The 69752-nt window shown below is 38.5% G+C and overlaps 7 protein-coding genes and 1 long non-coding RNA gene across 10 annotated transcripts; 3 read left to right on the forward strand and 5 right to left on the reverse strand.

Annotated features, from left to right (window-relative positions):
- The first annotated feature begins 3646 nt into the window (after positions 1-3646).
- On the forward strand, positions 3647-7259 carry LOC121795816 (rhomboid-like protein 20). Of its 2 annotated transcripts, XM_042194435.1 has the most exons (8): positions 3647-3842; positions 3947-4047; positions 4778-4918; positions 5223-5289; positions 5925-6076; positions 6226-6309; positions 6461-6592; positions 6803-7259. In XM_042194435.1, exons 1-8 carry the CDS (start codon positions 3818-3820, stop codon positions 6971-6973), a joined length of 873 nt encoding a protein of 290 aa, XP_042050369.1. In that variant the 5' UTR covers positions 3647-3817; the 3' UTR covers positions 6974-7259. The 2 variants fall into 2 exon arrangements, with proteins under 2 accessions (XP_042050369.1, XP_042050370.1); XM_042194436.1 differs by lacking the exon at positions 6226-6309 and having other exon boundaries at positions 3648-3842.
- Positions 7260-7299: 40 nt separating this feature from the next.
- LOC121795815 (dual specificity protein phosphatase 12-like) lies at positions 7300-12586 on the reverse strand. Of its 2 annotated transcripts, none has more exons than XM_042194434.1 (7): positions 12459-12586; positions 10971-11498; positions 10285-10337; positions 10037-10101; positions 9872-9950; positions 7755-8063; positions 7300-7622 (listed from the first exon to the last, which is right to left on the reverse strand). In XM_042194434.1, the coding sequence occupies exons 2-7, from the start codon at positions 11396-11398 to the stop codon at positions 7468-7470; spliced, it is 1089 nt and encodes a 362-aa protein (XP_042050368.1). In that variant the 5' UTR covers positions 11399-11498; positions 12459-12586; the 3' UTR covers positions 7300-7467. The 2 variants fall into 2 exon arrangements, with proteins under 2 accessions (XP_042050368.1, XP_042050367.1); XM_042194433.1 differs by having other exon boundaries at positions 10971-11438; positions 12459-12584.
- Positions 12587-15709: 3123 nt separating this feature from the next.
- LOC121795817 (histidine--tRNA ligase, chloroplastic/mitochondrial-like) lies at positions 15710-22411 on the reverse strand. Its single transcript, XM_042194437.1, has 11 exons — positions 22076-22411; positions 21785-21880; positions 20030-20118; positions 19710-19839; positions 19021-19113; positions 18623-18697; positions 18336-18453; positions 17350-17492; positions 16446-16574; positions 16118-16281; positions 15710-15972 (listed from the first exon to the last, which is right to left on the reverse strand). Exons 1-11 carry the CDS (start codon positions 22382-22384, stop codon positions 15834-15836), a joined length of 1485 nt encoding a protein of 494 aa, XP_042050371.1. The 5' UTR covers positions 22385-22411; the 3' UTR covers positions 15710-15833.
- A 1388-nt stretch (positions 22412-23799) lies between these two features.
- LOC121793626 (nudix hydrolase 16, mitochondrial-like) lies at positions 23800-26891 on the reverse strand. The gene is made up of 4 exons (XM_042191659.1): positions 26564-26891; positions 25759-25870; positions 24812-24895; positions 23800-24267 (listed from the first exon to the last, which is right to left on the reverse strand). The coding sequence occupies exons 1-4, from the start codon at positions 26632-26634 to the stop codon at positions 23989-23991; spliced, it is 546 nt and encodes a 181-aa protein (XP_042047593.1). The 5' UTR covers positions 26635-26891; the 3' UTR covers positions 23800-23988.
- Positions 26892-46173: 19282 nt separating this feature from the next.
- LOC121793923 (amino acid transporter AVT1A-like) lies at positions 46174-50058 on the reverse strand. Its single transcript, XM_042191947.1, has 11 exons — positions 49713-50058; positions 48952-49244; positions 48471-48685; positions 48057-48080; positions 47786-47966; positions 47486-47705; positions 47270-47405; positions 47162-47181; positions 46929-47074; positions 46711-46754; positions 46174-46361 (listed from the first exon to the last, which is right to left on the reverse strand). The coding sequence occupies exons 1-11, from the start codon at positions 49892-49894 to the stop codon at positions 46206-46208; spliced, it is 1617 nt and encodes a 538-aa protein (XP_042047881.1). The 5' UTR covers positions 49895-50058; the 3' UTR covers positions 46174-46205.
- Positions 50059-56020: 5962 nt separating this feature from the next.
- On the forward strand, positions 56021-57438 carry LOC121796922. The gene is made up of 5 exons (XM_042195684.1): positions 56021-56177; positions 56235-56359; positions 56435-56660; positions 56771-56835; positions 57316-57438. The coding sequence occupies exons 1-5, from the start codon at positions 56021-56023 to the stop codon at positions 57436-57438; spliced, it is 696 nt and encodes a 231-aa protein (XP_042051618.1).
- Positions 57439-64659: 7221 nt separating this feature from the next.
- Positions 64660-65095, reverse strand: LOC121793726. The gene is made up of 2 exons (XR_006049153.1): positions 64954-65095; positions 64660-64867 (listed from the first exon to the last, which is right to left on the reverse strand). It is a non-coding gene; the product is annotated as an uncharacterized LOC121793726 (long non-coding RNA).
- Positions 64866-66088, forward strand: LOC121793725. Its single transcript, XM_042191767.1, has 2 exons — positions 64866-65228; positions 65809-66088. The coding sequence occupies exons 1-2, from the start codon at positions 64931-64933 to the stop codon at positions 65844-65846; spliced, it is 336 nt and encodes a 111-aa protein (XP_042047701.1). The 5' UTR covers positions 64866-64930; the 3' UTR covers positions 65847-66088.
- The last annotated feature ends 3664 nt before the right edge of the window (positions 66089-69752 follow it).

Consider the following 69752-nt stretch of genomic DNA (forward strand, 5'->3'; position numbering starts at 1 on the left):
TAAATTCGCCATGGCTGCCCCCTCCCTTGATTGTGACGACAACCACAATGTTTTTTTGTGTACTGTACTTTTGGAATAGCAAATATTTTATTTACTTTTGTTTTGTTATGAATCTTACGATAATTTCTTTGAATTGAAAAATTAATAGAACTAACACACTTATCTCTCCAAAGCTTGTGCAATATACTTGTTAGTTTATCCATATCTTTGAATTGCTTATATAACTAAGGTTTAAAAGGAAAGTCGAGCATGGGTTGGTGTTGACACGCAAAAAAATTGATTATCAAATAGTGGATGTATGAATATGGGCGTATTGTGAGCGACTAATATCCCACATAGTCTACTTTCCTAAAATTTAACAAAAATACATTTCTCTTTTGTTTATCTCCATGTCAGCAATATCATTAATTTTCTCTTTTTTCTTTCTTTTATGGATTTTCTTCCTCTCGTTCTTACCTTTCTTCCTGCAACCATAACATCAATTCTTCTTCCCAACTTTCTTTCTCTTTCACCTAAATTACATTATTTCAAGATTAGTTTTTGATCAAATAAAATAGCATTTTTTTTAATTCCCTAATTTTTTATCAATTTTAATGATCGAAATCTTTAGCTCTGGTTTGTGATTTCATGGTATCTCTCTCATTTTTGTTTTCCCCACTTTAAAAACAAAGTAGAAAACGTGTAAATTATAGTATTAGAAATTCAAGCATATATATATGAACAAAGACCAAGGCTAAAAAACTAACCTCAAACTAGCACTTCTCGAGAGAGACGACACTTGAAAGTTCTAATAAAAACTTTGGAGAAAATATGTATGTTGTATAAGAAGAAAAGATACGAAAAATAAACAAATAAAAAAAGGAAAGATATAAGAGAAAATTAATGATATTGCTGACATGGGGATAAACAAAAGAGAATTGTATTTTTGTTAACAGAAATCTAAATTTTAGGAAACTAGCCTACATGGAATTAGTCGCTCACAGTAAGCTCATATTAATTATGCAGCAAATTTTTTCTCTATCGTATCCTGACTCTAAATATATGTAAAACACAAAACACTTGTTACTCTATCGGATCTTGTGATCTAACGGTTAGATTAACACCACGTGTCATCTAATAATGTACATTTTTAGTCTAATAATATAGCTAGGCTAATAATACCATCCGTTTGGTGGTAGTTGAGTCATTTCATTTTCTGCACTCATTTTAAAAAAATGATAGTAATTAATAGTTAAAATGAAGAAAAAGCAAAATAAGAGAGAGAATCATGTAGATAAAACTTTTATATACCGTTATTCTTTCACTTACTTTACTCCCTCTCCATTTTTAACTATTTAGAGTATCGTTTTGAAAAAACGATGGTAGAAAATGAAATTACTCAACTAACGCAGAATGAAGGGAGTAGATTTTTAGTCTAATAATGTAGCTCAACTATTATTATCCATGTCATTTCTTTTAGATAACATTATCTTATACTTTCAAGTTCAGTTTGTTTTAATTAGTGGAGTACAAATTTGCTTTGAAATCCCTCCCCAATTGCTCGAATGCCTGCAATTAGAGCATCTCCAATGGCGGCGAGCGGGCCGGCTAGCCGATTTCCGGCGCTCGCCGGTCCGCTCGCCAAACCATTGGAACCGGCGAGCGCCATTTCGGCGAAAAATCAGCGAGCTCTAGCCGATTCGCGAGCGCTCGCTGATGCGCTCGCCGGTCTGCTCGCCGCCATTGCAGGCTCAGGACCGGCGAGCGAATTTAATGTTTTTTTTAAATTTTCGAAACACTATATATACGCGATTTGCATGCCGACATGCGCCAAACGGATGTTCATATTCGACTCCAAAAGGATTTAATTGAAGAGTTGTGGGCGCGGAGGATTGCACGGCGTTAGTTTTTTTTAATTATGTAATTTTTTTAAATGTACTTTTTTTAAAATTTAAATAAAATAATTGAATTTTCCCGTATCTGTGTCGTAAATTTAATTCCGTATTTTGTGTGATTGTCAATTATTTGTTTTATATAATTAGAGGTTATGTGGCTAGGCTATTGCTGGACTATTTGCTTGTCCTGATGATGTGACATGAGGATTTTTAGTGCTGATGATGTGGCAGGAGGAGTTTGTGGCTGAGCTATTGCTGGGCGAAAGCCACTGGAGATGCCCTTAATGGTGGATTTAGGCATTACTCTCTACTATGAGTTCTCTATTTGTCTACAAGGTTGATATTCATGCGAATACATGGATTCACTTGATCTAGAGACATGATTCTCTATGATTTATTTTAAACTTTGCAGTGATTTGAAATTAAAGCAATGACTTGTAATTTAAGTCCGTTACCGTAATGGTCATTAAAATAAGCTAGAGGAGATGGTGATAATCAACTTGCATAGATATCTATTGATCATAGGGTTTGTGTTAGTTTTGATATCGGCGCAAATATCTCTTTATTTTGGTTTTAACTACAGGTGTACCGAATCCACATTTTGGCGGAATCCGACTAATCCTGCACAGCTCGACTGGGCTTGCGGATTAAGGCCGCAAATATCTCTTTATTGAACGGAGGGTATATCTAGAAATTAGTATTGTGACCACTATGTTAAAATTATGTAAAAAAGATGCATAAAATAGGTTCAAAATAGTGTGACATGAACCAATTTTGAAAGTAAAAAGTATTTTACTCGTACTACTAAATTTCAAAAATCGGTCATCTATATTTGTTTTGAAATCTTATGTATTAAGTTTGTTAGATTTTGATAAGTACAAAACAATATGTTTTGATCAAAAATTAAGAATTATGTTAAAACTTAAGGGTAAAACATATTTTAGATTAATTATGAACTTAATTAACTTGATTAATCTAATTAATTTAACATTAAAATTTATAAAATATTTTTCTTATTTACAACAGAAACTGATTTAATTAAATTGAAATTCACTTCTTGCTAGCCAAAACTTACAAATTGATCTTATACATTAGCCTCAAATCGTCAATTAACGATTTTAGTTTTAAATATGAACCTTTTCGTTTAAATGTATCTCAACTATCAACCAAAACACACGTTTGACCGTTAAATTTTAGCGTTAAATTTTAATTTTGGACAAAATATAGTCTATTAGAATAAAAAATTAACAGATTTAATATATAATATCAAAAAGTATTTTAAGATAAATGCAAATAACTAATTTTAGATTTTAATCTTACAAATAAGGGATATTGGCACCTAATATCATGTAACTTTCAAAAAATTGGGTTTTTCCCATGAACTTTGAAATTGGCAAATAATATCATGAACTTTATCCCGAGTTTGTTATTTCTCACCAATGAAAAAATTTGTGATATATTAATAGATTGAAGAACAAATTTGGAGGATGTGTTTCAAGAAAAACGGTTCTCAAAGATTGAAAATCTTGAAACTCTCAAAGTTGTTGTCGAGAAATTACGGAAAAAATGATATAATTTGTCAGAATTTTTTCATTGGTGGAAAATAACAAACTCAAGGTAAAGTTCATGATATTATTTACCAATTTCAAAGTTCGTGGAAAAATTCAATTTTTTAAAAATTTCATAATATTAGGCGTCAATATCCTAAGAATAACGACGACAACTCATGGAATTACCTACCAGCCCAATTAAAGATTGGAGCAGCCCGAACCCGTTTGTCAAACCAGATGATTTTAGATTTCGACGACCTGGAGAGAGAAGCAGAAACCAGAAAGATTTAAGAGAGAGAAATTATCTGGGACAAATCCAAGAAATACACATACAATACTACCGTAGAAGACATCGATTCAAGTAATTGGCGTGGTCGTTCGTTCTCCCAGAAAATGAACGGCGGCCCTTCTGGTTTTAGTACGTTTATCTGCCGATTATCTTTATTTTGAAAGATTGAATTTTTTTCATTTTTTAAGCTATTGGAAATCGACTTTTTGCCAATAACATTTTTCTGCTGGCAGATAATGCGCCGGTGACAAGAACGATTGTGATTGTCAGTGCTCTTTTTACAATCATTTTTGGGATCCAAGGTCGTTCTAGAAACCTCGGTTGGTCATATCAGGTTCTCTTCTTATTTTCCTTTGAATTAGTTTTTTTTTTCTGAATTTTATTGCCCTATTCATTTGTTTTTCATATTATTTGTGTAATTTCGATTTTGTAGTCGGGTTTTATGCGATGCTGGCTTCATATTTTGACTGATGTAGTTGTAGTTTGAACTGTAAAATTTGCTGAATGATTGCTAATTGGGATTTTTTTGCTTGGATGGAGTGGGAGGCTGGCTTACATGCAGTCTTGAAGATTTTGCATCCCAATTCCCAAGTGAAAACGTGTTCTTGATTTTATGCAAACCTTTGAAGCTTTTCACCTTGCTTTTAATGTCCCATTGAATTGGTGATAGCTAGACTTCCAGAGTTTATAGGAATACCTAGTATCACTTAAATGCATTTAGAAAGGGGGTGATTCAAAATACTGAAAGTGTTTAGATGAACATCAATTATTACATTAAATGTGTTTACGAAGATTAAACTACTTGTGCTCATTCAAGTTTGAGTTTTACTGAAGCTGGTAAAGCTCAAAAAGACAAGCTTAGATAGGATCTTGAAAGTATGTAGTAAGATAATTAGATGTAGTGTGCTTAGCTTGGCTCTATTTGTTTCAGCCCCTATTGGCAAATAACTAAACTTTATGCATTCGTGGTAGTGTCACTAACATGCTCGTCATTTCTGCATTACTTTTGCTCATACTTTACACACTACTTATTAGCATCATTAACTTGGTTCTTATACTGGCAGGACATCTTCAGAAAACTTCAAATATGGAAGCTCATAGTTTCAGTTTTTGGATTTTCATCTACACCAGAACTTTTATTTGGAATATATCTTTTGTACTACTTCCGTGTATTTGAGAGGCAGATAGGTTCTAATAAATACACTGTAAGCCTCGTTCTAGCTCAAGTTCTTTCTTTTCATGCATCTCAATATGTGCCATGTCAGATAAAAAGGATTCATCAATCTTATATGGAAACTATATAACCATATCCCTATGAAGAGTCTCCCTGCATTTTGTCTTTTTGGGTGGCTTAAGATGAATTCTTTTACTTTTGTGGCATGAAGTTGATGAAATCAGAAAATAACTCAGGAGAAAAATTGTTTCAATCAAGTGAATAATGGACCCTGAATTCTGTTGATTACTTTATCTGGTTGGCGGTTGTGAAACTTGTGATATTCTTTTCTGCAGGTTTTTATCACATTCTCCATCGCCATCTCTATACTGCTTGAAGTCTTTGCGCTACTACTACTTAAAGGTGCAATACTTTCTTAATCTCCTTTTATATGTCCTTGTATTGAATTAGATTTTAAGCAACATGTGCATTCAATACGGGAAAAGTGAAGCCCAAATCCTTTTAGATGATGCATTGAGTAGTGACACACTGTTGAGGGATACCTTCATGACTTCATTAAATTACTTGTAAATGCAAATTTGGGTATCATTATTCATTTGAAACCATCTTAAAACTGCCTAGTGTTTCAGCACCTCGTGACCGGCATTCTTCTGTCACAAGGCTGTTTTACTTAGTTTCAACATAACGCCCTAGTTCTTAGAACGAACATGATTTTGGTTGGAACAATACCATATCTGGAAAACTCTTAACTTCGTAATACCATGACTTATGGCTTTCCTAGTAATTTTTGGATAATTGATATAAGGATTTGTAGCGTTTACTGCCTGCAGTTGCCTTCTTCCATGGATTAATTGGTCATGTGCTGTTTCCTTAATGAGCATTTTCCAAAAAATAATTCCCTATTTATATCAAATTGAATCGCTTGCTCATATAGTTCTGTACTTAAGATGTGAAGTGGACAGACTTCAGTCGGAAGTACATTTCACATATGCATGTTAATCCTTCTGGTAACAACTTGGCTTTATTTTTTCTGGCAGATCCCTCGTTGAATATACTGACATCTGGACCCTACAGCCTTATATTTTCTTCGTTCGTACCCTTCTATTTTGACATTCCTGTTTCAACGCGGTTTCATGTGCTAAACCTTAAATTCTCTGACAAGACTTTTATATATCTAGCCGGTCTTCAGGTAATTCACCAGTATTGGTGTTTTTCTATTACTATCCTCAACTCATTTGATTAAACACAAGGCATAGCCCTGTCTACTGTTTGCATTTTTTTTCATTTTGCATCGTCTGCTGATGTCTGTAAATATGGCGCCCTATTTCCTTATTGCAGCTATTTTTGTCATCTTGGAAAAGATCCATGGTGCCAGGGATTTGTGGTATTTTAGCGGGGTCCCTGTATCGCATGAATATTCTTGTATCCATCTTCTTGTGATCAGTGCTCTCTAATTTATGATTTCATCTCCCTCCACAATGCATTTTGGCTCACACCCTCACATACAGATTCTTTTATGGCCTAAAATTGCCATTGAGCTCTACTGACTAAGCTTGTACTTACTAATTTTTAGTTTCCTGAAGCTATTGCTTCATTCTTCTCAAGATTGTCTTTGCCATCATCGATGGGAAGTAGTACGCCAGCCACTGGATCATCTCGGAATGTTGTAGGAAGCGCACCGGCCTATCCTGGTCGCCAGATGGAGGTAAAGTCTATCACGGGTTTCCTTGTTCAAGAAATGAATTTGGTTGATTACCTCTGGAGATGAATACAACTAACTCGTTTAACCTTGGTACATACATGGCTAGTCCTGATTAGGTGGCTTAGGTTTTGGATGTGCTGAATTCGAATTATGTAATCTCTCTCAATCTAGTAGCTGTATTTGACACATACTATTGGGTTTCTTTGGCTCCAGGGAAACTATCCAGCTCCGACCCTGTCAACATCGATGGAACCACCAGAAGACTCCATAGCCACACTGGTCTCAATGGGCTTCGACAGGAACTCAGCAAGGCAAGCCCTCGTACGTGCCAGAAACGACATTAATGCTGCCACCAACATCCTCCTCGAGTCTCAGGGGCATTAAGCAAATCATCAAACTACGGTTCTTCGAAACCGGACAAGCATTCCATTCAAGGGTGGCACACGCAGTTGCATCAACATGTTTCTACAAAGCACTTTGCGGGTGGCAGGAGAATTCTTATCACTGTTATATTTTTCAAAACTAGACTTCTCTCACTAAGAAGGAATCAGGAAATTGAATAGCTGTAAACATGATGCTATGCTATGTGCAGTTTGTTTCTCAGTAGTAGTACAGTAGATTCCCAAGTAAACTAATGGATCTCATTAAAGTTATATTGACTTCGTTTCAACCCTTTTCTTTTGAAACTTAAGGCAAGCAGAAGATGCACATTAATCACAAGCAGGAAACACAAAATTTACTTCATCAATCGAAGTATCGAACTCATGCCAGAATACACCGGCAAATTCGCAATTATTTCAAACACAAGTAGGAAAGAGCCGCTTGAGGCAAACCCAAAGCACATATAACGCAGTCGATGGAACTTCCACAGTTTGGATCTAGATAGTACTGATGTCCACTCGGCTTTTATGAAGCTGAAAGGCCGGTGTGATCCAACTCCCGCAACTGCACTGAATCCCTGACCAGTTGAAGTAACCTAGTCGAGCTTCACAGTGGGCGCATGTCAGCTTGCCCTCAAGACCACCTTCTTCCACTGGCAAATTGTAAAAACACTCATCGATCCATTTTATAGTTCAAGAAGGAATTAATTACACAAGCAGTTTTAGAAAGTCCAAGACTGAACAAATTACCATAAATATGGATGAGATAGCTTAAGTCATCCTACCTGTTTTCATCCAGCGAAGAGGCTCAACAAAGATGGAAGAACACCCCTCATCACCGGGTCTTCTGAAAGGACTTCCACCCCTTCTTTTATGCCAATCAAAGCATGATTCACCCTCTCCTGGAACATGATCCAAAATATTTTCCTGCAATGCAATGACTCTACGGCATTTTTTGCATCGGAATGCACAAGTAGGAGGGGCTTGTATGCCAGGTGATGCTTCAGCATTTGAGGAAACAGTTCCTGCTGGCAGTCCAGGATCTGCACCAAACTTCGAACCATCTATTTGTTCCCCACGATTATAGGAATCGCCTGTTATTCCGTTCAGAAGGACCCCATGAAGGCACCAATGAATGAAAAAATGGTGTTGGAAAAGATAATTCAACATAATTAGTATTTACTGCACCTCAGTACATGCAGTACATAGAGGACATATGATACGATCCCACATCGGTTTCACACGAAAGCGTGGAATAGCATATAAGAGGGAGTCAACCCTTGACCTTTGACCATGGTTTTCGGTTAAGTTAGGGCTTCCTATCTTATATGTTTATCAACATACCTTACCATTGCCCATTTTACTGCACTCCAAGAATAAAAGAACTAGGTTATTGTGATTAGCAATTGTCAAGCTAATTTTAAACAAATCTTCTTGTATCATTAGAGTATAGAGATGTGTGGAATGACATCAATATACATCAGATATTCATACAACTAATCTTATGATGCAAAACAACTGCTTTTTTTCTTCTTATAAATTAACTTTTTTAAGTTGAATGACAAATACTAAGATTGTCAACAAATGAGAAAGAATACATAATTCTTTCTTAGTTGAAGACTTGAAGTAGATCAATTTGAATAACAATTGGAACGACCCACTAAGCTCTAAAACCCAAGTCAGGGACTAGCTGTGAATCATGATCAGCTGCCTACTACATGAGTAGTAGGGGTGTCGAAACGGGTACCCGCACCCAAAAAACGCATTTTATACTACACGATACCCGACCCGCAAGGCATTGCGGGTATCGGGATACCCGCAATTGCGGGTACCCGCACCCGCAGGCGTAGTTAATTTAATTAGTGTGCATCTGCCAATATTTGTATAGATTTGGTTAAGGGACTACTATTAAGTACTTATGCGATGTGGGATAACTTTTAAACCTTGTGAATAAGCTCATTAACATCTTATATCTATCTATACACAACTCATGTTTTTATTTATATTTTCTGAGATTGGCAGCATGCGAAGAGACACTCAACATAAATTAAAGAGAATCAAGTGTAAAAATGATTAATAATTTAACAAAATTTTAAATATGAAATGGAGTAGAAACTAAATAAGACGACACACCTTCTATACATTAATTAATAAAAGTTAGATACTAAGTTGGTAAACTATATAGTTACATGTAGAATATTAATCTAATTTCTCAGTTTATAATTATATTTAATAAATATTTTGGAAAAACGTTCTTTGACTTTATCTTACAATTTTAATGTTTGTTTATGCCTTTGGATACATTATTTTTTAGTCTTAAGTCCAATTATTTTTGTAAACTCTTTTGATAGTTACTTCATTTCAAATATTCGAAATTAATAATAAAAATTTATGTTTGTTTGATCAAGTCATCCCAAATTATACATTCACTTGATTCAAATTTATATGTTACTATTTGAATTTGAATGATATTTGAGATAGTAGCTAGAGGTGGTGGCTAACCAAGTTGTCCCACATTAAAAATGAGATTAAATGATAGAGGACTTGTGCACTATAAATATATGATATATTCTACTCTACAATTCAAATCGGGTATTTATTCGGGTATCGGGTATACCGATACCCGGTCAGGTATACCCAATATTCGGGTATACCGATACCCCGATCCCGATTTTTGCGGGTAACGGGTATCCGATACCCGACAGGTATCGGGTCGGGTTGGGAAATACCCGATACCCGTTTCGACATGCCTAATGAGTACAACCACCACATAATATTTTTCTAGAACATTTCATACTTAGTTTAATTAAGCAAATCAAGAATTACGGTATCAGAATTATAGAAATAAAACAATAAACGTGAAAAGGGGTACAACAAATTCATTCAAGGAAAAAATATTCACCTAATACTTTTAACCGAAAGCGCTTGTATATGGAGCTTGCACGATCAACTTTAAACCCCATTTGTTCAAACATTTTCAGCTGCGACAACGGTGACAGGTGAGTAACACGCACAACCTAAAAATGCACTAATAATTAAACTAACACATAGATTTGAAAATAAATACCTGCTCCAAGAAACCATCATTAGGGCCCACTGATTCACAGCTCTGCTTCAAGGATTCAATAGCATCTTATAATCACAAGAAGAACCAAAAAGAGTTTTAACACATTCAAAATAAAACAAAAACAAAAGTAGATAAATTAAGTTGATAGTAGCAGTACAAAAATGCTTAATTACAAATAAATCAAAAATATATTTGGTAAAATGGCATGTGCATGCACTTTAAACAACAATAAAAGGACATCTCCAAACCTTCTAATGGTAGCTGTTCACATTTCATCAGGTATGCTGTAATTATTGCTGCACTGCAATGAAAATAAGAAGATGTAAATAAGCCAACACTGGGTACACGCATAATTCAATTAAAAAGCCTGACCTTAACACCCATCATAGTCTGGCCGTCAATACAAATGTTGTATAAATCAGTGTGTCGACATATAAATGTTCAACTACAAGTCTACATATAAATAAAGAAGTCATTCCATGAGAGGGAAAGGAAAACAATCGCTAAGTATTAAATAGCTAATAGAGTTCTTGAAAAACTTGGAAGTTAGTAAATAAATGAACCTTCTTCAATCTACATGAGAAAGACGAACAGCTTTTCATTAAAGTTTTAGATATAAACTAATTTATCAGGCACTTGACCAAACCCGCCTTTTCCAGTTCTCTATTATCTTTTCGATCCTTGTAAGCTTTTAGCCACACCCTTTTTGGTATTTCATTCTCATCAGAACAAAAAATTACTGAAGTTTTAGCTTTATCAAAAAAATAATTTTGTAGTCATGCCTAATATTATAATGTAGAGGCAACTATTAGAGCAAGGGAAGGAAGTTAGTACTAATATTATGATGTCTAAAAACCATAGAGCAGACCAACCAACCACCTAAGTAGGTTTAGTATAAGTAGAGACATGGCATAGTCAAAATTATATTCCACACCTCCTTGATACGCCTGCAAAGCAGTGGACAAGAACTGAACCTTCTTTCCAACTATCTTCAATAAAATCCAAGCACACATCCAAATGGTCCAGCAAATTTTCACTTTCCATATCCCTTATAGGTACAGCCATCCTCACAATCTTCAAATCCTTACCAGCATACTCCAGTGAATAAAGCAGCTTATCTGGTGATAAAGCAGACTTTGACATGTCATGTGGAACATCCTCCGATCCTGAGTCCCCAGCATAGACCTTCCGGATTTCTTTGCTCGGAATTGAGATCCCACTACGCCACTCTGAGAAGAAAGAAATGGATTCTGAACTAAGAACTGACAGTATATGTGTGATTTCATTACAGTCCTTCTGGAGAACGTCCGCAGCATCACCAATGTTGCCAATAAATAAATGCTCACGCACCAGGTACGGCATACCAGCACGAACACTTGCACCTATCTCAAATGGATGGAGACTAGAGAGAAGAAATAATAGACTTTAAAGTCATATACTTGTGCTGATTTCAAATGTCCATCTAATACAAAAAAATGAGAACTTCTTAAAAAACTAGCAGCCACTTCACACCATATAGTTTTAGCTGTCACAAAAGCAGAAAGACCTTAACAAATAGTACCACAAGGAAAGAAACAGATGCAAAAGAATATGACACTCTCACACAGGAGTAATCCCGGATGTCGGGATCACACTTCTTCGCCATTAACTTTTTTTCTATGATCACCACCTCTAAATACATTAATAAATAAACCATTGTGCTTAATTTACTCAAATAACGGTTACTATTAAATCTCGATGATCTGGTTCTTAACATCGATAACATATAGTCCCTCCATCCGCCATTAAATGTCCCATATTTCTTTTTCCGTTCGCCAATAAGTGTCTCATTTCACTTTTACTATATTTGGTAAGTGGACCCTACGTTCCACTAACTCAATCCACTCACATTTTATATAAATCCAATATAATAAAAGTAGGTCTCCCATTCCACTCACTTTTCTACCCACTTTACTTTATAAATTCAAACAATTTCTTAAAATCTGTGCCGGTCAGATATGAGACATATAATCATGGACGGAGGGAGTACCTCTTTAGTCACAGTTACAAAATCACCGAAAAAAAAACATAACTATCGTCAAACGTATCAAAGAAACTATTCGTCGAGCTAGTGTAGAAACTTCAATCTTCAGGTATCAATAAAGGTGTTCAATTTAACTAAATATCAGCAACTTCGCGACACAGTTACATTTTCCGATTTTCGAAACAGAAAAGGCAGCATAAATCATCATTTTATAACTAAGCTGATCATTCAAAATAAATACGATTAACAGAGAATCTAACTCATCTAAATTCGCCTCCGAACAATAAAAAAAAAGGTTGTGGAATAAAGCAATCCATTCATGAACTGGAACTATGATAAATATTCCTAGAAAAATGAAATTCCTCCTAGCAATAGCAATAAAGTCATGCAATACCGTACCTTGGGCCGGAGATGGGATATTCCGGTGATTCGCCGAGGAGTGTTGGCGGGCTAACGAAGAAGGAAGCTGAATATTCCTGTTCCTTTTTCGCTATGCGATTTCCACTCGCGTTTGAAGTTTTATAGAACCTTCGCACGTGTGAAGGAATCCTGAGGCTCGTGCGAGCCTGTTTACTTTTTAGGAGAATGGCATCTTTCTACCTCGGGAGCTCTAATTTGAGAAAATGTTTTGAATAAGCTAGTAAAACATTTTATTATATCTTAAAAATTTGAGAAAGTAATTCTAATATTTAGTATTTTGTGGGAATTATAAATATCAGAGTCTCAATATATGCAAATCCATTCTTTATTGCAGAATCGTATAAATTTAAAATTAAGGTTTTTAGATCTATTTTTTGTGGATGAGATGCGCAAATGTATAAATTATTTTCGCTTTCATCACGAGCCTATTTTACTTCAGCCTAGGACAAATAAGTCATAACATATTAGGAGGATTTAACTTCATTCCAGTGGATTTTTACTTCATTCCAATAGGATTATTACTTCATTCCAGTACGTACAGTCGGTTTCGCCGTAGCGTACTGTTCTTTCTCTCTGCAATGTCTATCACCGCCGCCACGTTGCTGACAACAAAATGGAATGATAGCCTAATTGAATGGTGTAATAAGCACATGGAATGATGTAATAAACTATTTGAATGAAGTATGTGTAAAAGCATTTGAAGTCTTGCTGAAATGAAATAAAAACCTTGTCCAATGAAGTAATAACGTTTTTTAATGAAGTAATAAACCTATTGGAATAAATTATCTTTTTTAAAGTGAATAAAGTAAAAACTCAGTTCAATGAATTTGAATGAAGCATGTGTTGAATCATTTCAAAACCTATCGGAAGTAAGTAAAAGCATACTGTAGTTTCAAGGTATTACGTATCAGAATGAAGTAAAATGAGTTTGTAATGAAGACCGAAATAATTTACACATCAGCGAATCACATAAAAAAAAATAGATCTAATGACCCTAATTTGGTCTCTAGTTCGGTCTTTAAAATTAGTTCGACAATGATCACAACTCATAAAGATCATATATTAATTTTAATTAAATCACTTAATTGAAATTAAATAGAAAGGTAACTACATTAACTTTAGTTTATGAATTGGATAAATAATGGGTTAAAATTAGGCCGAAATAGTTTTGCATTTGGGCTTGCATTTTAATTAGAAGAAGAAACAATATCAGCAGGTAAAAGCCCAATTCTTAGCATATGAAATTATGAATGGTCAAAATAATTAATTTTCTCCTACACTCTGGAAGGGATCACCTAGTACAATTTATACCACATCTCCTAATGCATCAATATAAGGTGGACAAATGAATTATATTTATAGAATAGGAAAGGGCAAACAGTTTATAAAGTGATAAACTTTCAAAAAAGTTTGGTTTTTCCTGTGAATTTTAAATGCTACACACAAAGTCATGAATTTTATCGGACTGTGACATGGTAAATTTCCGGAACAAACTAATCCTACATGGCACGCATGAGTTGTGACATGACAAATCGTTGCCACTACACAAAACGACATCGTTTTACATGCATAAAACGAAGTCGTTTTATGTGTTTTCAGATAAATTAAAATGATTAGATTAGGGTTCTTCACATCGACTTCTTCACATACGCCTCCCTCCCCACCGCGATTTCAGACGCCTCCCTCCATCGCCATTGATTAGATTAGGGTTCTTCACATCGACTTCTTCACATACGCCTCCCTCCCCGTCGCACCATCGGATCCTGAGTTCTCCGTCACGGCCGTCGTCACTGAAGATGGGAAGACTTGAGCAGACACACAGAAAGGTTTCTTTGAATGGTGAGGTGCGTTTGAATCAATCTGGACAATTTGGAGTTAGGGCTAAGGGGTAATGGTTTTGTGAATTTATAAAATAAAATAAAAATTGTCTTGTCAGCACTCACTCAACATCCAAATCATCTTCCACGTCAACATAAATACAAACGTCATCACACTGCTTAGACGGAGTACCCGACTGGGGAAATCGGCACACAGGGTAAAGTTCATGACTTTATGTGCAACAACATTTAAAATTCACGGCAAAACCAAACTTTTTTGAAAGTTCATGACTTTATAGGCAGTTTTCCCAATAGAAAAATCTATTTCCAATATAACCTCTATACTTTAGCTCTTCACTTTCTTTTTGTCTGTACTATATTTAATCTAAATAATTATGTTAAACTTTCTTTAACAAAAAAATCTAATAATATTAGTTAATAAAATAACATGCTCGCGTCGCATATAAGTTTTGAATGTTTGAAAATATAAATTTAATAATATTAGGATGGATCATGTCTTTTAATTATTTTAAAATATAAAATGCTTCATACATATAAGTTTTTATATTGATTGCACCTATACCCTCTACAAAGTAGACACCTACTTATGAAATGTGTGATATGGTGTATTATGTCAAGTTTACCCAAGTTGGTAGTTAAGATGAAGAACATAGGAAAATGAAAAAAAGGTAAAACAAAAAAAGTACACTCTCTCTGACTAGGTTGGGAAATTCGCACAACCTTTTACGTTGATGATTCTACCGACCACATTTAAAGGTTTTGAGAAATACTATTACTCAAAGTTTGTAATACTACTTCTTATCAATACCCCTTTCTTTAATTGAACAAATACTTTATCCCTCATCAATACGTATCTTAAGGTAACTCAACTGGAGTTCTAAGAAACATAAAAAAAATTGATTAAAAAAATTAATGAGACGTAAATCTAACTTTTATATATTATTTCTATAATAAATATGGATGAAATGCATAGTCTATTACTAAAAGTAGCAAAAAAAATGAGACATGTATTTACATATGGACTAAAAAAGAAACTTAAGAAAACTATTGGCAGACAGACTGAATATATCTATTGTGAGGTCTACCTGTGGAATACAAATTTACATGAACCAATATTAATGGATCATCCATTCCAAGGTAGATGTCACACTTTTCATTTTATTTTATCCTACAAAAAATATCACATTTTCTCTTTTGTAAAAAAATTCTCTCTCACATAGTAATATATAAACATATATTTTCTCTCTCTACTTAATATATAAAACAACATCCCCTAAAATCATGCCATCACTCAAGTGTGACATCTACCTCACGCGGAGGGAGAGTACTTTTAACACTGGAATATCTGACTTTCAGTTTATTATGCACACTGAAAATAGATCAAGAAAGTAATGGTGAAAAAAGGTTAACTGTAATGGCTATAAATGAAAGGCCAAAAGTATTAGCATTAGAGAAAGAAAAGAAAAATGAGTAGTAATAAAGTAAAACCTATTTCCGGAATTAAAACCTATAACTGTCATTCTAGTTCATCAATTCTGATCTCATACTGTTCACCAGATGAAAGAAGTTTGACACCAACCATGCCTTTTTCCCACTCAGCACTCCCCACTATTATTAGTCTCTGGGCATTCACTCTTGCTGCCCTTTTAAACGCCCTGTCATATTAGAGTCAAGAACTAAGATTGAAAGAACATGGGATGTCTGAATTAACAGCTTTTGGTGCATACCATATGAGGGAATAAACATTCGAAGATTTTTTTCTTTTGATTTATCAGATACTCGGATCAAAAATACACATACCATTTAAGTGGCTTGTTCTCCAAAACCAAGTCGACAGTTTGGCCCTTTTCCCTGAGTCTAGCAGCAACTAGAGAAGCTGCGCCCTGTAGATCCTGACCCAACGAGCAGACAACATTCTGTACCTGGGGGTTAAGTTCTGGAAGAAGTCCCCTATCTTTTAGCAGCTGTAAGAAATATGAAGTTGGGTGGGGATCACAAAATCAAGAAAGATGCTTTAGATGGTTGTAGAAGAAAGGTTGATTTAAGGGAATGGAGTTGTATAGTGGCAGTTGAATGCTGATGCCAAAAAGCCTAATCTGCAAGAGGAGATGGAATAAATTGTACTCACTTCTATAATAACTGCATCCCCAAATCCAAACCCACAAGCTGGGACATCTTCACCTCCAAAAGTGGACAGTAGCCTGTCATATCGTCCACCGCCACAAATAGCTCTCAGCTTTCCTTCTCGATCAAATCCCTGTAAAGAGAACCATGGTATCAGTTGAAAGCAAAAGAATTATATATTCTCTTGTAATTATGATATTAATATTCATTTATCCTGCTTACTTAAGACAAAAGGTCCGATATACTCAAGCTAACAGTAGATCATAGATGGGCTCTCAGTGCATCATTAATGTGAAGGAGAGGAAGAGGGTTGCAAATGAAAGAAAGGGTGGTGAGTGGATAATTATATGGCTATATTATTAAGACAAAATAATGTGTTGAACATGTGCCATTCATACAAGACTAGAAACTAGATGGCCATGGTTCATACTAAAATTCCGCACTTGTTCAAGCCACCAATTATGAAGCTGACCTCTATGCTTTAACTCTGGTTGGTTAGTGGTAGTTATTATAAAACCTGCAGCGGTAAAGTATCACAATTCACAAATATGCTTCCTACCTACCAGTATGAGGTATATTGTTTAGACTGCAACTTCCCTCTAACCTATAAGAGTGATACTTAGAAAAGGCTCAGATGATAGATTCATATGTGGAAGAAAGCTAACATAGTTTTCACTGGGATCACAGATCACTTCAATTTAATCCTGTAGTCACTTGTTTCAGATCTTAAATCCAGAGCTGCTATATTACATTATCTCTACTTCATAGTATAACATTTATGGCCTTAGATGACTTTAATAAGTTGAGGGTGTCATTATTTTGACAAGTTCCAACTATATGTGGAAATCAAGTTAGCCATTAAAACATATAAAGATCTGTTTAACAGATTTACTATAATCTATCCATACCTCAAAAACAATTCCAGTGTAGTAGGCTAGGCCACGGACAATGGATGCATCAAATTGGATCCACTCGGAATAACCGTACTTTTGAGCAAGTGAGAATAGTTGCTTTAACTCAGCAAGGGCCTCAAATGAAGTGCATAGTTTCTCTGTAATGATGCATAAGCAAACAAAATATTAACATTGCAATTTCTTCACATACATCGGAAAATAAAACTGTCTCAGTTTTAACAGTTTTATCTCGTCTGTCAGTCCCAAAGTTGACAAATAACTTTTTGTAACTTCACTCACTATCAGAAGTCTTTGACAAGATATCAAAATACAGAAGAAATCAACCATAATTGCACTGGTCTACCCAGCTTCTACATATCCAGCCCTCCTAACTTAATACTCCCTCCGTCCTACTTTAGGAGTCTCATTTGAGTTCGGCACAGGTTTTAAGAAATACTCCCTCCGTCCCAACTAAGTTGAGACAAATCTTTTGGGCACGGAGATTAAGAAATTGTGTTGAAAAGTAGGAGAGAAAGTAGGATAGATAAAGAGAGAGTAAAGTAGATGGTGGAATAAAGTAATAGTGATTGGATATTTTGTTTTTTGTTAAAAACGGAAATGACTCAACTTAGTTGGGACATCCCAAAAAGGAATACGACTCAACTTAATTGCGACGGAGGGAGTATAAAGGAAAGTTGATGAAAAAAGATAGTGGAATATGAGTCCTACTTTTATATATTAGTTTTATAATAAAATGTGAGTGGAAAAAAGTTGGTGAAATGTGGGGCCTATTACCATTTATGAAATATTCCAACCGGGACTCCTAAAGTGGGACATCCAAAAGTGGTAAACCGGGACACCTAAAGTGGGACGGAGGGAGTATAAGTTAGCCCCTTTCCTCTTTTCTTAGCAGCCTTAAAATAGGATGATCAAACGTCAATCTCAATTTCTATGATGCCAACGCAAAACAAAAATTCACATTATCATGTCTAACATAATACCTTCCAACTCTTCCAAGGATTTCGCTGTAAGGATTTGTAGTAGCTCTTCAACTGCCTGCTCTGATAACTCGGCAGCCCTGAGCTCATTCTTGATGTCATCAATGGGAATCTTCTCCAACTGTTTAGAATGAAAAAACAACCAAATAAAAGCGTAACAAGACAGGTCAGAGAATATAATATTAAACTAAGCATGAGAAAGATGGATGGAAATAAGATGCAAAAAGTGTTTATGTAAAATTACTAAATGTGTGTGCATATACACATGACCATTTCATTATCAAACTGACCTTGTCTATTGTTACACAAACCCTACCAAATAAGCTATCTGGTACTGAGTAGCGTCGGAGCACTTCTTGCAAAACCTGCAAAAAAGCAAGAATAACAATATATTAAGGTAAATCATCACAGCATAAAAAAAAGGAACTGAACAAAATTTCTATCGGTAATGATATACCCCACTCTGGTAGGTAGAAAGGTTTTCACTTAATGTTTGAAGTCTGAATCACAAACTTTGAACTAAATGGCAAGTGATTTAGTTTCATTAAATCAATCTTCATAGCAATGCCTCCCTCCCGAACCCAACCAAAAACAAAAAGGGAAAGGGGAAAAAGAATCATATAAATTCTAATTTTCAATATCCTAGACTCCAAGTATACATCTAAATGAAAAAAATCCACCTTCATACCTTCCGACTTGAAACTTTAAACCCAACATCTGATGCTGTAATTCCAATGCGTTTGAAAAAGGTAACAATGGAAGAAATCAGCTCTGCCTCAGCCTGATAGTGAATGGATCATCAGAAACGATATACTATTTTTTAATCATAGAGCTCTGACTTGGGATTGAATGGCACTGAGAACCTAGATATGCGACAAAATAGAAGATAGTGATACTGCACATCACATATTCAGGTTACTATAGTTTGAAATCAGTCTTGTTTTAATTATTGATCGTGAAGATTCAAATATTCATGCACAGCCAAGTTTGCTCGACAAACTGTCCTCCTTCAAGGTCAACAATCATGTTCAGAAAATGACCAGAAAAAAACCTCTTATGCTGACTCCATAACAGCTAAGAAAATTAGAATCCCTATACAAACAATTCCCAATATTTCCAGACTAGATAACGTGTTTAAAGTTCAAAAATAAAACTGCCTCAATTCAATATAATTGAGAAAACTAAGATGAAAATTAGTCTTGGTAGACTAGGCAGGGTGCAATTTCAGAAAAATAGATAACTCCTTTACAGCGGTAGTAAGTGACAGAGCAAATAATCTGCACGCTTAGATGGCCCTAGGTTCTACATAGCCTTTATGTGGATCTACTCAAAGGAATGTGGACCAAAAAAAAGCTATGAGATAATTAGTTAACTTACTGTAACATTAGGTACACCAATAATATCCATGTTCCATTGGTAATGCTCACGACGGCGTCCCCTGGTCATTCGCTCATATCGCCAGCACTGTCCAATGGCAAACCATTTTAGAGGAAGGGATACTGATTTTCTGGACAGAAAGAAAAAACATGGAGATCAAAATCTGGCATATGTACTTGAGGCTGGATACAAGAATTATCAAAAAAATATTAACTATCTCCAGCACATTCAAATATTTTTGGAAAAAGAACCACAGTGGTCCTTAGGTTACCAAATACCAAATATAGTGAAAGATGAGATATATGATGTCAAAAACTTACCCTTTCTGTAGCACTAGTCTCGCAAGAGAAGGAGTGAGTTCTGGTCTTAAAGCTACTCTACGATTGCCCCGATCCTCAAAGCAATAAAGCTTCATCCATACAAGAAGAAAGAATATTGTAAGTAACCTGGTGAAAAAATTACGAACTCTGTCATAAAAATGTCATCTTGAGATTTTTAAGTCTTTATAGTGCATTTCAGGTTTCTAACAAAATTTAATTTCAGAAAAACTTTAAAACCACCCCAGGTCAGATCATCATCGAACGACTCTTACCGCAATCACATCTCCCATTCCATGATTGAAGTTGCCAATAAACCCATGTCTAGTTACACATTGTTATTGGCTCTGACCGAATGCACACTAAGTTGGCAAAGAATGACCGCAAATAAGAGCACAAACTATTTGAACAAACCACACACGAAAATTACTTGAATAAATGAGTGCAAGACGAATGAAATTGATCTGAACAATAACGCCAACTCCACTTGTAAGGCATTGACCTATGCCAATAGAAGCTACTTCAAAAACACAACCTCCCCCTTTCTAACCTCAAAGGTTATTGAACCTAAAGACTTCTATTCCTGCTACAATACTAGACACTAAAGAATAAAGATGAACACAAAAATCTAAAGATAAGCAACAAAATCTACTAAACAAAGGACTCCTACTCGTAACATAATAACCAACAACTAAAGATAAGGATGAAACCACAGCTTATCGTTATAACCTGCTCCAGGGGCAGAAACAGCCTTGTCCTCATGGTGGACGCAGAACCACCCATGGCAAGACGTCACTCTCACCGTTAACGTAATCTTGTGATGCGGGCTGGCTGGAAACAGGTCGTCATCAACTGTGAAGGCATCCGAACAACTTACCATAACTTGCAAAATTGAGGGACAGCGGTAAGTGAGGCTGTACTTAAGGCTACAGAGGAAACAGGTGTTGGATGCCTGATGACATTTGTATTCCCCATTTGTTACGGCGTTAAATGAATGACAGTAGCAGGGGGCGAAGATGAGTATGGCGCTTAAGAAGGACAAAGATAGAGATAGAGAGAGAGAGAGAGAGAGCAGGGTCTCCGGAGAAGACGGCGGTTTGGAGTACAGTGTAGCATCGTTGCAGGCTGATACAGTCCTGGAGTATCAGCCTTGACAATGGAACTTGAAGACGTGCAATTGGCTTCAGGGCATAGCACGAACAAGTGAACAATCAGCTTGGCCATTTGTACTGCAGAGGCATAACTCATGATGCTCGGATTCTTAAGTTGCAAGTGAATGCTAGGCTTCAATCTGCTGAGAAAAATCCTACATGTTGATGATCAGGAATGTAGCGTGTTTGGGCTAGACAGGCTTCAAAAATAGCAATGCAAACGGAGAAAAAGCCCTCCTGTCATGTCATGTGCAGCGCCTCATAGATATCAATCATTTTTGTCGACGCACCAGGGCGATTAGGTATGAATACAGAGCGTGAGGAGATGGGGGGGGGGGGAGCGGCCCACAAATCAGGGTGCACTAACGATTCAAAATCAGTCAATCTACACTAGAACAATTCCTTTATAGCAATGCACATGGACACTTCATGAAGGGAGAGATGTGTGTTTGGATTAAAGATAGGATGGCACCACAGAAGATCATTATCACACACCAGCTTATTGCCTTTTAATTCGACATTAAAATGAAATACTTATGAGTCGATTGACTTCATGGAAAGAAAACAGCATATTAATCAACATATCATGAAACTAAAACGAGAAAACCTGGTCCTTGATTTCCTCCCCAGCTTTTCTCACAAACAGTGCCTCCGACTCGAGCACGGGAAAATCAACCTCTTCAAAACCGAATAACTGTGATACCTAAAATATTCAACAATCCTCGCACATTTGAGACTACATCCTTTAATATAATAACTCAAAATCCTTCCCTATTGCATAATTGAGAAATCGCAATAACAATATGTTCAGGTAAAGTTATCCCAAGTTGTTAATTTCGTCCAAACAGTGCATAATATATAACCAAATAACTCAATTTTCATAATTTTCGAAAATTACCTCCCTGAAATTCTGAAACAGCCAAGTGCGCATCCGCATTTCTTCAGGAGGGAAATCTCGAGTTCCCTTGGGCGGATTAACGTCGATTTTCTGCGTGAAATCAGAAGAAGGCGGATGGGAAGCGAGAGAGCTGGATCGACCGGTTCGGGCATTATCTAGTTCAGAGTAGGAGGCGGAAGTGGACAGAGCTTTGACTTTGAACAAAGATGGAGCGTCCAGGGGCAGAGGGTGGCGAAGAGAGCGGAGGAAGGCGGCGGCGGAGGGGTGGCGGTAATGGATAAGGAAGGAACAGTTGGTTATCGCACGCATTTTGCCCCAAGCCACTCAGGACTCAGCTCAGCGCATTGCATTAAATTAAATTAAATTAAATTAAATTAAATTAAATTAAATTGGAGAAGAGAGAGAAGATGAAATAACACGGTGAATTTATTTGTTTTATTTAAATCAATAATCAACTATTAGTAGTACAGTACTTACTAAGTTATTCTAATTGATCATGAAATTTGAAATCAAAACATTAAATTATAGTCCTTCCCTCCATCACCTAAAAATAGAAATTCGTTTTTTTATTTTTGGTTCATCTCCTAAAAATATAAATTTTCTATTTATCTTTTTCTCTATTGAGGTGAAACTCATTTTCCAATAACACATTTTTCTTTGTATCTCTTTATTTTACCAATTTTGCATTAAAACTTATCCAATTTCTAAAGTTCATATTTTTGAGAGAGGAGTAATTTTTTAATTATCACATTTATATACTCCCTTCATCCTAGTTGAGGCATTTTTTGGGAGCAGGATTTATTAAATTGATGTGTTAAAAGTTAAAGTGGATAAAGTAAAGTAAGAGAGATGAAGAGTGAATAAAATATTTGAGAGATAATAAAGTTTTTGCCAAATAAAAAAATGACCCAACTATTTTGGGACAATCCAAAAAAAGAATACGACTCAACTAATTTTGGACAAAAAGAGTGCAAAATATCATCTTTTAGATTCAATGATATTCGATTTTTTGTTTGATTTGTTTTTTAAAAGATTGATTTTTTGTGTGATTCAATTTTTGGTAAAAATCGAATAGCAAAACCGAATGTTCACTCTTACAATTACAATGTGTAAGAGCATTTACAATAAGTCAAAACCCATCTTACAACCTATCTTCAATTTCCTTATGCCATGCAGCCTAGCTCTCAGACCATCTTCAGTTTATTTATCTATCAGTGCATCTTCAGTCTATCTCACTATCTCTATAATTCATTTTAATTGTTAATCAAAATAGTATAAAATAACAAAAATTAAATAAATTAAAAAATATAGAAAAACATTTAAAAATGCTAATAAATAAATAAATTCAAATGAGATTGGTGCACACAATATGACGCTGATCTCGCGCTGATCTCTCTCCGGCTATGCCCACTCCTCTTGCAACCGCTGATGATCGGCTCTCCGTCTGCAGTAGGAGCCGATCGAAGGGTGGCCAATCGGCACCCCTATTGCGAATGCTCTAAGAGCTTGCCCATTAATTGTCAAATGATTCTAACTTGTTAATATGTTGTGCAATCACTGAATTTGCTCAACTAAATATACAAAAGAAAAAGAAAAACCAAATACAACCTAGAAAAAAAAGAAGCCCATTTTGATTGTATGTATGGTGTATAAATATACAATTGTTGTACGATGAATATGATATCTGCACATAGCAATTTGCAGAAGAGCCAAAAAGTAGGAGATTCTGTCAAAAACAATGCATCTTTTCCAACTCTTTCAAAATGTAGACGAACTCAACGAAGGTTCTCCAAAATGATTAGCTTATCGCTCTCATTGAGAAATAAGGCTACATATAAAAAAGGGAATATTGAGACTAAAATGAAAACTGGCACCAAAATCAGTTTTGTGGTACCATACAAGAAAATTCGATTCTAATCTGATGGAGAGTCCTTGCTAGGTAAAGTACTGATCATACCATTGGCATACCACTTTGAGAAACCTTCTTCGAGAGCCTCTATCATCCAGACATGTCTGCAGCATCTGGTGGCTTCAGGGATGCTCAGCCATCTTCTTTCCCGGTGGCTTTTCTCTGGCCAATACTCGAGTTCCTCCTTCACATGCAAAGCATACATGGCAGCTCTGCATAAACCTTCCGGGCTACACTCGTCTTGGAGGGTTTTGCTCTTGAAAGGATAGCATCCCAGATAATGCTGGAGACAAAAGAATCAAATTAATTTTAAATGAGTTACAGGTTTTGATATTCACCGAAGCATGAAGTATACTAGCCTCAATAAATACTAGTACTACCTCATAACATAAACTAGCACCTGATTATTTGACTAGACCATGAGTGCCTTGGCATATGTTATGAATGAATATGATCAACAAATTCACATCGACAAAAGGCCAAAAGGGAGGGTTCAGATCCTTAGTCAGATAGATACGGGGAGTTGTCCAGAAAAGACTGATGAAACCCTTCGGAAAATACATGTGTCTCTTGATTTATGCTTAAATTGGATAAGATGAATTAATGGGAATAAAATGATTATTTATGTTGGGTACGGATAAAGAGCACAATTTCATCCATGTGTAAGATTGTTACTTGGAGTATATCATATAATGTGTTGCATTACAAATGATGTCAATCTAATACCTCCATGAAACGAGGTAGTTAAAGATAGACACTTGCATTAAACAAAAACCACTAGGCAGCAAAATCGAACCTAAGCAAAAAGAAGAAGTGTTCTTTCTTACCACTAAATCACCTCTTACTCCAGCCTCTTCCATGGCTTCCCTTTCAGCTGCCTCCTCAGCCGTCTCATCATTCTCCCATCCACCCTAGGAAAAAGATCAACACCGACATGCAAGAAAGTGGGGTATCAAGCATATGAGAGAAAGTACACAAAGATCCCCAGGATCCATATTCAACTCCAATTATGCTACAGGATCCATGGTTTCCCTGGATGACGAGTGACATGACAGGTATTTCGTCTATTCAATCAACCATTCTCTGTCTCATGTAGGAGATAATCAGTGCCCAGTGTGAACTTGAAAAAAAAATCCAAAAAACTTTTGCTAGTACCATCACATGCTGGAAGAGAAAAGTGAAATGAAGTATATCTACTATGGGTCAAGGGACTGAAATGTGCTCTAACCAGTTCTCCGAAAATCAGATGCGACAGCCAAGACCACATGCAAAACCGAAAATGCTATAGTTCATTTGAATTGAGGAAGAGTATAAAAACAACTAAGAACTCATCAAAAAGCTCATCCATGATATACATCACAAAGCTCAAAACAACTAGAGAAATATAAATTCAAAAGGATTACAAAAGAGAAGGGGAAAAGGAAACATGTGACTAGTTCCAAGTCTCCTTGCATCATTCTCATCCACATTTCACAAGTCAGTGCTGCGTAACTCTTTACATGACCCTAAGGTTCAAGTCCAAAAAAGAGAAGGAACAGTCTTTCTCTAATGCCAACTCCAGGTAGTCTAATTATCTAGTAACTAATAACATATATTCAACAACAACAGAGTATGGAGATGCTTACAAGAATGTTTCAAGTAAAATGACAGACAATACCAATTAAAATCTTCAGTAACAGTACAGTTAAAACATCTTAGTTAGATAAAGCTGAACCACAGACTGCTTGGTTGATGACTTCCACTTATCTGAAAATGCATAGGTGACAGGACTCACCTTTGGAAACAAAAGACCAGGTCCACTAGTTGAATTGATCATCAGCACCTCTACAACCTTCTCAGGTGAATCATCACCATCTTCTGAATTCCTGAATTTGAAGGGAATACACCTGGAAAGCAATCTTACTAATTAAAACAGATGATGCATGATTATACTAATCAAGTTATCAGAAATGAGGAATCAACTGGAGATTGCTAGGACACTTCAAAACCTAAAATTGAAACCACCATATCTTCACCGGCATACAAGAAGGCATCTAAAAAAAAGTGAAAACAAGCGCATCACACTGAAGTAATCATAACTTCTATTTTCATATAAACTAACAGAGAAACCTCAATTTATCTTCCCTGTCTTGGAAGCGCACCACTTTATCTACACTAACATGAACTCAATTCAACCACTCTTATCTAACAAAAGGTACAGAAAGAATGAATATCACACCATTTTTTTGTGCCTTTCTTCCTCAACATTGTCATTAACAAATCCTGATCACTCGAACAAACTTGCACCATTACAAATCCACAGAAAAAAAAAACCAATTTTGCCGTCGGGTTTTCCTAATAAAACAAAGCCCACAAACCCAAACCACCATGACAACCAAATGAACCTCAAACTCCAAAAATTCCTATTAACCACATTCCAAACACCTACACGTATCCGAAAAAAACAAAAAAACGAGCTTTAAATTCCCACGATACCCTAATTCAAATTAAATTCCTCATGCAACCAAAAGCACATCAATAAACACACATGCATGTAGACGTCGATACGCCACAAAAATGAACAAGAATAACGAAATTACCCAGCAATGAGGCGGTAACCATCCTCGTAGCGCTGCTGCTGCCGTCCAGTCCGCGCTACCAATTCAGACATTTATCCGAAAAATGGAACAGAAATCTAGGCTATATATAGGAATCAGAATATGGCTTTCGGATTTACGAAAACGAAGTAACAATCCATCTGCAAAGAAGGAATCCCTCAATTTCTCGGCAACATTTTTTGGAAGAGAAGAATTAAAACCTTTGAATGGTGCGAGCGTAACGAAAAAATGGGAGCATGTTTTAGGGGTAAAGAATTTGCAATTACAAATCCGCAGTCAATTTTGGTGCAATCGTTATTGGAAAGGTCGGTTAAATAATGGCTGCGTTACCCTTTAAAATTTACAAATCATTTATCCTTCTTTACTCTGTATTCCCTGTCGATCTCGAAAGTACTGTATCAATTCGAATAGAAGAATTTAATCAAATTACAATATTTAATTCAGTATATAATTTTATTTATAAATTATAGAGAAACGAAATTTTTTTTAATATTATTTCAGATAAATATTTAAATCTTTTTTAGGGAAAATATTTTAACCTAATATTTTTATGTACTCCTATAATAAAAAGATTTTATTTCAAATTTTCGTATTTTCTAAATTTTTTTCTTTTGAATTATCAGTTTTCTTCATATGTAGGAGTATAAAAAATTTAGAATTTTGAAATAATTTTATATTATCTCGAAATTAAAAAATAGTATTGAATTTTTTAATCCAAATCAATTCGAATTTTATACGAGTAATACATTAGAATTTGGATTTTAGAGAGGTGTGGCCTGTGTGTGAGGCCATCCACAACGATGTTCATATACCGTTCCTAAACCGTTCCTTAAACTACTATTTGCGGGCCCCACTGTACTTTTTTACTCCATTCCTTAACTAAGGAACGGAACATGTAACCTTCCGTTCTTTAACCGTTCCTTAAATTACTATTCATTCAATTTCATTTTTTTTATTTCCAACTCAATTCAATTAAAAAACACATTTTAATAAAAAACAAACACACTTTATTAAAAAACACACAACATTAAAACAAAGTTACAACTTAAACTTAAAAAAATAAAAAGCACACACTTAAAATCCTAAAAAAATAAAAGTACACAATTTTAATAATTTCATCCGCCAAAGTTTGCCCAAATGTGCTTGAAAGCGTATGAAAGTAACAGAGAGGCTCTTTCGTACGTATGCACAGAAATTGATCAATGCAAGCGCTCGGTCAAGACACCATGCTTCTTAAGTCCACTGGAGCACATGGTCCAGGAACTCAAGAGAACATACAGTGCTTCAGTCGTTGGGCACTCTCAACTCCCCTTTCAAAAAATAATATAAATCCCTCAACCCGAATACTATGAATTAGTATAGGGAAGTGGGGTCGATCCCACAGAGATGGACTCGCAAAGTAGTGCTCAGAGGCTTTGGACAAACAAATGGCTGCTGCCACGCAAAAGGGTTGAGAATTTTAAACTAACTCTAGACCTAGGCAGGAAATGTAAATGCTAGACCTAGGACATATTAAACTTGTAAATTCAGACTTCAACAGCAAGAAACATAACCACTTCCTAGACAGTGTAAACAACTACCTAATCTAGCTAAACAGAAGATAACTGAAAGTGGGGACCATAATTCCAAAAGTGGCAAGTACGGAAAAAAAACTGCAGATAACAAACTCTGACGCTAGCTCGCAGCGAAATGTATCCTCTCAACCGAATTAAACTTGCAGATGAACAAAACAGAGCACAAAGCGAGATTCGAACAGAATATAGAAATTTGGTCGTCGGAAACTTGCCACAAAACGGAAACACATCAGATCTGCGTACACTAGACGGAATGAAAGAAAAACTCGTAAACTAAGCATGAAAATCAGATCGAAACTACTCAGATTCACGTCAGAATACTTGATCCACTCCGGATCCAAGACATCCGAACCCAACAACCAACAAATCCAGCAAATCCAACCAAAGTTCTTCCACAATCCAACTCCAACTTCCCAGATCTGACCATTAACCTATAATAACTCAGAAAACAGCTGCGAAACGCATCCAACTCAGACAATTTAAAACACCAAAATCTCAATAAACGAAGCAATCAAACTAGAAATCAACACAATCACCATAACTGAAAATCAAACTTGCATTTAAACCAGAAACTATTTGGTGAAAACAGAGAACCGAGCTTCGAACAACGAAGCTCGGCAGAGTAAGTAAAATACGGAAAGCGGAAAATAAATTGTTTCTTCGCTCCTAACAAGAGCGGTGTTACACCATATCGGAAGCTAAGATGAAACCCGAACGTGTGAACTGAGATCTCCTCAAACTAGTATCAAGTGTGTGTGTGGGAAAGTGAACTAGGCAACAAGCTGTGGTGAGGTCTCCACCGAGAAGATCCCTCCAGCTTGCATGCTTCTGCCTTTTATAGATGCGGACATAGCCCTTGAGTCTTCGTAGAAATCCCTATTCTACCCTTCAACTCTAGAGCTTCCTCCGTCGAGCAATTCTCTTCATAATCGTTCACTAAATCGCCAGTTCCTCGACCTTGTGATTTTTTTGTCTTCTTTCTTGGACCTGGCGAATTCCTTTACACACCTGGCTTAAAACGTGCGTTATCCCCAGTAAAATCACGAATTAAATCCCTAGACCCATGCATGAAATTAGCCTTATCAAACTGCTCACACTTAAACCATGCTTGTCCTCAAGTATGAAAGACAAGAAAAAGAAATAAGGCGAATTTCAATGCACGGTCCCCCCAAGTACTATTCCACAAACAAAACAGGCTCCTAGACCTAGACAACTACAACATGAAACACATAAAAATCACAAAAGAAAAGAAAACACATAAGCGCATAAACTGGTATTTTCCTAGCAGCCATCCCCACAAGTTTAAGGTCAATCCAAGCGTTTACAGCCTCAGATTCCTCCCCCTCCCTTCTTCTTGTCTAGTCAAGTTGTCAGTTCGTCAAGATAGCCTTTTGACTTCCCAATTGTTAGAATCACTCGATCACTCATTCCTCACCAGGGATGTTAGGATCGAATCGCTCTTAAGTTAAAGTTACACCACTGATGCGTCGGGTTATGAGAGTTTCTCCTTCCTACAATCCTCCTTGTACTTTTATTTCCTGGGTCAGGTTACTACTGCTTCCTGCCCCTTAATTTTTTTTTTTTTTTCTCTGGACTTCGTCCAGCTTATACCTCATTTTCTTGGACTTCGTCCAGCTTATACCTCCTTTTCCTGGACTTCGTCCAGCTTATACCTCCAGAACCCTATTCCCAATTTTTTCTCCTTCGGACTCTTCTCCCTAAACATCCAGTGGCTGCCCCCTTTTTATACATGTTAGCTCAAAGTGTTTTGGCTTATAACTCACTTTTATAGTAGGGCTGCACAACTAGGTTATCTAAGGCATCCTCTATCGTTCTTACTTCATCCAACTGACTTTGATTTATTAAGAGAAAAGGATTCACAAATTAGCATGTATTTTCTCTTCAATTACTCTCCCTAAGGGGCTTTTGCTATTTATTATACCAGTTATGCAAACACAGAACCTAAAAAAAAAAACTGCAAACTCCTAGGCCTAACAGAATATGTACAAGACACTAACTACACTAACTGTTTCCCCCCTCCCACTTCATCCATGCTTGACCCCAAGCAATCCCAATGAAGTGGAAAACAGGACAGTTAGTGGCGACATGAAACGAACACAACAAAACACAAACTTCTCACACTCAGACCAAGCATTGGGCTGAGTGGGAGAAGGGACAACATACAACACGAAACATGTTATGACATACAACCCCTTCTCACACTTAGACCAAAGATTGGGCTAAGTGTGGAAGGGTTCAACACGTATATACAGAACCTAGCATGCTGGCAGGTATAAACAGAAATAAAAACGAAAGCACTTTGAAAGAAAAGAAAAGAAAAAGTTACTTGGGTTTGAGGGGAAATTCAATTCGGTGTCTGGCCCCCGCGGGAGCCAAACTTTGGTGGCACCGTCGGCTGGGTCACCTTTGCTTTCTTACTGGCCGGCATCTCCGGCTTCTCTGGTCTGTCATCAGTGGGTCGGGGTATGGCTGTTCTCAGGATCACGGGTCTAGCAGAAGAGGGGGTGGTGTGAGGCCTCGGGCCTTGCGATGGCTTCTGCGCGGATACACTTCCTGGACTCGGCGTTGTAATGTTGCCGCTAGACCCAGGAATAATTTCTGATGTATCCGGGAACTTTTTGTGCAGCCATTTCAGCATTGTCGTCATTAAAGCAACACCCTCCGCCATCTTGTTGGTTTGCTTAGTTGACGAAGCCACCCAATCGGTGATACGTCCCCTCAGGACTGCGGCCTCTTCCCTGCTTCTTCCGAATTCCCTTCGGATTTCGGTCATTTCCTTGCGTACCCCGTCGATTCCTTTCCTTACCTCCTCAACTTCTTTCTGCACTCCCTGAACCATTAGCCTGACTTCGTCCTCAGCGGCTTGATCCTTTACCTCCACACCATCGGGTTCCTGCTTAATTTGTGCCTCTGACTTACCGACCTCATAAAAACACACCTCCTTCCCTCGGGCGATCAGCAACCCCTTGTTGAAAAAGAAGTCGAAATTGAAGACTTCCGGAGCTGAGCACATTTTTACTTCACGGCAGGCCTTGCTGATTTTGATTACAACGTTGCGCTGCAAATAGGCCCCGAGAAGATGGCACGTGTACAGATGCCTGGACGGGTTGGAGGTGACTTGATGGCAGGCCTGGGCTAACCAATAACCCAGATGAACTCGTACTCCTGTAGCCATGCACCACGTAAAATATAGGTCGGCGGTCGTCAGGGCGTTGTTGGCAGTGCCCATCAAGTTGTAGCTGACAAAAGTTTGGGCGAATCGCAGGACCCGATTCTCTATATGGTGTGCCTTCGAAAAACTTGTTTTAAATTGACCCACTCTTGAGTGAGTCAAGAACTCCCACGCGCCTTGTGCCTGAAATCCTGGCGTCAACTTCGGCGGACCAACCATTCTGTCGTTCCACAGGCCCTCATCATCTTCTGTTCTCGTTAGCAAGCCCATCCGCAAGGTTCACTCCCGGATACTCATCCTATGTTCTTCATTAAAAAGCCTGAAAGTTATGGATTCTGTATCCAAGTCGGCAGTGGATTTGAACCGGAATGTGGAGAAGAATTCACGGGCCGCGTCGACTGGAACTTCGAAAGTGTTGTGCTTTAGTAACCAATCAAAACCGATTGCATCTATAAACCCCCTGAACTCATCGTTAGAGCTAATATGTTTGAGCTCCGCCGGGTGGTACATCTTACCGGACTTCGCAACCTTTCCCTCAGCACTCTTTTCCTTGTATACGGCCACACGTTTTGGATCGTCAAATTTTTTCATATCGTCTAGCAGCTCCCTTGTAACCCAAATTTCCGTCGGCTCAAAGTTCAGAACATCTTCTTCTTGCTCCTCCTCTGAATCACTGGACCTGGCAGGACTCTCGGGCTCTGTGGCGTATGGTACCTTGGCGGGTGGAGGAAGTGGAGATTCAGTAGATTTCCCCCTCGCCTTCTTGGTCGAGGAGGAAGCAATTTGTTTCCCTTTCCTCTTCTTAGCCGTCGCGCGGCGCCCTTCCTCTTCACTCTCCCTACCACTCGGTCTGGGAGAGTCTTCCTGCTCAGACACGGCTGTCGCTAGGTCCAGCGTTTCCTTATCCTTTTGTTGTGCGGATTCGTCAATGTCATCAAGTATACTTCGACGTGTCCGTCTCCTTGTTCCCCTTAGATTTAGCTGCGAATCGGCCTCCTCAGGGACCTCAGTTAGATCCACTATCATGTTGAGTCTTGCATCAACAGTTTCTTGAGCATCCTCAGAATCGAGTGCTCCATCTTCCTCTGCTAATAATGGGGTTGCCCCCGCGATACAAACAGGGGTTTCCAACCCCTTAAGATTTCCTTCAGGTTGGGCATCAGTGCCCACAGACTTGTCGGGAGTCCTTCCCGCAACAACATCTTCCTCAGCAATTTGGGCTTCATCGCCCTCAACTACTTCTAGGGTTTCCCCTTCCACATCCTTCTCAGAAATTAGGGCGGCTTCGCCCACTTGAACATCATCACCATCAACAACGGCATCCTTCTCAACAGACGCCTCCAGAACAGGGGTTCCCCCCTCAGCATCCTTACTAACAGTGATAGCGGTGTCCTCAACTACCGCCACAAGAACATTTACCCCCTCAACAACACTCTCCACTAAGCCCACAGCAGAAATATCATCACCTCCATCCTTTAAAACGGGGATTTCCCTCTGAGAAGCAGAAACTAACCTGGGTTCACTTACGGCCAATAAATTCAGTCCCGCGGCCAGATCTGTCTCTACCTCGCGAATTTCCGCAATGGAAGGTTCTGGAACGGCGGGTATTGTAATGTCCTCCGGCCTGGTGGTGGTTTCTGGGACTGTGTCCTGTGCAGAGGTGGTTTCTTTCTGAATATGGTAGCAGCCTCCGGTGCGGTTTCTTGTACAGCAGTGGGCGGTGTCTCGACAGCTTCCGGTTGTGTCACGGTGGTTGTTGGACCGGCTGGCATGGTTTGTCCCATTGCGAACATCGCGAACGCCTGCATCGCTTTATCGGCCCCTCCGAACTTCTGAAATAGTTCATTCATAAACTCCGCCGCACTCTTCTCGGCGGATCCAGAGGCGCTGCTAGCTTCTTGTTTGTTACCCATGGTATTCTGCAGAAATTTTTGAAAAGAAATTTGTGCGAAATTTGCAGATTAGGGTTAGAAAGAGAGAGAGCGAAATTTGGGGTTTTTTGATTTGAGAGAGAGAATATTTGGAGAGAGAATGAGTAAAGAGAAGATAAGAATGCCAAAACCGATTATAGTGTAGGCATGGGAGAGGACATCTTTCTTTTGCAGGCGGTGGCAGGTGGTGACGCTAGCGACCGTACGCCTCCCCATAAAGTGCCATGTGAAATCCGAACCGGTGCCAATTCCCTCCAAAACTCATTTACCCCACAATTCCTTGCTCAAGTAAATCCCTACTGCCAAAACACACTAAAAGAAAACATCAAACTAAAAAGAATGAAACGCCAAACTCCCCGGGCCTAGGATATGACAGCATCAAAATCATTCCCGATGGGTCTGGTGTTTCGAAAATATTTTTGAAAAATTTTTATTTTTATTTTTATTTTTTTTTTAAAAGAAAGCAATTAAATATTTACAAAATTTGTTTTTAAGTGTTCTCAAAATTTCCTGGATCAGGGTATGGTCAAACTTTTAAGTGCTAGACCCAGGAGATATTCTAAGAACACTTCCTTCCTAGACTGGTTAGGTGATATCAAAGAGTGCGCGTAGTGGCACTTCGTCCACTACACACAACTCCGAGCTATCCCTAAAGACCTTTATCCTATGTCCATTGACAAGAAAGGGTATGGAATTTGGTGCACTTCCCTGGATTTCAACTGCTCCGTTTGCTCGAAGTCCCACGATGATGTAAGGCCCAATCCATTTAGACTTTAACTTTCCAGGCATCAACTTGAGCTTGGATTGAAACAAAAGGACTTTCTGTCCTACCCTGAGTTCCTTGCCCCGGAGATTTTTATCATGCCAAAGCTTAGTTTTTTCCTTATACCACATGGCAGATTCATAAGACTCAAGCCGTAACTCTTCCAGTTCCTGGAGCTGCATCTTCCTCTCTTCTTCACAAGCCTGCGGGTTCATGTTGATCTCTTTGACCGCCCAGTATGCTCTGTGTTCGATTCCCACGGGCAAGTGGCACATTTTTCCGAATACCAACCTATATGGTGACATACCAATAGGTGTCTTATAAGCTGTCCTATAAGCCCATAATGCATCATCCAGTCTCTTACTCCAATCCTTCCTAGACGGGTTCACCGTTTTTTCGAGAATGGCCTTTATCTCCCTATTTGATATTTCTGCCTGGCCGTTGGACTGAGGATGATAAGGTGTAGACAACCTATGGTGGACTCCGTATTTCTTCATGAGAGCCTCTATTGTACGGTTCTTAAAATGGGTTCCTTGGTCTGAGATGACAGCCCTAGGGATTCCGTACCTGTTGAAAATGTTAGATCGCAGAAATTTGGCTACTTCTACAGCTTCGCAGGAGGTCGTAGCTTTTGCCTCTATCCATTTCGAAACGTAGTCCACCGCCACAAGTATGTATGTATTCCCATATGAAGATGGAAATGGACCCATAAAGTCCATACCCCAAACATCGAAAATCTCACAAACAATCACCGGGACTTGTGGCATTTCGTCCCTTCTAGAAATTCCTCCGGTCTGCTGACACCTTTCGCAATTCTGGCAGAATTCGAATGCATCCTTGTGTAATGTCGGCCAGTAGAAACCACTGTCTAAAACCTTCCTTGCAGTCTTCCTAGGTCCAAAGTGACCCCCACAAGCTAGAGCATGGCAATGATTCAGCACATCCATTTGCTCCCACTCCGGAATGCATCTCCTAATTACCTGGTCAGCTCCCATTTTCCACAAATACGGATCGTCCCAAAAGTAGTATTTGGCTTCACTTTTTAATTTCATCTTCTGGGCCCGGGAAATTTCGTCGGAGCTGGGCACTTCTTTAGTGACCAAGTAATTTGCTAGGTCAGCGAACCATGGTTCTGCATTCGTCTGGCATTTCCCTTTTTCAGCACCTCCTGGACCTGTCGCTGCCATTACTTCTTCAAAATCGATAGGTCTAGGAGAATCGTTAAGATAATAAAGATGTTCTTCCGGGAACGCATCAGGTATTGCTTCATCCGTCTCACCTTGGTGAATGCGACTCAAGTGATCAGCCACCTTGTTCTCCGTTCCCTTCTTGTCTCTGACTTCCCAGTTAAACTCCTGTAACAGTAACACCCAACGGATCAACCTTGGCTTAGACTCCTTCTTTGCCAGTAAGTACTTTATCGCAGCGTGATCTGTGAAGACTATCACCCTTGACTCGAGCAGATATGGTCGGAATTTTTCAAAAGAGTACACGACTGCCAACATTTCCTTCTCCGTGGTGTCGTAATTTTTCTGGGCTTGATTTAGCGTTTTTGACGCATAGAAAATCACGTAACTTTTTCCGTCAACTCTTTGACCTAGCACCGCCCCTACTGCATAGTCACTCGCATCGCACATGATTTCAAACGGCAAACCCCAATCAGGTGCTCTGATGATGGGGGCAGATACTAATCTGTCCTTCAGCAGCTGAAAAGCCTTAATGCACTCCTCATTAAAAACAAACTCAACATCGTTGTGCAACAGATGAGTGAGTGGCTGAGCAATTTTGGCAAAATCCTTTATGAATCTCCTGTAGAATCCTGCGTGACCTAGGAATCCCCTTACCTCCTTTTGATTTGTCGGGTGGGGCAGTTTTGATATCACGTCCACTTTTGCTTGGTCCACCTGTATGCCCTTTTCCGATACTACATGCCCTAGGACAATTCCTTCAGGGACCATGAAGTGGCATTTCTCGAAATTCAAGACCAAGTGCTTCTCTTGACATCTTTTCAGTACTACATCCAAGCTCGCCAGACATGAATCAAATGAATCCTCGTATACAGTGAAGTCATCCATAAAGATTTCAATGCAATCTTCCAGCAGGTCTGAGAAAATACTCATCATACACCGTTGAAAAGTGCCTGGTGCATTGCAAAGGCCAAACGGCATTCTCCGATATGCATACGTTCCGAACGGACACGTGAAAGTTGTCTTCTCCTGGTCCTCAGGGTCCACGTAAATTTGGAAATACCCACTGTATCCGTCCAAGAAACAGAAATATTGCTTGCCTGCTAATCTCTCCAGCATCTGGTCAATGAACGGAAGGGGAAAATGGTCTTTCTTGGTTGCCTCGTTTAATTTTCTGTAGTCAATGCACATCCTCCAACCGGTGACTAGCCTGGTCGGTACCAACTCATTCTTGTCATTCTTGACAACCTGGATTCCCGACTTTTTGGGTACCATATGTACTGGGCTAACCCATTCACTGTCTGGTATGGAATAAATGATTCCTAGGGATAGCAGCTTCAATACCTCCTTCAACACCTCTTCCCTCATATTGGGATTCAATTTGCGTTGAGGGTCTCTGCAGGGTTTCGCTCCTTCATTTAGTCGAATGTGATGCATGCACAGATCAGGGCTAATCCCCACCAAGTCAGAAAGTGTCCAACCAATAGCGTTCTTGTTCCTTCGGATGACTTTCAGCAGCTCCTCTTCCTGTTCCTTGATCAAGTTGCTGTTGATAATCACCGGAAAAGTCTCATTCGCCTCAAGGTAAGCATACTTTAGGCCTGGCGGAAGTGTTTTCAACTCCTTCTTGGGAACATCTTTTTCCTGAGGCAAGGGGTTCTTTTCTGCTGCTCCAGTCGTCGTCCCCTTAGTCGATCCAGGAAGATCTTCCTTGCTTGCCCCATAAAGTGTCTCCCTCGATCTGGTTAGCTCGGGCTTGGTGCAAAACTCCAGAATTGCTTCTGCTAGCTCTTCATCCGACAACTTGCTCGTATTCATTGCTTGGCACCAACTGGCCACTTCCCTATCAACAGCATGACTCATCTCTGAGTTCTCAATCTGTCCCTGCATTAATTCAGTCTCGAGGTATTCCTGGACCAAGGGGTTAATGACATCTACGGAATGCAAATTTTCAACATCAAGTGGCTTCTTCATTGCCTCATCTATGCTGAATGTATATTTATCCCCATTGTAATCGAGACAGATAGTACCATCAAAGACATCAATGATAGTCTTAGCGGTTCGCAAGAAAGGTCTCCCCAATAATACTCCGCCAGACTCTTCAGACTCATTATCGCTCATCTTAATCACATGGAAGTCAGCCGGGTACAGGAAGTCGTGTACCTTGACTATTACATTCTCGAGCACTCCTTCAGGGCAGATGCATGACCTGTCCGCCAATTGGATCACAACCTTCGTATCCACCATACCTACTCTCACTAACCTCTTGTATATGGACAGGGGTAACACATTTATGGATGCTCCCAAGTCACACATAGCATGCTCAATTTTTACATCGCCGATAGAAATGGGCAAAGTGAACATACCCGGGTCATTGCATTTCGAGGGCATCCTCCGCTTCTGAATCACCGCGGACACATTCTCGCCTATCAAGATTTTTCCACTAGGTCGAGCCTTCCCAGCTATAAACTCCTTGATGAATTTGCTGAAAACTGGCATTTTCAAAGCCTGTAAGAAGGGTAGATTTATCTCCAGTTTCCCGAAAATATCCATAAGATCCACTGGCTCATCCCTCTTTTTCTTTGCCTCTCCTCGGTTCGGGAAAGGTTTTGGTCGTTTCCCGGTTCCGAAACATTCACCTGCTGAAGATTTATCAACTCCTCTGTTCTCTACCAATTCCGGCTCTGGATCTAGGAAAAAGGGTTCGATTGTCCTGGGCAACTGTTTCTCTAAATCTCCTGCCCGAAGTTCATCTCTAACCGCAGGGTTGCTCTCAACCGAGTCCCTTGATTCAGTGGTTGTATCCTCTATTCCCTTATCCTTAATGGGGGTCGTGACCTCTCTGTACCTCATGACCGGCCCTTCGTACTCCTTCCCAGATCTTAGTGTGATCTGGCTAATATTGGCTCTGTCAGGTGGTCTTACTGATGCAGGAACCTTGCCCTCGTTTCCCCGCATATCACTCAAGGAAGTAGCTATTTGAGACAACTGTTTGGCCAACATATCCATTGCTGCCTTCTGTTCTTACTGCGCATCCTGAAGCTTGTGGACCACATCATTGTTCGACTGTAAATTGTTCTGAATGTGCTGTTGGGAACTGACGAGGTCGTGAACCATCTCATCAAGGTTCCTTGGTCTAGAGCTTGGCTGACTGGGATCTGGCCCTATATTCTGGATTGTTCCACTTCCTTGGCCTGGGCGAATGTGCCCTTGACCTCCTGGATTGTTGTTGAAATTACTTCCTTGACCTGGGTAAGGTGCTTTGGCATTCCTTTGATGTGGTGGTACATAAGAGTTCCCTTGATAATTCTGATTCTTGTCTCCCCAGGTCGAGTGATCTCCTTGGTTACGGTTATTCCAATTTCCTTGCCCCTCATGATTTCTCCAGTTACCCTGCCTCTCGGGCTGCGGTGCGGACTGTATACTCAATTGGGGTGCTAGCTGGCTTTGCTCATTTTCAGACCATCTAAAGTTCGGGTGATTTCTCCAGGGTGCATCTCTTTGTCTTCCTTGGTTCCAACTTCCATCAGGATTCCAACTTCCCATCGCGTTCGCCTGGGCCTGGTAACCACCTTCCTGAGGTCCGTAATATTGCTGGAGTTGATTATCTCCTGGACCTAACATCTTAGCCGTTTCCTTTAGTGCGGCTGTATTAGTCCTTTCGATAGCATTCAGCAAGGCTTTCTCCAGCCTATCAATCCTTGCTTCAACTTTGTCATCCTCCAGCTCCCTCAATGCATTCGCAGAGCCTCTTCTCACAGCATTCCTCGTGCTGTCATACGCCTTCTTGGCGTCGATTAATCTTCCCAAAATCTCTCTTGCCTCGCTTCCTCTCTTCCTTGTAAAATTCCCCCCGCTCGAGGAGTTCATCAAATCCTTAGACTCGGGAGTTGCCCCTTCATAAAACAGAGAGTATGTCTCCGCCTCTATCATCCGATGATTCGGGCACGCGTCCAGCAATCCCTTGAACCTTGACCAGTATTGGCTCAATGACTCATCGTAATCCTGCTTGCATTCCACTATCTCCTTCTTCAGAGCGTTCGTCTTGTTGGATGGAAAGAAGTAATCTAGGAATTCCAATTTAAAGTCCCTCCAGGTGCGGATAGAATCAGGGGGTAATCTCAACAACCATGTATTTGCCTCCCCCTTTAGAGTGAAAGGAATCGCGCGCAAGCGATAGTCCTCCTCTGTCGCATCATTAGGCCTCTTTTGAATGCCACACAACTTGCTAAACTCGTTCAAAAACTCGTACGGGCATTCACTCCTTCGCCCAGAAAATGTTGGCAAGACGCCTAACACATTCGTTTTGATCTCAATAGATTTCTGACGTGGGTTCATCACTATTGCATGCGCTGGCTCTCCATCGAGATGAGCCGTTAGTGACCCTATTTCTGGATCTGGGTCTGCTACGTGCGCCATCTCAACTTCCTCTTCCTCCCCTGTTTCCGACTCTGTTTCTGATTCTGGTGGGGACTCCGGATCCTTTCGTCCTGAAGATTCCCAGGATTCGTCACTCAAAAACTCAGTCGGGAACGGATCTCCCGTCGTGAACCCTGATCTGGTAGTTACGGTGGAGGCTGTATCCTTGATCTTCCAAACGGACTGACCGTGTTTCCAACCAGACGAGTTACTCCGGTAGAAGCTCCTGCTCATGCACTACAAAGAAAACGAAAAAAAAACAGTAAATTAAAATTATTCGTACCAACTACTCTAAGCACTAACACAAAGTACGCCATCCATCCCCGGCAACGGCGCCATTTGAAAGCGTATGAAAGTAACAGAGAGGCTCTTTCGTACGTATGCACAGAAATTGATCAATGCAAGCGCTCGGTCAAGACACCATGCTTCTTAAGTCCACTGGAGCACAGGGTCCAGGAACTCAAGAGAACATACAGTGCTTCAGTCGTTGGGCACTCTCAACTCCCCTTTCAAAAAATAATATAAATCCCTCAACCCGAATACTATGAATTAGTATAGGGAAGTGGGGTCGATCCCACAGAGATGGACTCGCAAAGTAGTGCTCAGAGGCTTTGGACAAACAAATGGCTGCTGCCACGCAAAAGGGTTGAGAATTTTAAACTAACTCTAGACCTAGGCAGGAAATGTAAATGCTAGACCTAGGACATATTAAACTTGTAAATTCAGACTTCAACAGCAAGAAACATAACCACTTCCTAGACAGTGTAAACAACTACCTAATCTAGCTAAACAGAAGATAACTGAAAGTGGGGACCATAATTCCAAAAGTGGCAAGTACGGAAAAAAAACTGCAGATAACAAACTCTGACGCTAGCTCGCAGCGAAATGTATCCTCTCAACCGAATTAAACTTGCAGATGAACAAAACAGAGCACAAAGCGAGATTCGAATAGAATATAGAAATTTGGTCGTCGGAAACTTGCCACAAAACGGAAACACATCAGATCTGCGTACACTAGACGGAATGAAAGAAAAACTCGTAAACTAAGCATGAAAATCAGATCGAAACTACTCAGATTCACGTCAGAATACTTGATCCACTCCGGATCCAAGACATCCGAACCCAACAACCAACAAATCCAGCAAATCCAACCAAAGTTCTTCCACAATCCAACTCCAACTTCCCAGATCTGACCATTAACCTATAATAACTCAGAAAACAGCTGCGAAACGCATCCAACTCAGACAATTTAAAACACCAAAATCTCAATAAACGAAGCAATCAAACTAGAAATCAACACAATCACCATAACGGAAAATCAAACTTGCATTTAAACCAGAAACTATTTGGTGAAAACAGAGAACCGAGCTTCGAACAACGAAGCTCGGCAGAGTAAGTAAAATACGGAAAGCGGAAAATAAATTGTTTCTTCGCTCCTAACAAGAGCGGTGTTACACCATATCGGAAGCTAAGATGAAACCCGAACGTGTGAACTGAGATCTCCTCAAACTAGTATCAAGTGTGTGTGTGGGAAAGTGAACTAGGCAACAAGCTGTGGTGAGGTCTCCACCGAGAAGATCCCTCCAGCTTGCATGCTTCTGTCTTTTATAGATGCGGACATAGCCATTGAGTCTTCGTAGAAATCCCTATTCTACCCTTCAACTCTAGAGCTTCCTCCGTCGAGCAATTCTCTTCATAATCGTTCACTAAATCGCCAGTTCCTCGACCTTGTGATTTTTTTGTCTTCTTTCTTGGACCTGGCGAATTCCTTTACACACCTGGCTTTAAACGTGCGTTAGCCCCAGTAAAATCACGAATTAAATCCCTAGACCCATGCATGAAATTAGCCTTATCAGTGCTCAATTAGATCCTGTTGGAGTTGGGTGTGGGCGCTAGAGTCGCGTGTCCTTGCACGAATAGATAACCGTTCTTGTATAGACGGATGCGCTCCACTTCGAAGCGGACTACTTGCGGTTGAGCTTCCGGGGGATTCGGGGTCGAACCAATTTCCCGCCTCGGGTCCTTCGTCTTGGACAATCATGTTGTGCAAGATTATGCACGTATACATGATGTCGACCATGTTCTCCATGAACCACGTACGAGCCGAGGCTTTGATGATGTTGAAGCGCTTGGAGAACCCCGAACGCCCTCTCCACATCCTTGCGAGCAACCTCATGCTTTTGCGCAAAAAGAGCCTGCTTTGGGTTCGCAGACCCATTGCACGTCTTCACGAAGGTAGGCCACTTCGGGTAGATGCCATCGGCGAGATAGTACCCCATTTTATAAAGCCGGTTGTTGGCGACGAAGTTGATGGCCGGCGCTTTACCATCCAAAACTTCGGTCAAGAGGTCGGACTGGTGGAGCACGTTTACGTCGTTGTTCGACCCGGGGACCCCGAAGTACGCGTGCCAGATCCAAAGGCGGTAGTCGGCAACGACCTCGAGTATAACGGTTGGGTGGGTGCCTTTGTGGCCGCTCGTGTAGGACCCCTTCCACGCCACCGGGCAATTCTTCCATTGCCAGTGCATGCAATCGACGCTGCCGAGCATCCCGGGGAATCCGTGCACTGTTTTGTGAAGGTCGAGCAGGAACTGACAATCGGTCGTGCTTGCCCGCCGGAGAAATTCGTCGGTGAAGGCTGCCCGGACGCCTTTGCAGAATTTGAGCAAGCACATTCGCCCAGTGCTGTCTCCGATGTGGAGTTATTCGTCGAACATGTCGGCCGTTTGTCCAGTCGCAAGCTGGCGGATTGCTGCAGTACATTTATGCAACGTCGTGTGGCTGGGACGGCCGACCGCATCGAACCCTTCCTGGAAGAACTCTTCCCGGGCTGCCAAAGTATTCACGATGTGGAGAAATAACGGTTTCCCCATGCGGAAACGGCGACGGAAGTACGTATCTCCCCAAACCGGGTTATCGCAGAAGTAGTCGCGTCTCGCGTACTAACCTTGCGGCGGCTTCCTCCCGGTTACGATGGATGTACGTACGGGAGCGTCGTTGGGGCGTCGCGGCTTCTTCCGGTCGTCGATCTTCTTCAAGTGATTGTTCCAATATTTGACGCATTTGTTCAAAATGATCCATTAGTTTGATTAAATTTGAGAGAAGAAAAACAGAGTTGATTTGAGATGAAAATTGGGGTGGAAATAGAGAGGATTTGAGAGGAATAGATGTGTGTTTGTGAGTGAAATGAATATGAAATAGGAGTATTTATAGAGTAAATAAATAAAAAAAAATAAAAAAAATACAAAACGGATAAAAAAACGGTCACAATACCGTTGCAAATTTTTTTTTATTTATTAAATTCGAATTTTTTTTAAAAAATGAATTATTGCTTCACCGTGACGAAACCCACTCGCGAGGCAGCGAGTGAGCGTCACGCGTGCGCTGAGAGCCCGCCACGTCGCCTCGGCGAGTGGCGGAACGTGTCATGCCGCGTGCCGCGGCAACGACACCCGACACGGCATAGGCACGGAATGGCGACGACACGGCGGCTGCAACGCGTGCCGCCGCGGAACCGTTCCTCCGGAACGGCATAGGCACCGCAACAGCACAACGTTGCGGGTGCTCTGAATGCCATATGAAATTCATGGCCGGGTGATTTTGGGGAATTCAGTGTCAGGCAGAGTAGCAGATCACAATGCCACGTCATTCTGCTTGACTTGTTAATGTTGTCACTTAATTCTATTTCCCTTAGGTCTAATAAAGTTATACTAGTACTCTCTCCGTCCCACATAATTTAGGACACTTTGATCGGGCACGGGTTTTAAGAAATGTAATGAAAAGTGAGTTGGAAAAAGTTAGTGGAATGTGGGTCCCACTTTTGTATATTAGATTTATAATTAAATGTGAGTATGAATGAGTTAGTGGAATGTGGGGTCCACTACCAAAAATGGTAAAAGTGAAATGGGTCAAATTATGTGGGACGACCCAAAATGAAAAACTGGGTCAAATTATGTGGGACGGAGGGAGTATTTTATTTTATTTTACCATTTTTTATAATAAAATTATACTCCATATTTCACTAATTTTTCTTATTCATATTTTATTATAAAATTAATGAAATAGTATATAAAAATAAGACTCACATTTACTAATTTTCTTAATTCACTTTTCATTATTATATTTTTAACTCAGTACTCAGTCAAAACATGACTACTTATGTGGGATAGTATAATTACTAATTGCTGTATGCAGTGATATGCAAGAGTTTACTAGTAATTCTTTTTTTAGTTGATCATCATTAATTTAAAAATGGCTTATAAACAGAATCATCCTTACCTTATAGATTTACCAGAATTTGTAAACCATAATTCATTTTCATTGCAATTGTCATCTACTACATAAGTAAACATTTATTAGTGCATATATATATATATAGTAGTGATCTATGACAAATGCCCCTTAACCAAATAACTAGAGAACAAATTATAGCCACAAGATCAAGAAAATCAATGGTTAGTATTAATTTTTGAATTTAAGGAGAAATTAGTTCCCTCAATCACAAATTTACTCCATAATAACAAGGCTGGGGTATAATGGTAATTGCATAGCCAAAATAGGTTACGTCGGCAAATTGAATTCATCTCCTCTTCTCCTCTTCTCCATCTTCATCGCCGCCTTATACCCGCCGTCGTCACAGCGGCGGCATGACATTCAACCTCGTCGCGCGATTCAACCTTCTCTTCTCTCTTATGCAAAATTCGCGCGATTCAACCTTCTCGTCGATGTTGGCGTCGCCATCGCCGTCACGTTCTGCAGGAATCGGACGCTGAATTGGAGGAAAAAGGCGTCGCTGATGGTGGAATTGGATGCTAGAGATGAGCGAATCCAGGTTTTGGAAAGGATTGTGGAGAAATTAGAATCGGAAGATTTGGCGGAGGAGGAAATGCAGAGGTGCTTTGATGAGAAGGAGATGGTGATTAGGGAGATCGACGGTGGAAGGAGGTGGATGGTCACAACCATTGCCACTGCTGCTGCTGTCATATTCTACTTCCATGCTCACAGAAATCATTGATTTTTGTTGATTAGAGTTTCAGTTTTGGATAATTGTTGCTAAATAATGCACATAATTTGCTTCAATTTTGTGTTTGTTGCACTGGGATTTATTTTTGATCACTACTATTATGAGAATTTGATTTCTTGAATCTTGATGGTGCTTAAGTTTGGAATTAGATCACTTCATATTTATGTGTTGTTCTTTGTGTTTGTAAACAAGAGCGAAGTAAAATCAGAATAAGAGTGATGCGTTTTGTAAACAAGAGCGAAGTAAGATCAGAATAAGAGTGATGTGTTTTGTAAACAAGAGCGAAGTAAGATCAGAATAAGAGTGATGTGTTTTGTAAACAAGAGCGAAGTAAGATCAGAATAAGAGTGATGTGTTTTGTAAACAAGAGCGAAGTAAGATCAGAATAAGAGTGATGTGTTTTGTAAACAAGAGTGAAGTAAGATCAGAATAAGAGTGATGTGTTTTGTAAACAAGAGTGATGTGTTTTGTAAACAAGTGTGAAGTAAAATAATGACAAAAATCAAAGCGATGACAACAAGTAATCAATATATCAATCAAATATTTTATCCGTATTTTTTTGTTTCCCAATTTATACCTCTTTTATTACTGTATTAATCGCTTTGAGATTAAACGAATAAATGAAGCAATCCTTCACGCGTAAAGCAATTGAATTTTTTTGCAATACATAGGAATGAAAGTTGTCTCTCTCATAAATGAATATTTAGTAGCATAAGATTTACAAAAATATTCCTTTAATTTTCTTCTTCACCCAAATCTCTGCTTACAGATCACTATCAACATAGTTAGCACCAACTTTCTCTCTCTTAAAACTAACAAAACACATTCACTGCGTGCGATTCTCCGACAATCCGCGAGGAAACCGTGATTCAAGCAATGGATGACCGCAACAGGCTATACTCAGGCGTAATGGAGGCGGCATCATCCCTGCCAAGAGTCTCCAATTCCTCGAATCCCAGCTCCAGAAATTGGACAGCAAAGATGCTAGAATTGCAGACTACTTTGACGTAATCACAGGGACGAGCACCGGAGGGCTGGCGTCGGAGTGGGCGGAGCCTGCGGCAACTCCGCCACAGAGAGGAAAGCACATTCCGCCGCCGCAATTGTATAAGAAGCGGAGGGGGAGGGACGGAGCCAGTGTTCAGATGCTCGAGAGGGAGATTGCCATTTTAGACGTGCGGGAGAGAACAAACCGAGTAATTTGATCCCATATTTAAATTTCATGCTATAATTTACGAAAATACCCTTTGCCTATTTTATATTATTAAAATAAATAATATTTGTTCCATTAAGATGTGTGGCTGAGATTTGTTCTCTAGTTATACACTTAAGATTAGTTATATCTTGATCACTAACCTCTATATATATATATATATATATTGCAAAAATCACACCATAGGCCCCCATCTATCTCTATTATATGTGCTTGTGAAAATTATTATCTCAAACTAGTATATCAAAGTCAATCCTCAATGGGATTGTGACAAGAAAGTGAATTAAAATATAATGCATGTGGGCAGCAATCAAGCTTCAATTAATAATTATCTGCAATTCCTGCTAGAGAAGAATATGTCCCAAGAGTTGCACTTATCACACCAAATACCACTATGCTCAAGCTCATTATCACCTGTGATCTCGTCGCTTTCTTCCCCATTATTTTCACGAAGCATAAAGCTGGCATTATAACCGCCTGCAAAAAGTAGTAATTACTTTAACCAAACACAACACACTAAACTAAACTAAACTAAACTAAACTAAACTAAAACAAGTGTAGTGTTGCCCTAATGCTTGTGCCAACACAAACATGTTCACATCATTACCTAAAACCTTCTTATTTTTCTATCATCATGCTTTCCAAGTGGAGATAAAGAGACGAGCATTATCTCATCATTCTAGGCCATCTTGATTGATGATCCATGAATATCGATATGATGTAGTATTAATTTTGTGAGAGATATAAAGGATAGAAGACGTCACCACATTATGCAATCGCTAAGGATGAATGATTTTATTATTAAGGTTTAAAATACAACACTCACCACAAGTATGCTGAGGAGAGAGCCAATTAAAGCCATCACAAGACCTGCAGGATTGTAAGAACAAATCAAAATTCAATCCATATTTTACATGTTGTCAAAACCATCAAATAAGTTTGATCATCAGCATGTGAACATCATGGACCCTTAATCCTTATGACCAAACTTTGTTGAAAAATTGCAGTTCTAAAAAAATATAGTCAGATCTTTGTACTGTATACCAAAGAAAGGAAGAACGAAGGCGAAGCAAACAGTGGAGAGGACGAGTACTGTTCTCAGAAGAATATAGAACCAGTAACTGTCAGAGATCCTCGGGGGAAGCAGCTCCTCTATGCCTCTCGCCAAAGGATTCATCAACAAGGCGTATGTGCCTGTATTAAGGAAGCCAACAGGACTAAATCAATTCGAATATTGCCTTGTTTAAATGATAAAACAAATAAAAATCAAAGGATATTTGGTAAAAGGGTTTATGATCTGCAAAGAAAAGACCAAAATTGGTAAGTAACTTGACCAAATTTTCATAGTCATTAACTAAGGCAAAATGCAAATTCTAGATATCTACCGTTGTCCATATTGCAATTTTTGAAAGGATTGAATCGGGTGGCATGTTGAGAGTTATCTGAGACAGTGTACTCTGTCCGAACATAAGATGCCCCACAACAGCAACACCTCCGTATAGCAGAAAGCATAGCAGAAAGCTGCACGACAAAGAGAAACTGTGTCAGATAATAGAAATACTCTGAATTTGCAAGGTTTGAAAAGGTCAGAATATGGCTACCATATTATTAGTGCTTTTGTAAACTTTGTTTTATCAGCCATTGATTGATATATATTTGGGAAGACGGAGTGCCCCGAGTAGCAGAATCCATACACACCAATTGCAAACGGGATTCCTTTCAAATTCACCAGTTCTCCAGTCTGATCAAAGCCGATACCACCAAAACTTCCAAGGAAAACCAAGCAGACAACAATGACTACAGTTGCAAGAACACCACAAGCTACACAAAAACAAGAAATATTAGTGGATTCTCATAAGTCATAAACAACAGTAGACAATGAATCAGAAATCATTTGGCACCTGAAAGAACTGATATCACTCGAAGATCCCTCAACCAAACAGTTGGCAAAACGATAAGAGCTGAAACAATACCAAACAAGTGAACTGAGTCGAGATTAAGGCTTCCCAACTGCAAACTTGCTCCAGGAAATATGCTGGTCATGTTGTCTCCTTCTAAAATGATAAACTCTATACAATATGACTGCAGTTATGGGGAAAGAGTTAAAGGGATATGCTTTGCCAGATAAAAACGGATAGCATTGAACATAGAATTTGATTACGCTCGACTTACATATAGTTCAGCATACAGCACGATCTGCATTAAGATGCTTATGAGGCGTAAGTATCAACTGGTTGAGGCTTATATATATTAAACCTCCTAGAAAGAATTAAAATTCGTTACTAATATTATCGTTTAGCACTATAAATCATTATATTTATTAATTATTATATACGTATGTAAGAAGGAACTTTATAGAAGCAACAAGAAAAAAGTTGGATTAACAATATAGATCAAGCAAAGATGTTGAAGTTAGAGATCAACTCCATTGCTGCTCAAAATGGTTAAGTCTTGGGGTGTTGAAGGAATATACATCAAACAGGGAAGGAGAATCTTTATCGATAATCACATGAAATGATTGATCAAAAAGCAATATTCTAGCATAACAAGAGTTGTTATAGATGATGTGTAATATATGTGAAGTACCGAGATGAAAAGCCGCCCATATTTGCCAAATGCTGCTTCTCCGATATCTGGGTAACTTATGATGCCTTCCCTGCTCTCAAAGCAGTATCTCATAAGAGAAGCCGTGTAACAACAGATAACAGCAAAGAGGGCCAGGACTAGCAAGCTACTCCAGCCGGCTTCCCTCACTGTGTACGGAGTCGAGAGTAGTCCAACCCCAGCCAGAACATTTACCCCTGTACCAGAACAGCATCAGTAACTGCTTAAGAGAGCTTCACACACCAAAGTCGAACAATGAAGGGAAAGAAATAAAAACTAAAGGCCAATCTTGTGAGTTTCTATCAAACTTCAAAATGTCAGCTATAATATCTAGAAATCATTCATTATTATGAAAAAATGGTACAATTTCTTTTAGTATACACCCAAGAAACTGTAGTTTCTTTAGGAGATATGAACAAAATAGCTGCAAATGTTCTACTCCATGCTTGATCATATTTGCCACCATTAAAGATAGTCTGAGAAAAGCTGCACCCCCGACTGATCGGAAGTTCTCCAGTAAGTTGCTCGTACAATGAAGCCCTTTGTGACAATGATAACCCTGCCACAGAGATGCTCTCTGGGCCGTATTTCTCATCAAGTGACTCTTCTTTCGATAGCAAAAGCAAACTTCTTCTTGCATCAGACTGCATGAAGTCATTGTTGTTCACTTCAGAAAATGAATATCTAGAGCTCGAACGATGCTTCAAGGTTCCAAAACTTGGGGATACGGAAATTGAGTAAGCGTCAGCTGTCTCCCTGCACACACACACAAAACAATCAAAATCAAAAAAAGAAGAAGAAGGGCAGCTGTTACACTGGCAAGTCAGTTGCTTATTAGTAATCAATGGGGCCAAAAACAAGCAAAACCCTTCATCCATTATCCAAATTATAGTTGCAATAACCTAAATCATTCCTTTAAACTTCAAGTCGGCCTATTATATAAAGGGCAGTGAATTTTCTCAAAAGCAACACAACTCGGATAAACGGAATAACACATTCTCTACCAGAAATTTTATCGAGTCATTCAAGATTACAAAATAAACATACCTATCAAATTAGGAGAACATGCAATATAGAGGACCAATCACCAGTTTGTGCATAAAAGTTCAAATTACATCTTAAATCTACTGCCTCACATTCACGAGAATCAACCAAATATTGCTAATATGGAAAATCAAAAAGCTAAAATTTCAGTAACTTAAACTAATTGTAGCCCTAACTCACATATAACTTCGAGGCCATTGCTGAGAAGTGAAGGGCGAAGAACTTTTGGCATCGGCGTCAGCATCAGCATCGGCATCTTCTGCATCGCTGCAGCTCCCGGCATCAAACTTGTTGTCATTCTCTTCAGCGTCATCAATATCATCCAACAAGTATTCCGACGAATCTTCAGCTTGGTTTGACATGTTTCTTGGTCGTTCAACAGAGTAAAAATTCAATCTTTAAGCACAATCTTCAAGCAGAATGTGAATAGTTGCATGAGGCAATGACAAATTGACAACTGCGAAGCAATATATATAAGGGATTGGGAGGGGTGATTCTAGAGGGTGGTGATTCATCAAGTCGATAACATTTACAGGTTTGTTCAAACTGGAAGACTTGATATACAAATAAATTTTAAAATAGTAAACGATGTGATTATGTGTTGTGAAATTTTAGATGGATAGACAGCACACTTTACAAAAATGATTTGTAGAGAAAAAAGATGACACGTTAATTTATTTTTCTTTATTTTTCTTTGTACTGTAGTAGGATTTGATAAGAGTGTTTTATCGCATTTTATGATTCATGTGCATCATTTATATAATTTCGACAGATGGAATACCATACGAATACGATAGTAACCAAAAATATACTATTAAAGTTTCGAAGAGTGCGTTAACTTGCTTCAAATGTTATCATTTACTATTATTTTTATAATAAAATAATCATAAAATTGACACGATTCTTAACATAAATGTATCAAGTTTTTTATGAAGGATTTTCATTACTAATATCATTTGTCATGCTGGGTATAATGATTTTTTTGGGGGGGGTGTGTGTGTTATATTGTTCCCTTTTAAAAAATTAAAATGTGTTAATTATATTATACCATTATAGTTAATTATATTTATAGTACTTCCTCCATAGTCCCTATAGTCCCTTAAGATTGGTTCAATTTTTTCTTTTTTAGTTTGTGCTACTTAAAATGTTCATTTTCATATTTAACAAATTCATAGCTCATCACTCCTCATTAAATACCTCAATTACCTTTCAACTCTCTACTATATTACACTAAATAATTTTTCTTAAAATTCCATGCCACTCAATATTATAGACATCTTCAGTGTGACGAAGGTAGTATGAAATTGCGGTTGCTAGGAAGTAAGAGGATTAAATTGTTCCCATGCCATTTCCGCATGCATCAATGATAATACTCCATCCGTCCCACTTTAAGTGACACATTCTTTTTTTTTTGGGATGTCCCATTCTAAATGACACATTTCTAAAAATGGCAATACGACTATCTCTTCTTTTTTCATATCTCTTACTTTATTCAATCCAATTAACTCACAAAATAAAACTACATAAAATCTCAGCCGAAAAGAAAATGTTCCACTTAGAATGGGACGAAGGGAGTATAAAAATAAGGGAGTGTTTAGAAGTATAACTTCATCTTTGGTTAAAACTCGTAACTATGGAGATCTCATGCACTTGCAATGGACATTTTATTTATATACATATGTTCATTACAGGGGGAGTAGACATGCAAAAACTGAAAGTGGCAGTTCAAACCGGGGGACGGTTCGGACGGTTCGGTTCAGGTTCAAGATTTCAAGTAACCGGAACCTCTGGTTCAGCGGTCAAAAAGTACGATTCCAGCATATGCTATAGGCTTTTCAGATTTGCAGTTTTAGGTGTGCAGAAAACCGGCGATTTTCGTTAGAATCCTTCGGTTTCACGCCGGTTCCAGCAACTTTTCAGGTGGCAGGCGTAGGCCTACAAAACCGCTCAGAAACCGTTGGTTTTCCGTCAGATACCGTGGACTGACTGGTTCAGCCCTAAATCGCCAGTTCCAGCGGTAAACCGGTCGAATTTAAAATTTGAATTTTTTAAAAAATCTTATTTCATCCATGTAGAATTTGTGCCCTTAAGCAGGAGGCCCAAGTGATTAAGTCTCGGGCCCAATATCCACTACCCATTTGCTGGCCCAAGTCTTATAACCCTAGCTACGTGTCAGTGTGTGATTGGTGTGCTCTCACCCTCTTTTATATACTCCATCTGAGACTCCACCGACTTAATTCATTCTCTCTAGTTTCTCTCTTCTCTCTCGGTGAACTATTTTCCCTCTCTCTTCTAGATCTAGGGTTTTCTTCCCTAGATTGTGATGCTTTCTCTCTGTGTAACCTTGAGAGATCCTTTCTCTTCCTTCCTCTCTGGTGTGAGTTCAAGGTGTGAGGCTGTGTGAGGCTGCTTACAAAAACCTCTGGTTTCTGGTCTTGTGTGTTAGACCTATTGCTGGTTTTCTATGTGGTAGAGGGAAGTCCTTCAAGATCTAAGTGTTGGAGTAGTTGGTGTTGAAGCGGTGGATTGAGTGTATGATGTGCGGTGGATCTAGGGTTCCGGTGTGACTTTCCTTGATTGACTGCGGTTGATCTGTGTTCTCCCTTGGTGCAAATCGGAGTTGGCTGGATGTTTGAGGGCCGGATATAATAGATGTGTGTAGTTGTACGTGGTGCAACTTGAGCCACATCAAATCTTTGATTTCTTCTCTTAATCCCCGTTGCTTCTTTTTTACTTTGTTTATTTGATAATTGTGTTTTGAAGTTACTAACAGTTTACTTAGTGTTTCACGAACTATCCTGTTGTTTGCAGCAATTACTTGTAGTTTCTGTATCAGATCTGTTTTGTCAGGGTTGATCTCCTCACACTTGCAATAGTTTTACTCGGATTATATCTAGCCTTCGACTGATCTATACCTAACAGTGGTATCAAAGCCACGTTAGGATCAGTCAAGGCTGTGATATTCACAAAGCCTTCTCTCCTTTCGTGGATATCTGGTAAAAAATCAAGAGATGCTTCGGTCTCTTGGACGGTATTGTATTTCTTCCTGGTTGTCTTTGCTCTTCCATTGTGCTTCTGTCTTTCTGTGGTTCTTGGCTGTAATCTTTGAGTGATTTTGCTTGAGGAACACATCTAGAAGTCTGTCAAAACTTTGTGGTTGCAATCGAGCCTAAAGTCTATCTCAGTGACCCCCTGCGCCCTCGAAGAATCGAGTGTTTATGAGCTGGGAAATCCTGAGACTAGATGCTCTGTTGTTCTTGACTCCTTCTTGTGACCTTGTTGTGTCAGAATCATTCCCTAGATTAATCTCATTTTTTCTATTTCTGTTTCCTTGTTGTTGTGTTGGTTTTGTTGTCATCTCTATGCTCCTGTGCTCCTGCTTGTTTGCTTGTGGTCTTTTTCAAAATGTCAAACCTCCCTTTTGGACTCACTCATTTCAATGGAAAGGGATTTCAGCATTTGTAAACAAAAACTTAAATATGTTTTAGTTCAACAGAAAGTGTTTTAAGCCATCGATCAAAAGTTCTCTGATACTGATACTGATGCCATCAAGGCACAAATGAATGAATTAGCTTGTTCTGATACTACTTTCACTTTGCAATATGTCTTCTTCTCGTGGTGGTGATCGGGGCAAATGAATTGCCCAAGATCAAAGTAGTCATCCTCAAAGATCCCGACAACCTAGTCGTCGAGAAATTATGGAAGAGGTTTTCCGACTGCAGGCTGAACGCATGCAAGTAAGTTCTAAAAAATAAAATTATTTTTAGAATTCATAATTTCTTAAGATTGAGTTTTTTTTTTGTTTTTTTTGTGTTCTTAATTCATACCTTCTACTTATATAATATTTATAGATTGAAAAAGATCATAGGATTGTCATGCTACTCACTCAAATGCAACAAGGTAGGGGGACGGTGATAGTTACTGGCAACAAGATGACGAGTACAACGTGGCTATATCGCCGGACTCGGACAACAACAATGATGATGGATCTCATTCTCGTATTCCGTCTAGCACCGGCGAAAATGAGGACATGCCTTCTGCTCCACCCACTAAAAAAGTATTGAAATATGATATTTTTGTTAAACATTACAAGAAGGTCCCGGTGGTAGTTCCTAGTCCTAATGATCCGCACTCTCTAGTAGAGACAACGACGTTTCATGCATATTGTAACTATTGTGACAAAATCTACAAATTTGGGAATGGCGTGGGATATGGCACTCTCTGTCGTCATTTGATGACAAAGCACCCGGTAGAATGTGGCACTACCGTTACCCAAACCCAACTAAACTTCCCTCCCAGTGGCTCAGGTTCGTCTCAATCAGGTGCGCCTCTTTTAAAATATGATCCTAAAAATGTGACAGAAGCTATGACTAGATGGGCTGCAATGAAGCATTTTCCTTTGACAAAAAATATGAGGTAACTATGCAAAGTACTTTTAACGTAGATGCAAAAAAAGTACTAAGTAGAATGATCGTTCAACGATCTACTGTTCGACAATGTTTTGAGAAAAAAATTGAATTATCATGTTACTTACTCAACTTGGGACACAAAGTGAACATTTGCTCATATGTATCGACTGATTGTTTTAATAAACATTCATACATGGGCATTACGACTCATTTTGTGGACAATAGTTGGACTTTGAACAAACGTTTAATAGGTTTTAGAGAATTTCCTACACCACACACTGCACCCGAAATTGCTTCTTTAATTATTCAAGTGTTGAATGAATTTCAATTATGCAATAAGATATTTTTTTGTTGGTTTTGATAATGCAACTGTTAACACTGCAAGTATTAGTCAGTTGATTGCGTCTTGTTCTCTGATTATTGAAGGTAAGTATTTTCATCAAAGATGCATATGTCATATTTTGAATTTGAGTGAACTACATAAATGGTACCTGATCTTTTACTTTCACACGTAAATGGTACCTGATCTTTATTTTATATCGTTTTTGGTACCCCATGACAAAAATAACCCTAGGTACCAAACATGTGATTTTTTTGTTATGGGGGATATTTTTAGAAATTTCAATTAAATGGTACCAAACATGTGTTTTTCCCTTTCTTATTTCTGTTTTTCTTCTTTAGTTTCTTCTTCTTTCTTTTTAGGGCTCGTTTGATAAGCTAGTAAAGCCAAGATATAGATATATATCCATTTATTTCTAAATGTTTGATATCCTATTTACACTATCATGAAGCCCGTGTAATTCACTATGGCCCATCTTGTGCCTGCAGATAATGCCTCAAAATATGCAGATACGTATCTTACCATTTTGGTGGGATACTATTCCTACTTCAATTTATGGATCCAGATAAAATAAAAAATCTCCTTCATACCCTTTTGCCGTCAATCTTCCATTCACACAATCCTCCATCGTTGACATAAGAGGCGGATTTGCAGAGTCGTATTCACTACAATTTGAGGACGATCTGCCTCTTCTCTATCTAGATTCATTCTTTTTCTATAATTTCTCCCTCTCTGTTCTTGCTTTTTTTCTTTTTTTCGACAAGTTGGCCAGAAGACGGTCTCTTTGAAATTTCATCTACAAGGATTTCATCTGGTCAGTTCTTCATTTTCCGTTCTTTCGCTATTCTCTATTAGCTTTTTCACTATGAAATTCTTTGTGAGTTATAAATTTGTTGTCTATTGCGATTGAATTTTTCTGCCCCCAATGGAATAGATATAAATTATGCGATGGAATTGTGATCGGATACAATGAATTCAATATTCTGTTCAATATGGTATCATGTAGTAAAAACAATTACATGTAGTGGAGATTTTTGGAGCAGCACGCTCTCTCTCTCTAGTGAAGATTGATGCATGAGGGAGAGGGAGGGAGCAGTTGACAGTGGTGTTAGACTTTTGACTTGTTATGGATGATCGAGAATTTTCTAGCCACAATTCCATATTCTGCCTCCAGATCTTAGCCACAAACAAAGCTTTTAAAAGTGACCGAGTGAATTGGCATGCCAACCATTTCAAAATTAAATCCATTACAAAGTTCCTTAAGAATCTTGTTGATGATGTGTGTAGTTATAGTGAAAATTTTTCTGCTAGTTATCGTAGTTGTTCATTAAACTTAGTAGGTCTTTCTTTGCCTTTCTTTGGGTCATTTATCTTGTTCAATTTAGTGTTCATACATCCAGCATAGAACATAAGATTTATTTGACAAATTATTGGATTGTTTATAAATTTTGTTAAAGGTTTGCCTTATATGTTTGTGTATTTAAATCATTTGCAAGTGAATTGTTGTCTAATATATAGTCAGATTATTATGTTTTCTATCAGGTAACAGTGTTATGGAGACTCATAAATTATCGGATGCATCAATTGCCTTAATACTTGAGGACATCTTGCACAACTACAGGTTTGAAACAATGTGTATTCTTTACCTAATAGCTGCAAGGACTCGTAGGAGTCACATATGAGCAGCAGCTAGAAAAGCATTCACCATAATAAGTCGGATGCCAAGTCAAGTTAAGCACATGGATAGGTTAGTAGGAGTCACAGATGTCGATTGTGTGGACAACCTTCGAATGGACCGTAACACGTTTGGGAGGTTATGCCAATTACTTAGACACATAGGGGGTCTTAAGGATGGGAAATATGTTCTTGTGGAGGAGCAAGTAGCTATATTCTTAGGTATCTTAGCACACCATAAAAAGAATAGGATTGCTAAATTTGATTTTTGGAGATCAGGACAGACAATATCTCACTATGTACATCGTGTTCTAATTGCGATTTTAAAGATGCACACCCTTTTTTTGGTGAAGCCTGACCCAATAACCGACGATTGCCTTGATCCACGATGGAAGTGGTTTAAGGTAACTTTATATGTGTTGATTCTACTACTCATTAAACCAATTCATTATTGCTCATTTTGTTGTCGAAAATTATAGGGTTGTCTGGGAGCCCTTGATGGGATGTATATCAACATGCTTGTGCCTAATATAGACAAGCCAAGGTATCAGACACAGAAGGGACAAATATCGACAAACACATTGGCTGCGTGTGATCGATATATGAGGTTTGTTTATGTTTTACCGGGATGGGAAGGCTCGGCTGTAGATTCTAGAGTACTTCGTGACGCAGTCAACCGGGTTCATGGATTGCGAGTACCAAAAGGTAATTAAGATATCACACACCTATTGCTCCACACATTGTTTCGGCTTGCATAATTTTTTAAATATTTGGTCACTTTTGAATTTTTGTTTTATTTTGTGGCATGAACATAGGGAATTATTACTTGTGCGACAATGGATACGCAAACAACGATGGGTTCTTGACTCCATACAAAGCTGTACGTTACCATTTAAAGGATTGGGGCCCTATTGCAGAAATGCCGCAGAACAAAGGAAATATTTAACATGAGACACACCAGAGCACGTAATGTAATTGAGAGAGCCTTTGCTGTGCTAAAAATGAGTTGGGGAATTCTGCGTAGTGCAGCATTCTACCCGATTAAAGTCCAAATTCGGTTAATTATGGCTTGTTTTTACTTCAAAATTTTATTCGCTCTGAGATGACATCTGATCCAATATAGCAAGAAATAGATGGTGTTTAAGGTGATAAGGATGTTGAACATGATGACGAAGTGATAGAATTTGTGGATGGGGTAGAACCTTCAACGGAGTGGAACCAAAAACGCGAAGAAATGGCGCAAGCCATGTGGAACCATGCGCGTGCAATTGCAATATGTATTATTTCATTTAAATTTTATGCAAGTGTTTTATATATTTTTCCACTAAATTATGTTTCTGTTTTGTTTTTTGATGTGTAGAGACTGGTGTCGGGGCATGATGACACGATGTTGGTGCTGGATTGCAGTTGTGTAGGGGAAAATGTCTTTAGTGTTTGGGCAAGGCTGCACAATCATGGTGCAATGGCTCTAGAAAGAATTTGAAGTCCAACTAGTTCTATTGTTCATATCTATTGTGCTTGAATTATTTAGATTTGCAATAGGTAGTGGAACTAGTATCTAGTATTATTATTTCTCCATTTTTATATTTATGTTTTGCTGAACAAGTTAAACATGATGTCCATTTTTGTAGTTTATGAACTTTTTTACTTTTAATGAATGGTCGTTGCTTTCTTTCTTTCGTATAATGAAGCAAAAGAAATGGAGGGCATTTGTCCAACCTTTCTCTTTTTTTCTGTAAGATTCTTGAACTGAGATGCCAGTGGACAGTTTTGTGGGGTAGCTAAGATGGTTGGATCTGTGTGTGTGCTAACCTTTAATCATCTTGTTTTAATGGGTTGATGCATATGACTAACTTGATCCATTATTTCCATTGTTTAAATTAGGCTTGCAAAACTAGTTTAAAAAGAAGACAACAAGATAGTAACATCAACATTTTGATTCATCAGTTTCTCAACTTAATGAAAAACAATATATGAGTTAACTTGCTACACTGTTTTCAACCTTCATGGCAGGGATGTCATGCACCCGAATATCATCTGTCACAGGGCCTACAAGAACAGCAATCTTGTCTTCCTGCAATTCACAAGAGTATGAAAAAACTTATTTAGCAATTGGGATATAACTAGCAAGGATAACAAATGTGATTGAAATCGTTAATATGATCACACTACGCTGTCTAAATATACTGAGTAGTACCAATACATCATCCCATAGAATACATCTCATATAAATAAAAAAAATCAAACCAATTGCCAACAGATAAATAAATTGAATTTCAAATATTTAACACATTTTCCCAGTATTGGGCAACGATCGTTTTCAACTTATAATGTGCATAACGTTTCATTTGAATAATACAAACACAATTAACTTAAAGGTAGGCTTAAGCAACTAAACAACAATTAAGTATAAATATTTGGCAATGTCGTGATACATGTTTAACCACATCATAAAAATACAAATTTCCAATTGAGTGCCAAAGGAAGCTTTGTTGACCCTGCTCATGATCAAACGCTTCAATATCACCGCAGAACCCAAAGGATTGGTATTTCTGTATTTTAGGTGAAGCTAGAACAAGGAATTGACATGTTAATGATCTTCAAGAACCATGATGCTGACACATCTCTTCTTGATGATTTTAACTTCTATGATGAGCGAGAGAAAGCCTTGCTAGACAGGAAGGCAAAACAGCGAGCTACTCCTACTGGAAATACGACGGCGACTCTTGCTACTGATTCGATAAATAAATTGTCAGATAACTTGGCTGACGCTCTCCAGTTAGATGGCGTTAAAAGCCTCTCAAACAAAGATGTGGAATAACTCCAATGGTGGTTGCTTTCTTGTGTGTTTGCATCTTGCTAAGGTGAGTTTTACCTTAGATGCTAGAGTGAGTTTTACCTAAGAGCTCTACTCTCACAGAAATCTTTGTTTTACTTGAAAACAATAGACAGTAGAATGTAAGAATGAAAAGGAAAAATGAGCAAAAACAAATTAGATATTGGTTCAAAATAATATTACCAAGTTTAAAAAAATTCATTGTACGCAACAATAGATATAAGTTCAAAAAACAGTACTAAGTCTAAAAAATCATCACCAAAAAGGATTATCTTAGTCTATTATATCACCAATCGAAAATATGATATCATTTCGGCAATAATTGCTCCAACACCATCAGCATATGTTGTTTACTGCATCCATTATGTCCTTCGCGCCTTCCCCATTGGCTCGATCCTTACCAAAAATCTCCTTCCATTCGTCAAAGTAGGGCCATGATTTGCCACGCATGAACCTTGCATTTCCATCTTTATGCAAAAATAAATTAAGAAAATTTAGCTTCAGTTATCATACCTTCACGATCATTAAAGAAGATTTTTTATCTGCAATGAAACTAAAGTATAGAAGATTTGAGAATGATAAATCACTTTTTCTCAAAGAAAAGAAAATTAATCAAGCCACGTCCTAGTCACGGTGAATAAAAATTGGCCAAATTTATTTTTACTTCTTTTCCTTCAAGGGACGTGATATACTACAGATTATTGTAATCAATTCAGTTTCTATACACAAGCATACCTTCACAATGTCTGTCCACTGTTGATCATCACAGTCGATTTTGTGGTCTTCATTCAGATTAAAACCGACACCACTTAGATTAAGGATCTGTTGAAGAGAGTAATAACTCTTTTTCCATGCAGACACCTTCGATATGATATCGGGATTAACCTTCAGATCCGTTGTTGAAAACTCACAGCGTAGCGCCTCTTCCAGTCTAACAAGGTATCCAGCGCAAAATCTATTATCAGATTTCCAACCCTGAGCAACGAGCTCCTTCAAGGTCGCAAGTAAAACCCCTTCCTCCCGATCAGTCCAAATACGCCGAGTCCTTTCGCTTTTGGGTTGTTGGGGCCGAAGACCCCCGCTAGTTCCTGATCATAATATCATGAAAAAACAGACCAAATTCAATGCATATGATTTTGCGGAATTAACGAAAGCCAAATAAATTATTATAACACAAACCGCGACCACCAGAAGAGGAGTGCATATTTGCTTTGCTACCCCGAAAATCAGCCATGTAGCCTAGAAAAACTATCTACATCATGTTTGGCCATGACAATCACACACATATAGTGAAAAAACTCAACACGTGAAGATTTTTAGTAAGATTTAATAGAGAACCTAATACTAGTAACAGAAGTTTATTTACCTTTCGAAGAACCGTGCACAAGAACGAAGCTGCTTGAGGAATAAGGAGGGGAAAAAGAGAGCGAAATATGATGTTCTTTTTTTGTTTCTATCACGTAGAGTATATATATGAAATAAATACAATCAATAATTTAGGTTTAGAGGGAGCCGCCTCAGAAATAAGGAGGGAAAAAAGAGAGCCAAATTTTTGATATTGTTTTTTGTTACCCGCGTAGATTATATAGGAATTAAAAGATTTGATTTGTTACCATATTCGCTCTTAACCAAATGTATTCTGCCGTGATAATAATGAGGGAAAAAAGAACCAAATGTGATATTCTTTTTGATTGACACATAAAATATTATGGAATTTAAAAGATTTGATTAGGTCAATACAAAGGACAATCCATGAAATAAATGAATTTATCAAGGTCAAATTTGTCATTGCATATTTATTTCTTATTTCATAACTTCCCTATCAAACAAAGTGGGCTTTTTAGAAAAATAATTAACTAGGTTATCAAACGTGTGTTATTAAAATTATATCTTTTCCTAACTTGGCTTTAAATCTAGATCACTAACTAACCTTGGTATATCCCACATCACTTATCAAACGAGCCCTTAGTATTTTATCTTCCTTTCTTCTTTCTTTTTCCTCCATAGTTTATGTTTCATCTTTTTTCATTTCTCTTATTTTCTTTCTTTCTTTTTAGTGTTTTATACATACATCTAATTGCATTCATAATATAAATCAAGGACAAAACACCTAATTAAATTAATTATTAAAGTAATTAAATTAATTGAAATTTTTTTATTAAATTATTTTATACTCATTTTAAGATTGAAACACCTAACTAAAAATATTCAACTCTTTATATCATTATAAATACAATTCACAATTTTAAATTTTTATTAAGAAAATATTGATTGGTTATTAATTTAATATAAAATAATTATAACAATAATAATAATAATTATTATTATATAATATTATATGATTCATAATTTAAATAATTATACTATAATTATTTATTAATTACTCGCTTTTAGTATTATAACAATAAAAATATTATTATAATAATTAAATATAATTATAACTATAATTATAGTTAAGTACTCCCTTCGTTCCAACTCAAGTGATTAATTTTTTTTACCGTTGTTTTGCGAAGATGATAATAAATAATTTAAGTGGAGAGAAAGTAAAGTAAAAGAGGGAATAATATAGAGGAGAGTTGTATCTACATTATTCTCTTACTTATTTTACTTTCTCTCCATTTTAACTATTTATTATCATTTTCCCCAAACACGTGACGAAAAACAGTCAATCACTTGAGATGGGACGGATGAAGTATATTTTAATGATATTAAAAAATAAATTAATTATTAATTAATAACATCAAAATAATAATATTAATATTGATTAATAATAATAGTATAAAGAGTGAGGAGAATGAGAGAAGATACTGTAATATCACTTTCGGTACTAGTTTTGTGTATGCCCAAAATATCCTCTTTGACATAAAATGAAAATGTATTTGTTTAGAGGACATTTTGGGGTGAAAATTGCATCAGGTACCAAAAGTGTGATTTATAGATACCAAAAACGATATAAAATAAAGACCAGGTACCATGTATGTGCGAAAGTGAAAGATCAGGTACCATTTATGTAGTTCATTCTTTGAATTTATGTGTTCAAGATGCGCTTGAATTATGGCAAAAGCTTGTTACTCCTATTAGAACTACAATTAGATTGATCCATCAAAAGCCGGCTATTGACAAAGTTTGGAAAAAATATTGCCATCAAAAGAAGGTAACGTATACAAATTTTGTCATTGATGTGTCTCATAGATGGAATTCGACGTATGATTGTCAGAGTTCTACTTTGGGGCATAAAGATTCTGTGTGATTTTTTTAGAACTTATCTGGTTTCTGATTTATATCTGTCGCATAGTTGTTGTGAACAAAGCATGAGTTTATTTAGATTGTTCAAAATTTTCAAAAATGCGACTGTTGAATTATCTGGTGTTTATTATTGTACAGATGTTTGTGTTTTAGAATATTGCATGTATATCACTTGGTTTTAAAAAAACAATGAAAAAAATAATATTTCTTCTCCTGAACTGATGTGTGTTTTTATATTATATGATTGACAAATGGCTTAAGTATTTTAGTGAGATTCCGACGGTGTTTTTTATTGCAAAGGTCCTGCATCCGAAATGGAAATTAGTCGGTACCTCTAAGATTTTAGATTTTTATTATAACAATTCTATTGATCTTCGAGTAAACCTATCTGAAACATTTCAAATAAACCTCCCGATGACGGTCAATTGAGAGTAAACCTATTTGAAACATTTCAAATAAACCTCCCGAACCGGTCAATTGTCCAACAAACCTTCGAGTTTAACTTGTGTGCTCTCTATACCGAGTATTAAACCAAGTATAACAATACCCACCAAGTTAGATCTAGACCTACCCCTCCTCAACAACATAATTTTAGCTTCACATTTCAAACTGATTATGATGACCCCGACACGCAATCCCAATTAGCCGACCTATACAGCTACAACACCGGCGGAAGGTCAACCTCAGGTATGGTAAGTGAGTTAGATTTATATTACGATTCACTCTTTTCCTTTAGTGATGAAGGTCCTACTCCCGCCCAAATCGACGTCCTCGATTGGTGGGGAACACACGAGAAAGATTTTCTCATACTTGCGTCAATGGCCAAGGAGATTTTTTCAGTTCCGGCTTCCATTGTCGCCGTCGAGTCCGCTTTTAGTGTTGGATCACGTGTCTTGGATGAAACAAGAAGTAACTTCTCCGTGAGAAATATGAAAGCCGTTATGTTACTTTATGATTGTGCCAAAGCTGAAATAAGAGAACAAGAACCATATTGGGATACTCTTGTAGAGAAAGAAGGTGAAGAATACACCGAGGATGAAGTGTAGACCAACCGTCAACCGCCGGCCAAGCCAAATTTTAAATTTAAGTTGAGCTCAAGTCCTTTTTCTTTTATTTCCCTTTTTTCATTTGTTTCTACTTTAAAAATATGCAATTACAATTAAATAATTGTATTTGTATATACTCTAGTCGGTGAATGACACTTCTCTATAGGACTAAATCCGGAAACTTTTGACAATTCTACCATGATTGTTGATTGTTAAACTAAACGCAACATTTAAGGTTGAATTGCTAAAGGTGTACTCGATTTAGTTATGTAGAAACATTTCCTTCGCCGACCAAGAGTATATACTTATAAATTTATTTTTCAAAACATCAAGTCTTTTTTGTAATTGGTAAATAGATTCGTTGTAGTCTCGTTGAAATTTACAAGTATATTTTTTAAATTTACTGTTTAAGACTTCAAGTCTTCTATAAATTGTAATTGTTGTAACTTGTAGTCCCGTTTAAATAATATCAATAAAATTGCAATTTTCACCGCTATTGTTTGAATTTTATTTACGCACATTCCATAGATAAATAAAGATTAAAATGCAAAAAAAAATGAACCGCCGAACCGGCCCTGTACCGCAGCCGGAACCGGCGGTTTTTTGAACCGGAACAGGAACCGGAACCGCCTAAATTCTTGCCGGGCCGGTTCAGGTTCAACGATTTTCTGAACCGTGAACCGCCGATTCTGAACCGGAACCGACGGTTTTTGTACCGTGTGCATACTTAGGGAGAAGATAGTCCATCATACATAAATAAAATGTTCATTACAGGTGTATGAAATTACCATAATTATGAGTTTTGACAATAGATATATTTTGATTTTATTCAGCCACATAAAAACAATTAGTAAAAACAAAGAGATGAAAGAGATAAGAATTAGTAACAAAATTAGAGTATTTGTGTTTGTGTAAAACAATCCGTCAAAAAACATATGATATGAAAGAGAAATTAGAGTATTTGTGTGTGTTTGTGTTTGTTAGAGAAAAAATAATAGCTAAAATGTTGTGTAAAAAGGTGCATTGCATTTAAAATAATATCTAGCCGTAAATTGGAGTATTTTGTGCTTGACTGCTTGTGTTTGTTAGAGAGAGTGTAAAAAGGTGCTTTGCATTTCAAATAATATCCAGCTGATTTAATAGGTACTTGTAGTGCAACAAGATGCATTGTATTAAAAATGCATCCAACTGTTTTAAAAGGTAGTACTTAAAAAAGATGCATTGCAACAATATAAAAAAAACTCGCAGTTAACGGAGAAATTGCTCGGTTGGTATTTGATTTGTCACAATATTTTTCGAGCACCGATGGTGTTCGGCAACTGGTCGATGCACCCTTATGCGTACATTCAGAGTACCCTGTGCGAGCACCTCCACATGCTCAGAAATTGCGAGCAGATGCATGTGCTCAGATTCTTCAAGCAGCTTCGTAATCCTGAAAGTTGTCTTGAGTACATATTGTTAGAATATACGAACAAATTAGGAGGATATCATGAGATTTATTTCCATATAGAGTGTGTATAATTTTAGGTGTATTTCTTGCTCACTACTGCATTTCCTCTATAAAGGGTGATCACTGTAAACGTAATTATTCATTCAATACAATTGATACATTTTCCCCAATACAATTCAATATGATATCACGAGCAAGAGTTCGATCCTAAATCCAAAAATAAAAAAAACGATTGTTGGAACTCAGAAAATTCTCATCATCGTTCCAATACCTTTCCCAAACTTTCGACCAAAATCCGGCAAACGTCAAAACCAGAGACGATCAGTCACCCAACCTGAAAACAGAAACAAGACCAAATTCATTACCAACAATTACCAATTTTTGCACCGTGTGTGGAATGACGAAACACATGAAAGAGACCTGCTTTCAAGTGATCGGCTACCCGGAGTGGTGGGAAGACTGCCACAAACTTAATCGAAACCAGACGGCGAAAGGGAGGTCGGCGATTGGCAAAGAAGGAGATGAAGGGGGTGACCGATTTGTCGCCCCAGCGGGCAACCATGAGACCGTCGGCGCTGAGGTCGGCGGCTGCAGACCGGCGGACGCTCCGGCAGTGGCTAGCAACTGGTGGGCGACGGGACAAGCGGAGGGGAAGAAGGAGGAAGCTGCGAGGGCTCACTTTGCCCAATTTGGAGGTATTGGGTTTGGGGATTTATCCCTAGACCCACAAACTTTGCCTTTATTATGTAAAAGACCTCATTTATTTGAAGATCAGCCCCCTACTTTGTTGAAACAACAATTTGACCCCCAGAAACCTAAGGGGCCGAGAATTGACCCCAAAAAATCCACCAAATACGAAATTGGCCCACAGAAATTCAATTATTTACATATAACCCTCCAGTTATGTGTGAAAATCGTTTTTCTGTTTTAGAAAATGAGTTTGATGAATCTGAAATAGGAACTGCATGTCTAGCTAAAGACAATTGTGTAGAAGATGATAGGGGTTGGGTATTCGATTGTGGGGCAACTGATACAATGACATATGATAGATCTGACTTTGGGGAATTATTTCAAACAAAACGAACACATGTTGAGACTGCTGGGGGAGATCTTGCAATTGTTGAAGGGGCGGGAACTGTCCAAATTTCACCTACTCTGAAAATTTCAAATTATCTTTATGTTCCGTCATTATCTCAATAGTTGATGTCTATTAGTCATGTGACAAGGGAACTCAATTGCACTCTCCTAATGCATCCAAAATTTTGTTTCCTACAGGATATCCGGACGGGGACGATCATTGGGTGTGGCACTGAGCGACGCGGGCTGTACTACGTGGACGAGATAGCTCAAACTGGCAGGGCGATGCTAGCTCACGGAACTTTGGAGCTAGAAATATGGTTATGGCACAGGCGGTTAGGACACCCGTCTTCTAGTTATTTGAACATTTTATTTCCGCATTTTATTAAGAATTCGAATTTTGAGTGTGAAACTTGTGTTTTGGCCAAGAGCCACAGACAGTTATTTAAACCCAGTAATACTAGAGTTGATTCTATTTTTTCTTTGATTCATACGGATGTTTGGGGACCTTCACCTGTTCTTGGGGGAAATGGATTTCGATATTTTGTGTCGTTCATTGATGATTGCACACGTATGACATGGGTGTATTTTTAAAAATAAGTCTGATGTCTTCTCTAAGTTTACTGAGTTTTATACTATGATTCTTACCCAGTTTAGTACAAAAATAAAGATTATACGATCTAAAAATGGGGGAGAGTATGTCAACTCTAGGATGAAAGAATTTTGTGTGGAAAGGGGTCTAGTGCACCAAACTTCATGTGCCTACACTCCCGAGCAAAATGGGGTAGCCGAGCGTAAAAACTGTATCATTCTCGAAATGACTAGAGCTATTCTCTTTGATTCAAAAGTCCCAAATTTTTTCTGGCCTGAAGCAATTTCCACTTCTGTCTACCTTTTAAACCGCCTACCAACAAAAATACTTGACTAGAAAAATCCCCTCCAAGTTTTGTCCACCCTAACAAAAGTCCCACATTCACTGTCCCTTGACCCTCGTATATTTGGCTGCTCTGTCTTCGTTCATGTCCCGAAACATGAGCGATCGAAACTGTCCCTATGCGCTGTTAAATGTGTGTTTATCGGGTATGGGTTCAATCAGAAGGGATATCGATGTTATGATCCAAAAACCCGACAAGTTATAACCACGATGAACTGCACCTTTCTCGAAACTGAATTCTTCTATAACGCCCAACTTACCAATCAGGGGGGGGGGAATAAATGATCTTATAACTGATGACATGCTAAGTTGGTTACCTGTGTCCCATAATCATACTCTCACTGAAGGGCCACCCGAGCCAGCTACATCTGTCGGCGAGCCTGTCTTAAACACTACTCAGCCTGTGGAATTAAGTGTCCAGCCAGCATCATTCTCTTCGGTATCTGAGGTAAACAATCTTACTGGGATTCTTGTGACTACTAATATAGACATATTTGATGAAGTCATAGATGGAGACACTGGACGATACATCCTACCTTCGAGGAGTACTCGGGGATAGTGTTGCCCACGGTTCCAAAACCGGCGGTTCCGGTTCGGAACCGGAACCGGACCGTGAGGCTATTTCACGGTTCTAGTTCCGGTTCAAAAACCGGCAGTTCCGGTTCCGGTTCGGAACTGCTGGTTTTCGGACGGTTTACACGGTTCCGGTTCAAAAACCGGCGGTTTCACGGTTCTATGTAATTTGAAATTTGGACTTATACAACAAATTGGAACAAGACAACGGATAATTTAAATTGAAATAAGACGAATAAGGTGAAAATGATATCAATTTTATTGAATTTGAGTTGTAACGGACAACGATACATTACAATTTACAATACATATACAAGTATACAACATACAACAATGTAATATAATTTACAAGTGTCGACGGAACGTAAATAAAAAAACATGAAATGGGGGGATAATGGATGAGTTTGAATTCAAAATCAAAATTTAAAAAAAAATTAAATTTCGGAAAATCAGCGGTTTTGGCAGAAAACCGTCGGAACCGCCGGTTTCACCGCCAAAACTGCCGGTTCGGTCAACAAACCTTCTGCCTCGTGTTCCGCACCAGAACTGAAAAAACACCGGTTTTCGCGGTTAACCGCCGGTTTTGGCTGACAAAACTGGCTGAAAAAGCTGCCCCCGCTGCCGCCTCGGTTTTCTCACCGGAATCGTGAAACCACCGGTTAACCGGCGGTTCCGAACCGTCCAAAACCGGCGGTTCGGTGACGGTTCCGGTTCGAAAATCTTGAACCGGAACCGGACCGCGGTTCCAAATGCGACGGTTCCGGTTCGAAAAAATTGATACGGTTCCGGTTCGGCGGTTAACCGCCGGAACCGGAACCGGTGGGCATCTCTACTCGGGGAGTTCCACCAAAGCGATATTCTCCAGAGAGGGAAACCAGACGACCACGATATGCAATTGGAAATGTGGCAAAAGCTAATTTGACAAAGATGGCAAGAGCATTTGAGGAAGCATTATACGTAGAGGAGGAGATTCCACAGACATTGATGGAGGCCAAAAAAATCAAACACTGGAGGGAGGCAATGATGCTAGAACTGAAAGCTCTAGCAAGGAATCACACATGGGTCAAATGTTTATTGCCAGAGGGAAAGAAACCTGCAGGATGCTGATGGGTCTTCACGATCAAGCGACGGCCTGATGGATCTATTGAAAGACACAAAGCTCATCTTGTTGCAAATGGGATACACTCAAACCTATGGAGTTGACTACTCAGAAACCTTCTCTCCGGTAGCCAAGATGAATACTGTCAGAGTACTGTTATCCGTGGCAGCCAATAAAGATTAGCCCCTACACCAGTTTGATGTAACCAACGCATTTTTGCATGGTGAGTTGAAAAATGAGGTATATATGGAGGCTTCTCCGGGCTTTGAGGATGAATTTGCAGATGAGGAAGTCTGTCTGTTGAAGAGAACGTTATACGGGTTGAAACAATCTCCAAGAGCTTGGTTTGGGAGGTTCACCAAAGTAATGAAGAAATATGACTATCAGCAGAGCAATTCCGACCACACCTTATTTCTGAAGAAGAAGAAGAAGAAGAAGAAGAAGAAGAAGAAGAAGAAGAAGAAGAAGGGGAAAAAATCACTTGTCTTATCATTTATGTTAATAACATGATTATCATCACATGAGATGGTGCAGATGAGATAGAACAGTTAAAAGAGAATCTAGCTAAGGAGTTTGAGATGAAAAATTTGGGAACTCTAAAGTACTTCCTTGGAGTTGAAGTGCTAAGATCAAGAGAAGGAATTTTCATCAATCGAAAGAAATACACGTTGGATCTCCTAGCAGAAACTGGAATGATGGAGTGCAAACCGGCAGACATTCCTATCGCAGTAAATCATGGTCTTCAGATTACAGAAGGAGCCCAACTAGCTGATCGAGAGAGGTATCAAAGGTTAGTAGGGAAGTTGATTTATTTATCACACACTAGACCAGATATAACATATGCTGTCAGTGTGACAAGTCAGTTCATGCATCAGCCACAGTGTGAGCATCTTGAAGCAGCTTTAAGGATAGTTCGATACTTGAAAGGTACGTTTGATCATGGTGTAATGTTCAAGAAAACGACCATTTGGAGATTCATGGCTACACGGATGCTGGTTGGGCTGGGAACCAATGGATAGACGATCCACTTCTGGATATTTTACCTTCGTTGGGGGCAATCTGGTTACATGGAAGAGCACGAAGCAGAAGGTGGTAGCGTTGTCCAGTGCAGTGGCAGAATTTAGAGGAATCGGGAATGGATTGACTGAGGTATTATGGCTCCGAAGATTGATGAATGAATTGAGATTCTTATCGCAGAAAACCTGTCAGATATTCTGTGATAATAAGGCCGCGATCAGTATCTCTGAAAATCCCGTCCAACATGACCGGGCAAAACATGTGAAAGTCGATAGACATTTTATAAAGGAAAAAATTGAAGATGGAATTGTTGAGTTTCCATTTGTTCGATCAGAAAATCAACTGGCAGACATCCTGACAAAGATAGTGGGATCCAAGAATTTTGCAGAAGCTTTGGGCAAGTTAAGTTTCGGAAATCCCATTACTTAACTTGAGGGGGAGTGTTAGAATATACGAACAAATTAGGAGGATATCATGGGATTTATTTCCATATAGAGTGTGTATATTTTTAGGTGTATA

This window comes from Salvia splendens, chromosome 3 (assembly GCF_004379255.2).
Source record: "Salvia splendens isolate huo1 chromosome 3, SspV2, whole genome shotgun sequence".
Classification (NCBI taxonomy): domain Eukaryota; kingdom Viridiplantae; phylum Streptophyta; class Magnoliopsida; order Lamiales; family Lamiaceae; genus Salvia; species Salvia splendens.

What these genes read in the sequence shown, in the direction of transcription:
- LOC121795816 (XM_042194435.1), top strand. Translation starts at nt 3,818, where the DNA reads ATGAACGGCGGCCCTTCTGGTTTTA. An exon ending in CGGCGGCCCTTCTGGTTTTA is followed by an intron (nt 3,843 to 3,946) that starts GTACGTTTATCT and finishes TTCTGCTGGCAG; the next exon opens with ATAATGCGCCGGTGACAAGA. An exon ending in TGTATCGCATGAATATTCTT is followed by an intron (nt 6,310 to 6,460) that starts GTATCCATCTTC and finishes ACTAATTTTTAG; the next exon opens with TTTCCTGAAGCTATTGCTTC.
- LOC121793626 (XM_042191659.1), bottom strand. Translation starts at nt 26,634, where the DNA reads ATGTCTGAATTGGTAGCGCGGACTGGACGGCAGCAGCAGCGCTACGAG. An exon ending in CTGGTCTTTTGTTTCCAAAG is followed by an intron (nt 24,896 to 25,758) that starts GTGAGTCCTGTC and finishes TCTTTTTCCTAG; the next exon opens with GGTGGATGGGAGAATGATGA. An exon ending in GAGTAAGAGGTGATTTAGTG is followed by an intron (nt 24,268 to 24,811) that starts GTAAGAAAGAAC and finishes TTTTGTCTCCAG; the next exon opens with CATTATCTGGGATGCTATCC.
- LOC121795815 (XM_042194434.1), bottom strand. Translation starts at nt 11,398, where the DNA reads ATGCCGTACCTGGTGCGTGAGCATTTATTTATTGGCAACATTGGTGAT. An exon ending in TGAACAGCTACCATTAGAAG is followed by an intron (nt 10,102 to 10,284) that starts GTTTGGAGATGT and finishes TGTGATTATAAG; the next exon opens with ATGCTATTGAATCCTTGAAG. An exon ending in ATGATGGTTTCTTGGAGCAG is followed by an intron (nt 9,951 to 10,036) that starts GTATTTATTTTC and finishes CCGTTGTCGCAG; the next exon opens with CTGAAAATGTTTGAACAAAT.
- LOC121795817 (XM_042194437.1), bottom strand. Translation starts at nt 22,384, where the DNA reads ATGCGTGCGATAACCAACTGTTCCTTCCTTATCCATTACCGCCACCCC. An exon ending in TTGGTGTACCTAATGTTACA is followed by an intron (nt 19,114 to 19,709) that starts GTAAGTTAACTA and finishes ATTCACTATCAG; the next exon opens with GCTGAGGCAGAGCTGATTTC. An exon ending in TTTGTGTAACAATAGACAAG is followed by an intron (nt 18,454 to 18,622) that starts GTCAGTTTGATA and finishes CATTCTAAACAG; the next exon opens with TTGGAGAAGATTCCCATTGA.
- LOC121796922 (XM_042195684.1), top strand. Translation starts at nt 56,021, where the DNA reads ATGGATAGGTTAGTAGGAGTCACAGATGTCGATTGTGTGGACAACCTT. An exon ending in GCAAGTAGCTATATTCTTAG is followed by an intron (nt 56,178 to 56,234) that starts GTATCTTAGCAC and finishes TTTGGAGATCAG; the next exon opens with GACAGACAATATCTCACTAT. An exon ending in TCTTGACTCCATACAAAGCT is followed by an intron (nt 56,836 to 57,315) that starts GTACGTTACCAT and finishes TTTGATGTGTAG; the next exon opens with AGACTGGTGTCGGGGCATGA.
- LOC121793923 (XM_042191947.1), bottom strand. Translation starts at nt 49,894, where the DNA reads ATGTCAAACCAAGCTGAAGATTCGTCGGAATACTTGTTGGATGATATT. An exon ending in TGCTGTATGCTGAACTATAT is followed by an intron (nt 47,967 to 48,056) that starts GTAAGTCGAGCG and finishes CCATAACTGCAG; the next exon opens with TCATATTGTATAGAGTTTAT. An exon ending in CTCTCCTCAGCATACTTGTG is followed by an intron (nt 46,362 to 46,710) that starts GTGAGTGTTGTA and finishes TACTTTTTGCAG; the next exon opens with GCGGTTATAATGCCAGCTTT.
- LOC121793725 (XM_042191767.1), top strand. Translation starts at nt 64,931, where the DNA reads ATGACGAAACACATGAAAGAGACCTGCTTTCAAGTGATCGGCTACCCG. An exon ending in TCACTTTGCCCAATTTGGAG is followed by an intron (nt 65,229 to 65,808) that starts GTATTGGGTTTG and finishes TGTTTCCTACAG; the next exon opens with GATATCCGGACGGGGACGAT.